The sequence below is a fragment of the Oncorhynchus clarkii genome, chromosome 29 (genome assembly GCF_045791955.1).
Source record: "Oncorhynchus clarkii lewisi isolate Uvic-CL-2024 chromosome 29, UVic_Ocla_1.0, whole genome shotgun sequence".
Lineage (NCBI taxonomy): Eukaryota > Metazoa > Chordata > Actinopteri > Salmoniformes > Salmonidae > Oncorhynchus > Oncorhynchus clarkii.
Genome location: NC_092175.1, coordinates 47,703,042 through 47,775,130, shown reverse-complemented (window position 1 = coordinate 47,775,130; position 72,089 = coordinate 47,703,042). Strand labels below are relative to the sequence as shown.

At 42.2% G+C, this 72,089-nt stretch overlaps 3 protein-coding genes across 4 annotated transcripts; 2 read left to right on the top strand and 1 right to left on the bottom strand.

Annotated features, from left to right (window-relative positions):
• Positions 1-13,489: 13,489 nt before the first annotated feature.
• LOC139388017 (HOATZ cilia and flagella associated protein) lies at positions 13,490-45,021 on the bottom strand. The gene is made up of 6 exons (XM_071134499.1): positions 44,769-45,021; positions 43,524-43,562; positions 39,779-39,888; positions 15,210-15,269; positions 13,738-13,790; positions 13,490-13,656 (listed from the first exon to the last, which is right to left on the bottom strand). The coding sequence occupies exons 1-6, from the start codon at positions 45,019-45,021 to the stop codon at positions 13,593-13,595; spliced, it is 579 nt and encodes a 192-aa protein (XP_070990600.1). The 3' UTR covers positions 13,490-13,592.
• Positions 45,022-48,578: 3,557 nt separating this feature from the next.
• LOC139388596 (B-cell translocation gene 4) lies at positions 48,579-51,785 on the top strand. The gene is made up of 5 exons (XM_071135351.1): positions 48,579-48,761; positions 49,156-49,293; positions 50,141-50,262; positions 50,865-51,007; positions 51,415-51,785. Exons 1-5 carry the CDS (start codon positions 48,589-48,591, stop codon positions 51,646-51,648), a joined length of 810 nt encoding a protein of 269 aa, XP_070991452.1. The 5' UTR covers positions 48,579-48,588; the 3' UTR covers positions 51,649-51,785.
• Positions 51,786-58,274: 6,489 nt separating this feature from the next.
• LOC139387969 (BUD13 homolog) lies at positions 58,275-64,529 on the top strand. 2 transcript variants are annotated; one of them, XM_071134408.1, is made up of 10 exons: positions 58,275-58,457; positions 59,531-59,621; positions 59,764-59,848; positions 59,941-60,231; positions 60,717-61,027; positions 61,292-61,400; positions 62,933-63,071; positions 63,383-63,573; positions 63,940-64,021; positions 64,276-64,529. In XM_071134408.1, the coding sequence occupies exons 1-10, from the start codon at positions 58,315-58,317 to the stop codon at positions 64,367-64,369; spliced, it is 1,536 nt and encodes a 511-aa protein (XP_070990509.1). In that variant the 5' UTR covers positions 58,275-58,314; the 3' UTR covers positions 64,370-64,529. The 2 variants fall into 2 exon arrangements, with proteins under 2 accessions (XP_070990509.1, XP_070990508.1); XM_071134407.1 differs by having other exon boundaries at positions 58,301-58,457; positions 59,764-59,869; positions 64,276-64,522.
• Positions 64,530-72,089: the final 7,560 nt, after the last annotated feature.

The following is a 72,089-nucleotide window of genomic DNA, read 5'->3' as shown; positions in this document are numbered from 1 at the left end:
CTCCACATTAATCTGGTACTGGTACTCCCTGTATAGAACTCCACATTGATCTGGTACTGGTACTCCCTGTATATAGCTCCACATTGATCTGATACTTCCTCTATATAGCTTCACATTGATCTGGTACTACCTGTATGTAGCTCCACATTGATCTGGTACTGGTACTTCCTCTATATAGCTCCACATTGATCTGGTACTGCTACTCCCTGTACATAGCTCCACATTGATCTGGTACTCCCTGTATATAGCTCCACATTGATCTGGTACTGCTACTCCCTGTATATAACTCCACATGGATCTGGTATTCCCTGTATATAGCTCCACATTGATTTGGTACTGGTACTCCCTGTATATAGCTCCACATTGATCTGGTACTTCCTCTATATAGCTTCACATTGATCTGGTGCTCCCTGTATATAGCTCCACATTGATCTGGTACTGGTACTTCCTCTATATAGCTCCACATTGATCTGGTACTGGTACTCCCTGTATATAGCTCCACATTGATCTGGTACTGGTACTCCCTGTATATAACTCCACATTGATCTGGTACTGGTACATCCTGCATATAGCTCCACATTGATCTGGTACTCCCTGTATACAGCTCCCCATTGACATGGTACTTCCTGTAAATAGCTCCACATTGATCTGGTACTCCCTGGGTATAGCTCCACAATGATCTGGTACTGGTACTCCCTGTATACAGCTCCACATTGATCTGGTACTGGTACTCCCTGTACATAGCTCCACATTGATCTGGTACTGGTACTCCCTGTATATAGCTCCACACTTATCTGGTACTCCCTGTATATAACTCCACATTGATCCGGTACTTCCTGTATACAGCTCCACATTGATCTGGTACTGGTACTCCCTGTACATAGCTCCACATTGATCTGGTACTGGTACTCCCTGTATATAGCTCCACACTTATCTGGTACTCCCTGTATATAACTCCACATTGATCTGGTACTTCCTGTAAATAGCTCCACATTGATCTGGTACTCCCTGGGTATAGCTCCACAATGATCTGGTACTGGTACTCCCTGTATACAGCTCCACATTGATCTGGTACTGGTACTCCCTGTACATAGCTCCACATTGATCTGGTACTGGTACTCCCTGTATATAGCTCCACACTTATCTGGTACTCCCTGTATATAACTCCACATTGATCTGGTATTCCCTGTATATAGCTCCACATTGATCTGGTACTGGTACTCCCTGTATATAGCTCCACACTTATCTGGTACTCCCTGTATATAACTCCACATTGATCTGGTACTCCCTGTATATAACTCCACATTGATCTGGTACTTCCTATATATGGCTCCACGTTGATCTGGTACTTCCTCTATATAACTCCACATTGATCTGGTACTGGTTCATCCTGTATATAGCTCCACATTGATCTGGTACTCCCTGTATATAACTCCACATTGATCTGGTACTTCCTCTATATAACTCCACATTGATCTGGTACTTCCTCTATATAACTCCACATTGATCTGGTACTGGTACTCCCTGTATATAACTCCATATTGATCTGGTACTTCCTCTATATAACTCCACATTGATCTGGTACTGGTACTCCCTGTATATAGCTCCACATTGATCTGGTACTCCCTGTATATAACTTCACATTGATCTGGTACTTCCTCTATATAACTCCACATTGATCTGGTACTGGTACTCCCTGTATATAGCTCCACATTGATCTGGTACTCCCTGTATATAACTCCACATTGATCTGGTACTTCCTCTATATAACTCCACATTGATCTGGTACTTCCTCTATATAACTCCACATTGATCTGGTACTGGTACTCCCTGTATATAGCTCCACATTGATCTGGTACTGGTACTCCCTGTATATAGCTCCACATTGATCTGGTATTCTTGTATATAAATCCATTCTTGTGAATTTTATTTTATTCCTTGTGTTACTATTTCATTTTCAAAAAAGTTGTTATTTTTAAACTCTGCATCGCTTCAGCAAGCATTTCACGATCAAGTCTATACCAGTTGTATACAGCACATGTGACAAATACAATTTTCTTTTGTGTGTGTGTGTGTCACTCACCGGTGATAAGGCTGGCCGCAGCAGACTGGAGCAAAGACACAACAATCAGATTCACCATCTGGTCCTTCCTCCTTCTCTTCTTCACCTCTCCCTCCATCAGAGAACTGACCAACTGAAGCCCCGAAGTCAGATATACACGCTTTAACAGCGCACTACAGTACAGGCTACTATCTACTCAAGATAATAGAGACCAGGCTTACTACAGAGAGACTCTCCCTACACACACTGAACCACTAGTAGAGAGAGAGAGAGTGTATGTGGATGTAATCTTTTAAGAGCAGTTTTAATGATGATGATGAGGAGGAGGAGGAGGAGGAGGAGAGGGAGGGGGACGTTAGTTATTGATCTTGAAAGTCGGGGGAGGAGAAGAAGGAGTGATCTAATCAGCAGAGTGCTACTGGTTCTAAACGCTGACTAGACTACAAGCACACTACAGACAGACACTACTGACAGACTACAGACAGTAGCGTAACTGGTATCGTCTGTCAGCAGACTGGGATGACTCGACAACTTACGAGGAGGAGATTTTTTTGTCACTCATCATTTGGACCAAACGAGCATCTGATGTAATATGCTGGTAAAGTTATGACATTATTGGCACTGAACATGTAAACAATTAAGCTATTGGTGACAAACATTAAGTTGGAACGTTAATGATACTTCTGTGATAATACCCGAGAATCCGGTGTTTGGAGGATATGTTGAAACGCCACCCAGTAGTTCGTTCTAAATGTTCTATTGCCATACTGGCCGGCAACATTCTTATCCCTTGCTTGCTAGCTAGCCAACTACGGCTAACTTACAGTCAGGTCAAACAGTGGAGACAGAATAACAACAGCAGCTGCATTTGTTTAAGCTGTTTTCTAGTGACATTTATTTGGATACATCCATAGCAATGAGCTAATGATGCACGATTTCGTCCGGCGTAGAAAATGTTCTCTCTCATCAGGACACTGTTGTTCAGAGGAGCTAGCCAACAACACAGCTAACACAATCACTTCAAACTGAAGCTGGAAAGACTGCAAACTAGCTGCACTTCTTTTCATTTGACCTTTTCTCAATGTACATTTCTTTGTCTATATCCATAAACATGATGCCAGCTAATTAATGATTTCAACTGGCTGAGATAGGCTGCCTGCCTCTCTCTCGTGTCCCGACTCTCGACACGTTCATTACTATGGGACAGGTGAAGATGGAATTTCAATACTGAAACAATGTCAGAGGGACAGACAATAAGGTTTATACAAATCTCCGCTGTTGAAAACTAAATGTTAGTCAAAAAGAAATTTGAGATATTGTCTAGATGCTTTATATAGTGAAGATCAAGTTTATACATTGCCTGGCTGGGCTGATGAGACAGTGGATTGCACAGTCAGATGGAACAGAAATAAATAGGCATTTTAACGTCATAGATTTAGCCGGTGGTAACTTGGGGATTAGACACAGGCTGGAATGAACTTTTAACCAATCAGCATTAGACCCACTCATTGTATAAATAGAAATCAACTTTAACCAATATCTTCGTGTTAGAGACCTCAGAAAGCTCAGACTTAAACTCACATTCACCAGCTCTACAAGCGCTACAGTGTCAAAATACGTTAGTTGATCACCAAATATCGAGTTTTGCTGAGCAACTATTTACTTTAACTTACGGTCATAAAATCTAAATGTACAAGCAACTGGAAAAAAATCCTATTTGGCAAATCAATCATTAATCAAATCAGCCACGCACAGGAAGTCCACAACAGCTCAATACGCTGGGAGGTGCCACGCACAGGAAGTCCACAACAGCTCAATACGCTGGGAGGTGCCACGCACAGGAAGTCCACAACAGCTCAATACTGCCAAGCACAGGAAGTCTACAACAGCTCAATACGCTGGGAGGTGCCACGCACAGGAAGTCCACAACAGCTCAATACGCTGGGAGGTGCCACGCACAGGAAGTCCACAACAGCTCAATACGCTGGGAGGTGCCACGCACAGGAAGTCCACAACAGCTCAATACGCTGGGAGGTGCCACAGGTTGGAAGTCTACAAAAGCTCCAACCTAAGTGTATGTAAACTTTCGACATCAACAACTAAGTGTTATAGCAGCAAAGGGTTGATCAATTCCATATCAATTCCATATTAATGTCCATGATTGTGGAATGAGATGATCGATGAACAGGTGTCCACATACGTTTGTTGACCTCGGTCCTCCTTCTCAAACTGAACAGAACATAAGCTAGTTCGCGCGCAAGACAGTACATTTTATGCCTAATAAAACATTACAAAATTGGAAGAAACCTTTGACTCTCCTCCTGAACAGCCACTGTAGGCTTTGACAGCACAGCATTGGTTAAGCAGCACAATTGTATTTTTTGATGAGCAAGAGCAGAGCAGGTTGGGGCTCGGGGTTGGAATATCCATTGCAGAGTGTAATGCAGCCTACTTGTATTTACACTGGGATGCCAGCAGCTATCTTAGAGATATAACTTTTCTCTGTGCTTCCCCCAGCATGCAGGTGCAGGTGCAGTTGATATTGAGTGCTCAGCGGAAAATCTGAGAGGAGGGGTGGCATCGGGCACACATCGATATATTGTCTAATAAGAAACTAATTATAAAACACTGAAAAATATATAATGTTATGAATGACCTATTACAAGACCCTTCCCTGGGCTAGATTTATAAAAAATACTATACCCCCCCCTTCAATGAAATGTAAAAAGTCGGACACTCCCCCATTTTCCTCCAAGTAAACGTTCTGTAAATGTTGTTCCGTCCCTTACCTTGGGAGAGCAATAACTCACAAAAGCAAATCAAGTATAAATGTGTGTAAGCGTTAGCTAGTAACAGTGGCGATGTTAGCATGCCAATCTTAGGGCAAAAAAAAACGTTTTCTGGTTTGATGCATGCCAGCAACTCTAAACAATACATTAAATGCAGTTAATGCACTATAACTGTGACAAACGGTGCCCACAAACGTTTAGGGTCTACATAAAGCTGTCCCGAGAGAGGAGCTTATGGCTGACTTGATTAAATAAATATGGCTTCTAATGACTCCTTGTTGATTTGTGTAACTGGATAAGAACCGCATTCTCCTTCAATAAAAATGAACGTCGACATGAGTTTAGACTTTTGAACCATACACAAACATTATTACATTTGATGTTCAGTAAATTCACAATGTTTGTTCATATACCATTAACACTTAGCTCTAAGTATAAGCAAGTGCATGAAAAATTAGCTGCGACGAGGTCGGCTTATTGGTCCAGTAATATCTAAATGGACAGCAACACAAATTCAGCTAGTTGTTAGATCAGATACATTCAGCTAGGTGTTAGATCAGATACATTCAGCTAGGTGTTAGATCAGATACATTCAGCTAGGTGTTAGATCAGATACATTCAGCTAGGTGTTAGATCAGATACATTCAGCTAGGTGTTAGATCAGATACATTCAGCTAGGTGTTAGAACAGATACTTTCAGCTAGGTGTTAGATCAGATACATTCAGCTAGGTGTTAGATCAGATACATTCAGCTAGGTGTTAGATCAGATACATTCAGCTAGGTGTTAGATCAGATACATTCAGCTAGGTGTTAGATCAGATACATTCAGCTAGGTGTTAGATCAGATACATTCAGCTAGGTGTTAGAACAGATACATTCAGCTAGGTGTTAGATCAAATACATTCAGCTAGGTGTTAGATCAGATACATTCAGCTAGGTGTTAGATCAGATACATTCAGCTAGGTGTTAGAACAGATACTTTCAGCTAGGAGATCAGATACATTCAGCTAGGTGTTAGATCAGATACATTCAGCTAGGTGTTAGATCAGATACATTCAGCTAGGTGTTAGATCAGATACATTCAGCTAGGTGTTAGAACAGATACTTTCAGCTAGGTGTTAGATCAGATACATTCAGCTAGGTGTTAGATCAGATACATTCAGCTAGGTGTTAGATCAGATACATTCAGCTAGGTGTTAGATCAGATACATTCAGCTAGGTGTTAGATCAGATACATTCAGCTAGGTGTTAGAACAGATACTTTCAGCTAGGTGTTAGATCAGATACATTCAGCTAGGTGTTAGATCAGATACATTCAGCTAGGTGTTAGATCAGATACATTCAGCTAGGTGTTAGATCAGATACATTCAGCTAGGTGTTAGATCAGATACATTCAGCTAGGTGTTAGATCAGATACATTCAGCTAGGTGTTAGATCAGATACATTCAGCTAGGTGTTAGATCAGATACATTCAGCTAGGTGTTGAGGCCTTAACTTTACTCTTCTTTAAGACACCACAGAGAGGTCTACCTTCAAACTCAGTGCCTCTTTGCTTGACATCATGGGAAAATCCAAATAAATCAGCCAAGACAAAATTGTTGGCCTCCACAAGTCTGGTTCATCCTTGGGAGCAATTTCCAAATGCCTGAAGGTACCACGTTCATCTGTACAAACAATAGTACGCAAGTATAAACGTCATGGGACTACGCAGACATACCGCTCAGGAAGGAGATACGCTCTGTCTTCTAGAGATGAATGTACTTTGGTGCGAAAAGTACAAATCAATCCCAGAACAACAGCAAAGGACCTTGTGAAGATGCTGGAGGAAACAGATGCAAAAGTATCTATATCCACAGTAAAACGAGTCCTATATCGACATAACCTGAAAGGCCACTCAGCATGGAAGAAGCCACTGCTCCAAAACCGCCATAAAAAAAGCCAGACTATGGTTTGCAACTACACATGGGGACAAAGATCATCATTTTTTGAGAAATGTCCTCTGGTCTGATGAAACAAAAGTAGAACTGTTTGGTCATAATGACCATTGTTATGTTTGGAGGAAAAAGAGGGAGGCTTCCAAGCAAATGAACCATCTCAACTACGAAGCACGGGGGTGGCAGCATCATGTTGTGGGGATGCTTTGCTGCAGAAGGGACTGGTGCACTTCACAAAATAGATGGCTTCATGAGGGAGCAAAATTACGTGGATATATTGAAGCAACATCTCAAAACATCAGTCAGGAAGTTAAAGCTTGGTCGCAAATGGGTCTTCCAAATGGACAATGACCCCAAGCATACTTCCAAAGTTGTGGCAAAATGGCTTAAGGACAACAAAGTCAAGGTATTGGAGTGGCCATCACAAAGCCCTGACCTCAATCCTATAGAACATTTGTGGGCAGAACTGAAAAAGCTTGTGTGAGCAAGGAGGCCAACAAACCTGACTCAGTTACACCATCTCTGTCAGGAGGAATGTGGCCAAAATTCACCCAACTTATTGTGGGAAGCTTGTGGAAGGCTTCCCGAAACATTTGACCCAAGTTAAACAATTTAAAGGCAATGCTACCAAATATTAATTGAGTGTATGTAAACTTCTGACCCACTGGGAATGTTATGAACGAAATAAAAACTGAAATAAATCCCTCTCTCAACTATTATTCTTAAAATAAAGTGGTGATCCTAACTGACCAAAGACAGGGAATTTTTACTCTGATTAAATGTCAGGAATTGTGAAAAACTGAGTTGAAATGTATTTGGCTACTGTGTATGTAAACTTACGACTTCAACTGTACATGTGATACGTGGTTGCAAAGGGCATCAGTGTCTTAACAGCGTGATTTACCAAGGCAGGATACTCTGAGCGCAGCCCAATCCAGAAATCTGGCAGTGGCTTCTGATTAAATAAAATTTTCACAGAACCGTTTGTTACAATTTCGCTGAGGCTCTCTTGATCAGATATCGGTAAGTGGACTGGAGGCAGGGCATGAAAGGGATAACGAATCCAGTTGTTTGTGTCGTCCGTTTCAGGAAAGTACCTGCGTAATTGCGCACCCAGCTCACTCATGTGCTTCGCTATTTCACATTTGACATTGTCCGTAAGCTTGAGTTCATTTGCACACAAAAAAATCATACAATGGTGGAAAGACCTGTGTGTTTTCCTTGTTAATGTAGACAGAGAAGAGCTCCAACTTCTTAATCATAGCCTCAATTGTGTCCCGTACATTGAATATAGTTGCAGAGAGTCCCTGTAATCCTAGATTCAGAACATTCAGGTGAGAAAAAACATCACCCAGATAAGTCAGTCGTGTGAGAAACTCGTCATCATGCAAGCGGTCAGACAAGTGAAAATGATGATCAGTTAAGAACTTTAAGCTCGTCTCTCAATTAAAAAAAAGGTGTCAATACTTTGCCCCTTGATAACCAGCGCACTTCTGCATGTTGTAAAAGCTTTACATGGTCGCTGTCCATATCATTGCATAATGCAGAAAATACACGAGAGTTCAGGGGCCTTGCTTTAACAAAGTTAAACATTTTCACTGAACTGTCCAAAATGTCTTTCAAGATGTCAGGCGTTCCCTTGGCAGCAAGAGCCTCTCAGTGGATGCTGCAGTGTACCCAAGAGCCTCTCAGTGGATGCTGCAGTGTACCCAAGTGGTGTCGGGAGCAACTGCTTGCACGTTACCACTCCACTATGTCTCACTGTCATGGCTTTTGCGCCATCAGTACAGATACCAACACATCTTGACCACCATTGGATGTCACAAAGCTGTCCTGTACTTTAAAAAATATCCTCTCCTGTTGTCCTGGTTTCCAGTGGTTTGCAGAAGAGGATGTCTTCCTTAATTGACCCCCCATAAACATAATGGACATATACCAGGAGCTGTGCCAGGCCCACCACGTCTGTTGACTCATTCAGCTGTAACAGATATATACCAGGAGCTGTGCCAGGCCCGCCACGCCTGTTGACTCATCCAGCTGTAACACATAGATTTCACTGGCTTGCATGTGAAGCAGTAATTGTTTCAAAACAGCTCCTGCCATGTCACTGATAGGTCGTGATACAGCGTTGTTTGATGAAGACATTGTATAGTTTTTTGGACATTTTCCCCCAGCATTGTCCCAGCCATATCCACGGCAGCAGGAAGAATTCACTCCTCCACAATAGTATGGGGCTTGTCTGTCCTTGCCACTCCTCCACAATAGTATGGGGCTTGCCTGTCCTAGCCACTCCTCCACAATAGTATGGGGCTTGCCTGTCCTAGCCACTCCTCCACAATAGTATGGGGCTTGCTTGTCCTAGCCACTCCTCCACAATAGTATGGGGCTTGCCTGTCCTAGCCACTCCTCCACAATAGTATGGGGCTTGCCTGTCCTAGCCACTCCTCCACAATAGTATGGGGCTTGTCTGTCCCAGCCACTCCTCCACAATAGTATGGGGCTTGCCTGTCCTAGCCACTCCTCCACAATAGTATGGGGCTTGCCTGTCCTAGCCACTCCTCCACAATAGTATGGGGCTTGCCTGTCCTAGCCACTCCTCCACAATAGTATGGGGCTTGCCTGTCCTAGCCTCTCCTCCACAATAGTATGGGGCTTGCCTGTCCCAGCCACTCCTCCACAATAGTATGGGGCTTGCCTGTCCTAGCCACTCCTCCACAATAGTATGGGGCTTGCCTGTCCTAGCCACTCCTCCACAATAGTATGGGGCTTGCCTGTCCTAGCCACTCCTCCACAATAGTATGGGGCTTGCCTGTCCTAGCCACTCTTCCACAATAGTATGGGGCTTGCCTGTCCTAGCCACTCGGTAGCTCACCATATAAGATGCTTCTAGCCCCTATTTATTGTGTATCTGTTGCTTTTATACATGTCTTACTACTCGAAGTCGTCTTAATTCTCGCTCAAAAACTCCTGTGGCTTATTTTTTCAGATTGGCATGTTTTGTTTCTAAATGTCTGGCAAGAGTGAAGGTTTCATCGTCGTGAGATAGTACTTTAGCACATATAACACACTGTGGCTGAGGAAAGGCACTACTCCCAATATAAGTGAACCCCAAATCAATGTAGTTCTCATCATATTTGCGCCTCTTCGATGGTCCAACATCCCTGTCTGTTTTTCGGGGCTTTCCCGGGTAAGGGGGCAGTAGATTGGTGCTTTCCCGGGTTAGGGGACAGTAGCTCTTCGGCTGCATCAGATTCACACCTGTCAGTGTCCATGCTAGCTGGGCTAACAACAAATGTAGAATTACTGACGTTAGCATTGGATGTGCTCGTGGAAGCAGAACAACTTGTGTCATCGACAGGTGCAGGTGTAGTACTGCTGGCAGTAGCAGTAGAGCTGGTATGTGTCTCTATGGACATATGGACCAAGAGAGTAACGGTTAATGTGATTGGATGTTAATTATTTGACTAGGCTACCTGTATTTGACATTGTTTTGTTATTTCGCTGAACTCTAGATGGTTTAATAACATTTTTGGCTGTGAAATCAAATTTTTTGGATGAATCACATGTGAATCACATTTTTATTTTGCGTACCCTCGACAACATTGCGCGTACCCCCATAACCCGGTTTGGGAAAACCTGCATCAAAAGTCAGTTTATCAAATTTCTGCCCTGCTAGAGCTGCCCCCGTCAACTGTAAGCGCAGTTATTGTGAAGTGGAAACGTGGAGGAGCAACACCGGGACCACTGAGTGCTGAAGCGTGTACTGATCATCAGTCCAGATACAACACTCACTAGCGAGTTCCAAACTGCCTCTGTCCTCGGTTACAACACTCACTAGCGAGTTCCAAACTGCCTCTGTCCTCGGTTACAACACTCACTAGCGAGTTCCAAACTGCCTCTGTCCTCGGTTACAACACTCACTAGCGAGTTCCAAACTGCCTCTGTCCTCGGTTACAACACTCACTAGCGAGTTCCAAACTGCCTCTGTCCTCGGTTACAACACTCACTAGCGAGTTCCAAACTGCCTCTGTCCTCGGTTACAACACTCACTAGCGAGTTCCAAACTGCCTCTGTCCTCGGTTACAACACTCACTAGCGAGTTCCAAACTGCCTCTGTCCTCGGTTACAACACTCACTAGCGAGTTCCAAACTGCCTCTGTCCTCGGTTACAACACTCACTAGCGAGTTCCAAACTGCCTCTGTCCTCGGTTACAACACTCACTAGCGAGTTCCAAACTGCCTCTGTCCTCGGTTACAACACTCACTAGCGAGTTCCAAACTGCCTCTGTCCTCGGTTACAACACTCACTAGCGAGTTCCAAACTGCCTCTGTCCTCGGTTACAACACTCACTAGCGAGTTCCAAACTGCCTCTGTCCTCGGTTACAACACTCACTAGCGAGTTCCAAACTGCCTCTGTCCTCGGTTACAACACTCACTAGCGAGTTCCAAACTGCCTCTGTCCTCGGTTACAACACTCACTAGCGAGTTCCAAACTGCCTCTGTCCTCGGTTACAACACTCACTAGCGAGTTCCAAACTGCCTCTGGAAGCAACGTCAGCACAATAACTGTTCATCGGGAGTTTCATGAAATGGGCTTCAAGCAGTCGCACACAAGCCTTGGATCACCATGAGCCAATCGTTGGCTGGAGTGGTGTAAAGCTCACCGCCATTGGACTCTGAAGCAGGGGAAGCGCATTCTCTGGTGTGATGAATCACGCTTCACCATCTGGCAGTCCGACTGACAAATCTGAGTTTGGTGGATGCCAGAACACTACTACCTGCCCCAATGCATAGTGCCAACTGTAAAGTCTGGTGGAAAAGGAATAATGGTTTGGGGCTGTTTTTCATGGTTCGGGCCCCTTAGTTCCAATGAAGGGAAATCTTAACACTTCAACATACGATGACATTCTAGACGATTCGGTGCTTCCAACTTTGTGGCAACATTTTGGGGCCCTTTCTTGTTTCAGCATGACGGTGCACAAAGCGAGGTCCATAGAGAAATGGTTTGTCGAGATCTGTGTGGAAGAACTTGACTTGCCTGCACAGAGCCCGGACCCCATCGAACACCTTTGGGATGAATTGGAACGCTGACTGTGAGCCAGGCCTAATCACCCAACATCAGTGCCAGACCTCACTAATGCTTGTGGCTGAATGGAAGCAAGTCCCGACAGCAATGTTCCACAATCTAGTGGAAAGCCTTCCCAGAAGAGTGGAGGCTGTTATAGCAGCAATGTTCCAACATCTGTGGAAAGCCTTCCCAGAAGAGTGGAGGCTGTTATAGCAGCATTGTTTCAGCATCTGTGGAAAGCCTTCCCAGAAGAGTGGAGGCTGTTATAGCAGCATTGTTTCAGCATCTAGTGGAAAGACTTCCCTGAAGAGTGGAGGCTGTTATAGCAGCAATGTTTCAACATCTGTGGAAAGCCTTCCCAGAAGAGTGGAGGCTGTTATAGCAGCAAAGGGGAGACCAACTCCGTATTAATGCCCATGATTTGGAATGAGATGTTCGACTAGCAGGTGTCCACATACTTTTGGTAATGTCGTGTATATTTTTATAGTTGCTCAAACATATTGTTAATTTATGTTATACTTCATAGAAAATGCTTTGGTAACAGTGGCAACCGCCCATTCATGCCATGTATTGAATTGCCAGACGGACAGACAGAGAAACAGAGAACGACAGACAAAGAGACTGAGACGTTTTTGTCGGTTTAAGATAGAGATGTGTTTTTTTCATGGGCTGCATCTCAATCCACCACATCCGTCTACGTCGGACATCTGCAGTGAAAGGTGACAGAGTTAGAGGGGTGGTTGTCAGACCATGAGACATCTGGAGTGAAATGTGACAGAGCTAGAGGGGTGGTTGTCAGACCACGAGACATCTGCAGTGAAAGGTGACAGAGCTAGAGGGGTGGTTGTCAGACCACGAGACATCTGCAGTGAAAGGTGACAGAGCTAGAGGGGTGGTTGTCAGACCACGAGACATCTGCAGTGAAAGGTGACAGAGCTAGAGGGGTGGTTGTCAGACCACGAGACATCTGCAGTGAAAGGTGACAGAGCTAGAGGAGTGGTTGTCAGACCATGAGACATCTGCAGTGAAAGGTGACAGAGCTAGAGGGGTGGTTGTCAGACCACGAGACATCTGCAGTGAAAGGTGACAGAGCTAGAGGGGTGGTTGTCAGACCACGAGACATCTGCAGTGAAAGGTGACAGAGCTAGAGGGGTGGTTGTCAGACCACGAGACATCTGCAGTGAAAGGTGACAGAGCTAGAGGGGTGGTTGTCAGACCACGAGACATCTGCAGTGAAAGGTGACAGAGCTAGAGGGGTGGTTGTCAGACCACGAGACATCTGCAGTGAAAGGTGACAGAGCTAGAGGGGTGGTTGTCAGACCACAAGACATCTGCAGTGAAAGGTGACAGAGCTAGAGGGGTGGTTGTCAGACCACGAGACATCTGCAGTGAAAGGTGACAGAGCTAGAGGGGTGGTTGTCAGACCACGAGACATCCCAAAAATCGGTATTCTCATGTATTCTCTGTAGTGTCGGACATCCCTCTCTTTAAAACAACGGACATCCCTCTCTTTAAAACAACGGGCATCCCTCTCTTTAAAACAACGGACATCCCTCTCTTTAAAACAACGGACATCCCTCTCTTTTAAAGATAACATCCTTTATACAAAAAAGGACAATATTTCCACCCAGTTAATCAAAGACAGACTTTATAAAAACAGGAAGTCATTGTAACTAAAACATCAACTCCTGCAGACATGGATCCGCCTGGTTCTGTTCTGACGCCGAGGTCTGTGTGTTACTGAAGCCTTCGGACCTCCTCCACGTCTGTGTCCAGGTGCCCTGGAGGGTTAAGAGCCAGCCTGTCACACACACACACACACACACTGATTTACTCTGCAGCTTCAGCGGAACACAGACACCACACACACAGTGTCACGTACCTCTCACTCCTGTCCCTCTGCCTAGGCTTGTAGAGGAGCGAGACTGTTTCCCTCTGTCACATACACACACACACATACATACAGAGACATATACGTGCACGCACAGACACACACAAAGACAAATACACAGAGGTTTATGTTATTCTGTCTGGAGCCCTAAAGCCTTGCATAAGCTTTGCACCCAGCAGGCAAACAGGGTCATGTGACCTGAACATTCAGTGATCACATGTGCTGTACATTGTGGTAGTGTGTTCGTGTGTGTGTGTGTGTGTGTGTGTGTGTGTGTGCACCAAAAGTCCTCACAAGAATAGTAAACCAAGAAAAAAATATATATATTTTAGGTTTAGGGAGTTAGGGTTAGAATTAGGGTTAGGTTTAAGGTTAGGTTTAGGGGGTTAGGGTTAGAATTAGGGTTAGGTTTAAGGTTAGGTTTAGGGAGTTAGGGTTAGAATTAGGGTTAGGTTTAAGGTTAGGTTTAGGGGGTTAGGGTTAGAATTAGGGTTAGGTTTAAGGTTAGGTTTAGGGGGTTAGGGTTAGAATTAGGGTTAGGTTTAAGGTTAGGTTTAAGGGGTTAGGGTTAGAATTAGGGTTAGGTTTAAGGTTAGGTTTAGGGAGTTAGGGTTAGAATTAGGGTTAGGTTTAAGGTTAGGTTTAGGGGGTTAGGGTTAGAATTAGGGTTAGGTTTAAGGTTAGGTTTAGGGAGTTAGGGTTAGAATTAGGGTTAGGTTTAAGGTTAGGTTTAGGGGGTTAGGGTTAGAATTAGGGTTAGGTTTAAGGTTAGGTTTAGGGGGTTAGGGTTAGAATTAGGGTTAGGTTTAAGGTTAGGTTTAGGGGGTTAGGGTTAGAATTAGGGTTAGGTTTAAGGTTAGGGTTAGAATTAGGGTTAGGTTTAAGGTTAGGTTTAGGGAGTTAGGGTTAGAATTAGGGTTAGGTTTAAGGTTAGGTTTAGGGGGTTAGGGTTAGAATTAGGGTTAGGTTTAAGGTTAGGTTTAGGGGGTTAGGGTTAGAATTAGGGTTAGGTTTAAGGTTAGGTTTAGGGGGTTAGGGTTAGAATTAGGGTTAGGTTTAAGGTTAGGTTTAGGGGGTTAGGGTTAGAATTAGGGTTAGGTTTAAGGTTAGGTTTAGGGAGTTAGGGTTAGAATTAGGGTTAGGTTTAAGGTTAGGTTTAGGGGGTTAGGGTTAGAATTAGGGTTAGGTTTAAGGTTAGGTTTAGGGGGTTAGGGTTAGAATTAGGGTTAGGTTTAAGGTTAGGTTTAGGGGGTTAGGGTTAGAATTAGGGTTAGGTTGAGGGGGTTAGGGTTAGAATTAGGGTTAGGTTTAAGGTTAGGTTTAGGGGGTTAGGGTTAGAATTAGGGTTAGGTTTAAGGGGTTAGGGTTAGAATTAGGGTTAGCTTTAAGGTTAGGTTTAGGGAATCAAATGATGGTCCCCAAAAAGTCCTCACAAGTATAGTAACACTGTGTGTGTGTTTCACCTGGATCCTCTTCTGTCTCTGTTGATGTAGCATGTTGATGATGTCCTCTCTCCGTCTGGCCTAGAACACACACACCTCAGGGGTAAAAAGGTTGATGTAGCATGTTGATGATGTCCTCTCTCTGTCTGTATAATACCACTACTACAATACAACATGTATAATACCACCACCACTACAATACAACATGTATAATACCACCACTACAATACAACATGTATAATACCACCACTACAATACAACATGTATAATACCACCACTACAATACAACATGTATAATACCACCACTACAATACAACATGTATAATACCACCACTACAATACAACATGTATAATACCACCACCACTACAATACAACATGTATAATACCACCACCACTACAATACAACATGTATAATACCACCACTACAATACAACATGTATAATACCACCACTACAATACAACATGTATAATACCACCACCACTACAATACAACATGTATAATACCACCACTACAATACAACATGTATAATACCACCACCACTACAATACAACATGTATAATACCACCACTACAATACAACATGTATAATACCACCACTACAATACAACATGTATAATACCACCACTACAATACAACATGTATAATACCACCAATACAATACAACATGTATAATACCACCACTACAATACAACATGTATAATACCACCACCACTACAATACAACATGTATAATACCACCACTACAATACAACATGTATAATACCACCACTACAATACAACATGTATAATACCACCACCACTACAATACAACATGTATAATACCACCACCACTACAATACAACATGTATAATACCACCACTACAATACAACATGTATAATACCACCACTACAATACAACATGTATAATACCACCACTACAATACAACATGTATAATACCACCACTACAATACAACATGTATAATAACACCACTACAATACAACATGTATAATACCACCACTACAATACAACATGTATAATACCACCACTACAATACAACATGTATAATACCACCACTACAATACAACATGTATAATACCACCACTACAATACAACATGTATAATACCACCACTACAATACAACATGTATAATACCACCAATACAATACAACATGTATAATACCACCACCACTACAATACAACATGTATAATACCACCACCACTACAATACAACATGTATAATACCACCACTACAATACAACATGTATGATACCACCACTACAATACAACATGTATAATACCACCACTACAATACAACATGTATAATACCACCACTACAATACAACATGTATAATACCACCACCACTACAATACAACATGTATAATACCACCACTACAATACAACATGTATAATACCACCACTACAATACAACATGTATAATACCACCACTACAATACAACATGTATAATACCACCACTACAATACAACATGTATAATACCACCACCACTACAATACAACATGTATAATACCACCACTACAATACAACATGTATAATACCACCACTACAATACAACATGTATAATACCACCACTACAATACAACATGTATAATACCACCACCACTACAATACAACATGTATAATACCACCACTACAATACAACATGTATAATACCACCACTACAATACAACATGTATAATACCACCACCACTACAATACAACATGTATAATACCACCACCACTACAATACAACATGTATAATACCACCACTACAATACAACATGTATAATACCACCACTACAATACAACATGTATAATACCACCACTACAATACAACATGTATAATACCACCACTACAATACAACATGTATAATACCACCACTACAATACAACATGTATAATACCACCACTACAATACAACATGTATAATACCACCACTACAATACAACATGTATAATACCACCACCACTACAATACAACATGTATAATACCACCACCACTACAATACAACATGTATAATACCACCACTACAATACAACATGTATAATACCACCACCACTACAATACAACATGTATAATACCACCACTACAATACAACATGTATAATACCACCACTACAATACAACATGTATAATACCACCACTACAATACAACATGTATAATACCACTACTACAATACAACATGTATAATACCACCACTACAATACAACATGTATAATACCACCACCACTACAATACAACATGTATAATACCACCACCACTACAATACAACATGTATAATACCACCACTACAATACAACATGTATAATACCACCACTACAATACAACATGTATAATACCACCACTACAATACAACATGTATAATACCACCACTACAATACAACATGTATAATACCACCACTACAATACAACATGTATAATACCACCACTACAATACAACATGTATAATACCACCACTACAATACAACATGTATAATACCACCACTACAATACAACATGTATAATACCACCACTACAATACAACATGTATAATACCACCACTACAATACAACATGTATAATACCACCACTACAATACAACATGTATAATACCACCAATACAATACAACATGTATAATACCACCACTACAATACAACATGTATAATACCACCACTACAATACAACATGTATAATACCACCACTACAATACAACATGTATAATACCACCACCACTACAATACAACATGTATAATACCACCACTACAATACAACATGTATAATACCACCACTACAATACAACATGTATAATACCACCACTACAATACAACATGTATAATACCATCACTACAATACAACATGTATAATACCACCACTACAATACAACATGTATAATACCACCACTACAATACAACATGTATAATACCACCACTACAATACAACATGTATAATACCACCACCACTACAATACAACATGTATAATACCACCACTACAATACAACATGTATAATACCACCACTACAATACAACATGTATAATACCACCACCACTACAATACAACATGTATAATACCACCACTACAATACAACATGTATACTACCACCACTACAATACAACATGTATAATACCACCACCACTACAATACAACATGTATAATACCACCACTAAAATACAACATGTATAATACCACCACCACTAAAATACAACATGTATAATACCACCACTACAATACAACATGTATAATACCACCACTACAATACAACATGTATAATACCACCACTACAATACAACATGTATAATACCACCACTACAATACAACATGTATAATACCACCACTACAATACAACATGTATAATAACACCACTACAATACAACATGTATAATACCACCACTACAATACAACATGTATAATACCACCACTACAATACATCATGTATAATACCACCACTACAATACAACATGTATAATACCACCACTACAATACAACATGTATAATACCACCACTACAATACAACATGTATAACACCACCACTACAATACAAATCAAATCAAATCAAATCAAATCAAATCAAATCAAATCAAATTTTATTTGTCACATACACATGGTTAGCAGATGTTAATGCGAGTGTAGCGAAATGCTTGTGCTTCTAGTTCCGACAATGCAGTAATAACAAGTAATCTAACTAACAATTCCAAACTACTGTCTTGTACACAGTGTAAGGGGATAAAGAATATGTACATAAGGATATATGAATGAGTGATGGTACAGAGCAGCATAGGCAAGATACAGTAGATGGTATCGGGTACAGTATGTACAAATGAGATGAGTATGTAAACAAAGTGGCATAGTATAGTATAAAGTGGCTAGTGATACATGTATTACATAAGGATACCGTCGATGATATAGAGTACAGTATATACGTATGCGTATGAGATGAATAATGTAGGGTAAGTAACATTTATATAAGGTAGCATTGTTTAAAGTGGCTAGTGATATATTTACATCATTTCCCATCAATTCCCATTATTAAAGTGGCTGGAGTTGAGTCAGTGTCAGTGTGTTGGCAGCAGCCACTCAGTGTTAGTGGTGGCTGTTTAACAGTCTGATGGCCTTGAGATAGAAGCTGTTTTTCAGTCTCTCGGTCCCAGCTTTGATGCACCTGTACTGACCTCGCCTTCTGGATGATAGCGGGGTGAACAGGCAGTGGCTCGGGTGGTTGATGTCCTTGATGATCTTTATGGCCTTCCTGTGACATCGGGTGGTGTAGGTGTCCTGGAGGGCAGGTAGTTTGCCCCCGGTGATGCGTTGTGCAGACCTCACTACCCTCTGGAGAGCCTTACGGTTGAGGGCGGTGCAGTTGCCATACCAGGCGGTGATACAGCCCGCCAGGATGCTCTCGATTGTGCATCTGTAGAAGTTTGTGAGTGCTTTTGGTGACAAGCCGAATTTCTTCAGCCTCCTGAGGTTGAAGAGGCGCTGCTGCGCCTTCTTCACGATGCTGTCTGTGTGAGTGGACCAATTCAGTTTGTCTGTGATGTGTATGCCGAGGAACTTAAAACTTGCTACCCTCTCCACTACTGTTCCATCGATGTGGATAGGGGGGTGTTCCCTCTGCTGTTTCCTGAAGTCCACAATCATCTCCTTAGTTTTGTTGACGTTGAGTGTGAGGTTGTTTTCCTGACACCACACTCCGAGGGCCCTCACCTCCTCCCTGTAGGCCGTCTCATCGTTGTTGGTAATCAAGCCTACCACTGTTGTGTCGTCCGCAAACTTGATGATTGAGTTGGAGGCGTGCGTGGCCACGCAGTCGTGGGTGAACAGGGAGTACAGGAGAGGGCTCAGAACGCAACCTTGTGGGGCCCCAGTGTTGAGGATCAGCGGGGAGGAGATGTTGTTGCCTACCCTCACCACCTGGGGGCGGCCCGTCAGGAAGTCCAGTACCCAGTTGCACAGGGCGGGGTCGAGACCCAGGGTCTCGAGCTTGATGACGAGCTTGGAGGGTACTATGGTGTTGAATGCCGAGCTGTAGTCGATGAACAGCATTCTCACATAGGTATTCCTCTTGTCCAGATGGGTTAGGGCAGTGTGCAGTGTGGTTGAGATTGCATCGTCTGTGGACCTATTTGGGCGGTAAGCAAATTGGAGTGGGTCTAGGGTGTCAGGTAGGGTGGAGGTGATATGGTCCTTGACTAGTCTCTCAAAGCACTTCATGATGACGGATGTGAGTGCTACGGGGCGGTAGTCATTTAGCTCAGTTACCTTAGCTTTCTTGGGAACAGGAACAATGGTGGCCCTCTTGAAGCATGTGGGAACAGCAGACTGGTATAGGGATTGATTGAATATGTCCGTAAACACACCGGCCAGCTGGTCTGCGCATGCTCTGAGGGCGCGGCTGGGGATGCCATCTGGGCCTGCAGCCTTGCGAGGGTTAACACGTTTAAATGTCTTACTCACCTCGGCTGCAGTGAAGGAGAGACCGCATGTTTTCGTTGCAGGCCGTGTCAGTGGCACTGTATTGTCCTCAAAGCGGGCAAAAAAGTTATTTAGTCTGCCTGGGAGCAAGACATCCTGGTCCGTGACTGGGCTGGGTTTCTTCCTGTAGTCCGTGATTGACTGTAGACCCTGCCACATGCCTCTTGTGTCTGAGCCGTTGAATTGAGATTCTACTTTGTCTCTGTACTGGCGCTTAGCTTGTTTGATAGCCTTGCGGAGGGAATAGCTGCACTGTTTGTATTCGGTCATGTTACCAGACACCTTGCCCTGATTAAAAGCAGTGGTTCGCGCTTTCAGTTTCACACGAATGCTGCCATCAATCCACGGTTTCTGGTTAGGGAATGTTTTAATCGTTGCTATGGGAACGACATCTTCAACGCACGTTCTAATGAACTCGCACACCGAATCAGCGTATTCGTCAATGTTGTTATCTGACGCAATACGAAACATCTCCCAGTCCACGTGATGGAAGCAGTCTTGGAGTGTGGAGTCAGCTTGGTCGGACCAGCGTTGGACAGACCTCAGCGTGGGAGCCTCTTGTTTTAGTTTCTGTCTGTAGGCAGGGATCAACAAAATGGAGTCGTGGTCAGCTTTTCCGAAAGGGGGGCGGGGCAGGGCCTTATATGCGTCGCGGAAGTTAGAGTAACAATGGTCCAAGGTCTTTCCTCCCCTGGTTGCGCAATCGATATGCTGATAAAATTTGGGGAGTCTTGTTTTCAGATTAGCCTTGTTAAAATCCCCAGCTACAATGAATGCAGCCTCCGGATAAATTGTTTCCAGTTTGCAGAGAGTTAAATAAAGTTCGTTCAGAGCCATCGATGTGTCTGCTTGGGGGGGGATATATACGGCTGTGATTATGATCGAAGAGAATTCTCTTGGTAGATAATGCGGTCTACATTTGATTGTGAGGAATTCTAAATCAGGTGAACAGAAGGATTTGAGTTCCTGTATGTTTCTTTCATCGCACCATGTCACGTTAGTCATAAGGCATACGCCCCCGCCCCTCTTTTTACCAGAAAGATGTTTTTTCCTGTCTGCGCGATGCGTGGAGAAACCTGTTGGCTGCACCGCTTCGGATTGCGTCTCTCCAGTAAGCCACGTTTCCGTGAAGCAAAGAACGTTACAGTCTCTGATGTCCCTCTGGAATGCTACCCTTGCTCGGATTTCATCAACCTTGTTGTCAAGAGACTGGACATTGGCAAGAAGAATGCTAGGGAGTGGTGCGCGCTGTGCCCGTCTCCGGAGTCTGACCAGTAGACCGCCTCGTTTCCCTCTCTTTCGGAGTCGTTTTTTTGGGTCGCTGCATAGGATCCACTCCTTTGTCCTGTTTGTAAGGCAGAACACAGGATCCGCGTCGCGAAAAACATATTCTTGGTCGTACTGATGGTGAGTTGATGCTGATCTTATATTCAGTAGTTCTTCTCGACTGTATGTAATGAAACCTAAGATGACCTGGGGTACTAATGTAAGAAATAACACGTAAAAAAACAAAAAACTGCATAGTTTCCTAGGAACGCGAAGCGAGGCGGCCATCTCTGTCGGCGCCGGAATACAACATGTATAATACCACCACTACAATACAACATGTATAATATCACCACCACTACAATACAACATGTATAATACCACCACTACAATACAACATGTATAATACCACCACTACAATACAACATGTATAATACCACCACCACTACAATACAACATGTATAATACCACCACTACAATACAACATGTATAATACCACCACTACAATACAACATGTATAATACCACCACCACTACAATACAACATGTATAATACCACCACTACAATACAACATGTATAATACCACCACCACTACAATACAACATGTATAATACCACCACTACAATACAACATGTATAATACCACCACCACTACAATACAACATGTATAATACCACCACTACAATACAACATGTATAATACCACCACTACAATACAACATGTATAATACCACCACTACAATACAACATGTATAATACCACCACCACTACAATACAACATGTATAATACCACCACTACAATACAACATGTATAATACCACCACTACAATACAACATGTATAATACCATCACTACAATACAACATGTATAATACCACCACTACAATACAACATGTATAATACCACCACTACAATACAACATGTATAATACCACCACTACAATACAACATGTATAATACCACCACTACAATACAACATGTATAATACCACCACTACAATACAACATGTATAATACCACCACCACTACAATACAACATGTATAATACCACCACTACAATACAACATGTATAATACCACCACTACAATACAACATGTATAATACCACCACCACTACAATACAACATGTATAATACCACCACTACAATACAACATGTATAATACCACCACTACAATACAACATGTATAATACCACCACCACTACAATACAACATGTATAATACCACCACTACAATACAACATGTATAATACCACCACCACTACAATACAACATGTATAATACCACCACTACAATACAACATGTATACTACCACCACTACAATACAACATGTATAATACCACCACTACAATACAACATGTATAATACCACCACTACAATACAACATGTATAATACCACCACCACTACAATACAACATGTATAATACCACCACCACTACAATACAACATGTATAATACCACCACTACAATACAACATGTATAATACCACCACCACTACAATACAACATGTATAATACCACCACTACAATACAACATGTATAATACCACCACTACAATACAACATGTATAATACCACCACTACAATACAACATGTATAATACCACCACTACAATACAACATGTATAATACCACCACCACTACAATACAACATGTATAATACCACCACTACAATACAACATGTATAATACCACCACTACAATACAACATGTATAATACCACCACTACAATACAACATGTATAATACCACCACCACTACAATACAACATGTATAATACCACTACTACAATACAACATGTATAATACCACCACTACAATACAACATGTATAATACCACCACCACTACAATACAACATGTATAATACCACCACCACTACAATACAACATGTATAATACCACCACTACAATACAACATGTATAATACCACCACTACAATACAACATGTATAATACCACCACTACAATACAACATGTATAATACCACCACCACTACAATACAACATGTATAATACCACCACTACAATACAACATGTATAATACCACCACTACAATACAACATGTATAATACCACCACTACAATACAACATGTATAATACCACCACTACAATACAACATGTATAATACCACCACTACAATACAACATGTATAATACCACCACCACTACAATACAACATGTATAATACCACCACTACAATAGAACATGTATAATACCACCACCACTACAATACAACATGTATAATACCACCACCACTACAATACAACATGTATAATACCACCACCACTACAATACAACATGTATAATACCACCACTACAATACAACATGTATAATACCACCACTACAATACAACATGTATAATACCATCACTACAATACAACATGTATAATACCACCACTACAATACAACATGTATAATACCACCACTACAATACAACATGTATAATACCACCACTACAATACAACATGTATAATACCACCACTACAATACAACATGTATAATACCACCACTACAATACAACATGTATAATACCACCACCACTACAATACAACATGTATAATACCACCACTACAATACAACATGTATACTACCACCACTACAATACAACATGTATAATACCACCACCACTACAATACAACATGTATAATACCACCACCACTACAATACAACATGTATAATACCACCACCACTACAATACAACATGTATAATACCACCACCACTACAATACAACATGTATAATACCACCACCACTACAATACAACATGTATAATACCACCACTACAATACAACATGTATAATACCACCACTACAATACAACATGTATAATACCACCACTACAATACAACATGTATAATACCACCACCACTACAATACAACATGTATAATACCACCACTACAATACAACATGTATAATACCACCACTACAATACAACATGTATAATACCACCACTACAATACAACATGTATAATACCACCACTACAATACAACATGTATAATACCACCACTACAATACAACATGTATAATACCACCACTACAATACAACATGTATAATACCACCACTACAATACAACATGTATAATACCACCACTACAATACATCATGTATAATACCACCACTACAATACAACATGTATAATACCACCACTACAATACAACATGTATAATACCACCACTACAATACAACATGTATAATACCACCACTACAATACAACATGTATAATACCACCACTACAATACAACATGTATAATACCACCAATACAATACAACATGTATAATACCACCACCACTACAATACAGCATGTATAATACCACCACCACTACAATACAACATGTATAATACCACCACTACAATACAACATGTATAATACCACCACTACAATACAACATGTATAATACCACCACTACAATACAACATGTATAATACCACCACTACAATACAACATGTATAATACCACCACTACAATACAACATGTATAATACCACCACCACTACAATACAACATGTATAATACCACCACTACAATACAACATGTATAATACCACCACTACAATACAACATGTATAATACCACCACTACAATACAACATGTATAATACCACCACTACAATACAACATGTATAATACCACCACTACTACAATACAACATGTATAATACCACCACTACAATACAACATGTATAATACCACCACTACAATACAACATGTATAATACCACCACTACTACAATACAACATGTATAATACCACCAATACAATACAACATGTATAATACCACCACTACAATACAACATGTATAATACCACCACTTCATATCTACAATACAACATGTATAATACCACCACTACAATACAACATGTATAATACCACCACTACAATACAACATGTATAATACCACCACCACTACAATACAACATGTATAATACCACCACTACAATACAACATGTATAATACCACCACTACAATACAACATGTATAATACCACCACCACTACAATACAACATGTATAATACCACCACTACAATACAACATGTATAATACCACCACTACAATACAACATGTATAATACCACCACCACTACAATACAACATGTATAATACCACCACCACTACAATACAACATGTATAATACCACCACTACAATACAACATGTATAATACCACCACCACTACAATACAACATGTATAATACCACCACTACAATACAACATGTATAATACCACCACTACAATACAACATGTATAATACCACCACTACAATACAACATGTATAATACCACCACTACAATACAACATGTATAATACCACCACTACAATACAACATGTATAATACCACCACTACAATACAACATGTATAATACCACCACTACAATACAACATGTACAATACCACCACTACAATACAACATGTATAATACCACCACTACAATACAACATGTATAATACCACCACTACAATACAACATGTATAATACCACCACTACAATACAACATGTATAATACCACCACTACAATACAACATGTATAATACCACCACTACAATACAACATGTATAATACCACCACTACAATACAACATGTATAATACCACCACCACTACAATACAACATGTATAATACCACCACTACAATAGAACATGTATAATACCACCACTACAATACAACATGTATAATACCACCACTACAATACAACATGTATAATACCACCACTACAATACAACATGTATAATACCACCACTACAATACAACATGTATAATACCACCACCACTACAATACAACATGTATAATACCACCACTACAATACAACATGTATAATACCACCACTACAATACAACATGTATAATACCACCACCACTACAATACAACATGTATAATACCACCACTACAATACAACATGTATAATACCACCACTACAATACAACATGTATAATACCACCACCACTACAATACAACATGTATAATACCACCACTACAATACAACATGTATAATACCACCACTACAATACAACATGTATAATACCACCACTACAATACAACATGTATAATACCACTACTACAATACAACATGTATAATACCACCACTACAATACAACATGTATAATACCACCACCACTACAATACAACATGTATAATACCACCACCACTACAATACAACATGTATAATACCACCACCACTACAATACAACATGTATAATACCACCACTACAATACAACATGTATAATACCACCACTACAATACAACATGTATAATACCACCACTACAATACAACATGTATAATACCACCACTACAATACAACATGTATAATACCACCACTACAATACAACATGTATAATACCACCACTACAATACAACATGTATAATACCACCACCACTACAATACAACATGTATAATACCACCACTACAATACAACATGTATACTACCACCACTACAATACAACATGTATAATACCACCACCACTACAATACAACATGTATAATACCACCACTACAATACAACATGTATAATACCACCACCACTACAATACAACATGTATAATACCACCACCACTACAATACAACATGTATAATACCACCACTACAATACAACATGTATAATACCACCACTACAATACAACATGTATAATACCACCACCACTACAATACAACATGTATAATACCACCACTACAATACAACATGTATAATACCACCACTACAATACAACATGTATAATACCACCACTACAATACAACATGTATAATACCACCACTACAATACAACATGTATAATACCACCACTACAATACAACATGTATAATACCACCACTACAATACAACATGTATAATACCACCACTACAATACAACATGTATAATACCACCACTACAATACAACATGTATAATACCACCACCACTACAATACAACATGTATAATACCACCACTACAATACAACATGTATAATACCACCACTACAATACAACATGTATAATACCACCACTACAATACAACATGTATAATACCACCACTACAATACAACATGTATAATACCACCACTACTACAATACAACATGTATAATACCACCACTACAATACAACATGTATAATACCACCACTACAATACAACATGTATAATACCACCACTACTACAATACAACATGTATAATACCACCACTACAATACAACATGTATAATACCACCACTACAATACAACATGTATAATACCACCACTTCATATCTACAATACAACATGTATAATACCACCACTACAATACAACATGTATAATACCACCACTACAATACAACATGTATAATACCACCACCACTACAATACAACATGTATAATACCACCACTACAATACAACATGTATAATACCACCACTACAATACAACATGTATAATACCACCACCACTACAATACAACATGTATAATACCACCACCACTACAATACAACATGTATAATACCACCACTACAATACAACATGTATAATACCACCACCACTACAATACAACATGTATAATACCACCACTACAATACAACATGTATAATACCACCACTACAATACAACATGTATAATACCACCACTACAATACAACATGTATAATACCACCACTACAATACAACATGTATAATACCACCACTACAATACAACATGTATACTACCACCACTACAATACAACATGTATAATACCACCACCACTACAATACAACATGTATAATACCACCACCACTACAATACAACATGTATAATACCACCACTACAATACAACATGTATAATACCACCACTACAATACAACATGTATAATACCACCACTACAATACAACATGTATAATACCACCACTACAATACAACATGTATAATACCACCACTACAATACAACATGTATAATACCACCACCACTACAATACAACATGTATAATACCACCACTACAATACATCATGTATAATACCACCACTACAATACAACATGTATAATACCACCACTACAATACAACATGTATAATACCACCACTACAATACAACATGTATAATACCACCACTACAATACAACATGTATAATACCACCACTACAATACAACATGTATAATACCACCACCACTACAATACAACATGTATAATACCACCACTACAATACAACATGTATAATACCACCACTACAATACAACATGTATAATACCACCACTACAATACAACATGTATAATACCAACACTACAATACAACATGTATACTACCACCACTACAATACAACATGTATAATACCACTACTACAATACAACATGTATAATACCACCACTACAATACAACATGTATAATACCACCACTACAATACAACATGTATAATACCACCATCACTACAATACAACATGTATAATACCACCACTACAATACAACATGTATAATACCACCACTACAATACAACATGTATAATACCACCACCACAATACAACATGTATAATACCACCACTACAATACAACATGTATAATACCACCACTACAATACAACATGTATAATACCACCATCACTACAATACAACATGTATAATACCACCACTACAATACAACATGTATAATACCACCACCACTACAATACAACATGTATAATACCACCACTACAATACAACATGTATAATACCACCACTACAATACAACATGTATAATACCACCACCACTACAATACAACATGTATAATACCACCACTACAATACAACATGTATACTACCACCACTACAATACAACATGTATAATACCACCACTACAATACAACATGTATAATACCACCATCACTACAATACAACATGTATAATACCACCACTACAATACAACATGTATAATACCACCACCACTACAATACAACATGTATAATACCACCACTACAATACAACATGTATAATACCACCACTACAATACAACATGTATAATACCACCACCACTACAATACAACATGTATAATACCACCACCACTACAATACAACATGTATAATACCACCACTACAATACAACATGTATAATACCACCACCACTACAATACAACATGTATAATACCACCACTACAATACATCATGTATAATACCACCACTACAATACAACATTTATAATACCACCACCACTACAATAAAACATGTATAATACCACCACTACAATACAACATGTATAATACCACCACTATAATACAACATGTATAATACCACCACCACTACAATACAACATGTATAATACCACCACCACTACAATACAACATGTATAATACCACCACTACAATACAACATGTATAATACCACCACCACTACAATACAACATGTATAATACCACCACTACAATACAACATGTATAATACCACCACTACAATACAACGTGTATAATACCACCACTACAATACAACATGTATAATACCACCACTACAATACAACATGTATAATACCACCACTGCAATACAACATGTATAATACCACCACTACAATACAACATGTATAATACCACCACTACAATACAACATGTATAATACCACCACCACTACAATACAACATTTATAATACCACCACCACTACATTACAACATGTATAATACCACCACCACTACATTACAACATGTATAATACCACCACTACAATACAACATGTATAATACCACCACTACAATACAACATGTATAATACCACCACCACCACATTACAACATGTATAATACCACCACTACAATACAACATGTATAATACCACCACCACTACAATACAACATGTATAATACCACCACTACAATACAACATGTATAATACCACCACCACTACAATACAACATGTATAATACCACCACTACAATACAACATGTATAATACCACCACTACAATACAACATGTATAATACCACCACCACTACAATACAACATGTATAATACCACCACTACAATACAACATGTATAATACCACCACTACAATACAACATGTATAATACCACCACCACTACAATACAACATGTATAATACCACCACTACAATACAACATGTATACTACCACCACCACCACATTACAACATGTATAATACCACCACTACAATACAACATGTATAATACCACCACCACTACAATACAACATGTATAATACCACCACTACAATACAACATGTATAATACCACCACCACTACAATACAACATGTATAATACCACCACTACAATACAACATGTATAATACCACCACTACAATACAACATGTATAATACCACCACCACTACAATACAACATGTATAATACCACCACTACAATACAACATGTATAATACCACCACTACAATACAACATGTATAATACCACCACCACTACAATACAACATGTATAATACCACCACTACAATACAACATGTATACTACCACCACTACAATACAACATGTATAATACCACCACTACAATACAACATGTATAATACCACCATCACTACAATACAACATGTATAATACCACCACTACAATACAACATGTATAATACCACCACCACTACAATACAACATGTATAATACCACCACTACAATACAACATGTATAATACCACCACTACAATACAACATGTATAATACCACCACCACTACAATACAACATGTATAATACCACCACCACTACAATACAACATGTATAATACCACCACTACAATACAACATGTATAATACCACCACCACTACAATACAACATGTATAATACCACCACTACAATACATCATGTATAATACCACCACTACAATACAACATTTATAATACCACCACCACTACAATAAAACATGTATAATACCACCACTACAATACAACATGTATAATACCACCACTACAATACAACATGTATAATACCACCACCACTACAATACAACATGTATAATACCACCACCACTACAATACAACATGTATAATACCACCACTACAATACAACATGTATAATACCACCACCACTACAATACAACATGTATAATACCACCACTACAATACAACATGTATAATACCACCACTACAATACAACATGTATAATACCACCACTACAATACAACATGTATAATACCACCACTGCAATACAACATGTATAATACCACCACTACAATACAACATGTATAATACCACCACTACAATACAACATGTATAATACCACCACCACTACAATACAACATTTATAATACCACCACCACTACATTACAACATGTATAATACCACCACCACTACATTACAACATGTATAATACCACCACTACAATACAACATGTATAATACCACCACTACAATACAACATGTATAATACCACCACCACCACATTACAACATGTATAATACCACCACTACAATACAACATGTATAATACCACCACCACTACAATACAACATGTATAATACCACCACTACAATACAACATGTATAATACCACCACCACTACAATACAACATGTATAATACCACCACTACAATACAACATGTATAATACCACCACTACAATACAACATGTATAATACCACCACTACAATACAACATGTATAATACCACCACTACAATACAACATGTATAATACCACCACTACAATACAACATGTATAATACCACCACTACAATACAACATGTATAATACCACCACTACAATACAACATGTATAATACCACCACTACAATACAACATGTATAATACCACCACTACAATACAACATGTATAATACCACCACCTCTACAATACAACATGTATAATACCACCACTACAATACAACATGTATAATACCACCACCACTACAATACAACATGTATAATACCACCACTACAATACAACATGTATAATACCACCACTACAATACAACATGTATAATACCACCACCACTACATTACAACATGTATAATACCACCACTACAATACAACATGTATAATACCACCACCACTACAATACAACATGTATAATACCACCACTACAATACAACATGTATAATACCACCACCACTACAATACAACATGTATAATACCACCACTACAATACAACATGTATAATACCACCACTACAATACAACATGTATAATACCACCACTACAATACAACATGTATAATACCACCACTACAATACAACATGTATAATACCACCACTACAATACAACATGTATAATACCACCACTACAATACAACATGTATAATACCACCACTACAATACAACATGTATAATACCACCACTACAATACAACATGTATAATACCACCACTACAATACAACATGTATAATACCACCACCTCTACAATACAACATGTATAATACCACCACTACAATACAACATGTATAATACCACCACCACTACAATACAACATGTATAATACCACCACTACAATACAACATGTATAATACCACCACTACAATACAACATGTATAATACCACCACTACAATACAACATGTATATTACCACCACTACAATACAACATGTATAATACCACCACTACAATACAACATGTATAATACCACCACTACAATACAACATGTATAATACCACCACTACAATACAACATGTATAATACCACCACTACAATACAACATGTATAATACCACCACTACAATACAACATGTATAATACCACCACCACTACAATACAACATGTATAATACCACCACTACAATACAACATGTATAATACCACCACTACAATACAACATGTATAATACCACCACTACAATACAACATGTATAATACCACCACCTCTACAATACAACATGTATAATACCACCACTACAATACAACATGTATAATACCACCACCACTACAATACAACATGTATAATACCACCACTACAATACAACATGTATAATACCACCACTACAATACAACATGTATAATACCAACACTACAATACAACATGTATATTACCACCACTACAATACAACATGTATAATACCACCACTACAATACAACATGTATAATACCACCACTACAATACAACATGTATAATACCACCACTACAATACAACATGTATAATACCACCACTACAATACAACATGTATAATACCACCACCACTACAATACAACATGTATAATACCACCACCACTACAATACAACATGTATAATACCACCACTACAATACAACATGTATAATACCACCACTACAATACAACATGTATAATACCACCACTACAATACAACATGTATAATACCACCACTACAATACAACATGTATAATACCACCACTACAATACAACATGTATAATACCACCACTACAATACAACATGTATAATACCACAACTACAATACAACATGTATAATACCACCACTACAATACAACATGTATAATACCACCACTACAATACAACATGTATAATACCACCACCTCTACAATACAACATGTATAATACCACCACTACAATACAACATGTATAATACCACCACCACTACAATACAACATGTATAATACCACCACTACAATACAACATGTATAATACCACCACTACAATACAACATGTATAATACCACCACTACAATACAACATGTATATTACCACCACTACAATACAACATGTATAATACCACCACTACAATACAACATGTATAATACCACCACTACAATACAACATGTATAATACCACCACTACAATACAACATGTATAATACCACCACTACAATACAACATGTATAATACCACCACCACTACAATACAACATGTATAATACCACCACCACTACAATACAACATGTATAATACCACCACTACAATACAACATGTATAATACCACCACTACAATACAACATGTATAATACCACCACTACAATACAACATGTATAATACCACCACTACAATACAACATGTATAATACCACCACCACTACAATACAGCATGTATAATACCACCACCACTACAAAACAACATGTATAATACCACCACTACAATACAACATGTATAATACCACCACCACTACAATACAGCATGTATAATACCACCACCACTACAATACAACATGTATAATACCACCACTACAATACAACATGTATAATACCACCACTACAATACATCATGTATAATACCACCACTACAATACAACATGTATAATACCACCACCACAATACAACATGTATAATACCACCACTACAATACAACATGTATAATACCACCACTACAATACAACATGTATAATACCACCACTACAATACAACATGTATAATACCACCACCACTACAATACAACATGTATAATACCACCACTACAATACAACATGTATAATACCACCACTACAATACAACATGTATAATACCACCACTACAATACAACATGTATAATACCACCACTACAATACAACATGTATACTACCACCACTACAATACAACATGTATAATACCACTACTACAATACAACATGTATAATACCACCACTACAATACAACATGTATAATACCACCACTACAATACAACATGTATAATACCACCATCACTACAATACAACATGTATAATACCACCACTACAATACAACATGTATAATACCACCACTACAATACAACATGTATAATACCACCACTACAATACAACATGTATAATACCACCACTACAATACAACATGTATAATACCACCACCACTACAATACAACATGTATAATACCACCAATACAATACAACATGTATAATACCACCACTACAATACAACATGTATAATACCACCACTACAATACAACATGTATAATACCACCACCACTACAATACAACATGTATAATACCACCACTACAATACAACATGTATAATACCACCACTACAATACAACATGTATAATACCACCACCACTACAATACAACATGTATAATACCACCACTACAATACAACATGTATACTACCACCACTACAATACAACATGTATAATACCACCACTACAATACAACATGTATAATACCACCACTACAATACAACATGTATAATACCACCACTACAATACAACATGTATAATACCACCACTACAATACAACATGTATAATACCACCACTACAATACAACATGTATAATACCACCACTACAATACAACATGTATAATACCACCACTACAATACAACATGTATAATACCACCACTACAATACAACATGTATAATACCACCACTACAATACAACATGTATAATACCACCACCACTACAATACAACATGTATAATACCACCACTACAATACAACATGTATAATACCACCACTACAATACAACATGTATAATACCACCACCACTACAATACAACATGTATAATACCACCACTACAATACAACATGTATAATACCACCACTACAATACAACATGTATAATACCACCACCACTACAATACAACATGTATAATACCACCACTACAATACAACATGTATAATACCACCACTACAATACAACATGTATAATACCACCACTACAATACAACATGTATAATACCACCACCACTACAATACAACATGTATAATACCACCACTACAATACAACATGTATAATACCACCACCACTACAATACAACATGTATAATACCACCACCACTACAATACAACATGTATAATACCACCACTACAATACAACATGTATAATACCACCACTACAATACAACATGTATAATACCACCACCACTACAATACAACATGTATAATACCACCACTACAATACAACATGTATAATACCACCACCACTACAATACAACATGTATAATACCACCACTACAATACAACATGTATAATACCACCACTACAATACAACATGTATAATACCACCACCACTACAATACAACATGTATAATACCACCAATACAATACAACATGTATAATACCACCACTACAATACAACATGTATAATACCACCACTACAATACAACATGTATAATACCACCACCACTACAATACAACATGTATAATACCACCAATACAATACAACATGTATAATACCACCACTACAATACAACATGTATAATACCACCACCACTACAATACAACATGTATAATACCACCACTACAACGGTCCCTGCTGTTCCAAAAGGTGTATTTTAGTGTTTTTAAAATCTGATTCTCCTGCTCCATCAGTTACCTGATGTGGAATAGAGTTCCGTGTAGTCATGGCTCTATGTAGTACTGTGCACCTCCCATAGTCTGTTCTGGACTTGGGGACTGTGAAGAGACCTCTGGTGGCATGTCTTGTGGGGTATGTATGGGTGTCTGAGCTGTGTGCCAGTAGTTTAAACAGACCTCTGGTGGCATGTCTTGTGGGGTATGTATGGGTGTCTGAGCTGTGTGTTAGTAGTTTAAACATACCTCTGGTGACATGTCTTGTCGGGTATGGATGGGTGTCTGAGCTGTGTGCTAGTAGTTTAAACAGACCTCTGGTGGCATGTCTTGTGGGGTATGGATGGGTGTCTGAGCTGTGTGTTAGTAGTTTAAACATACCTCTGGTGGCATGTCCTGTGGGGTATGTATGGTTGTCTGAGCTGTGTGATAGTATTTTGAACATGCAGCTCAGTGCATTCAGCTTGTCAACACTTCTTACAAAAACAAGTAGTGATGAAGTCAATCTCTCTTCCGCTATGAGCCATGAGAGATTGACATGCATGTCATTAATGTTAGCTTTCTGTGTACATCCAAAGGCCAGCCATGTTGCCCTGTTCTGAGACAACTGCAATTTTACCAAGTCCCTCTTTGTGGCACATGACCACACAACTGAACAGTAGTCCAGGTGTGACAAAACTAGAGCCTGTAGGACCTGCCTTGTTGATAGTGTTGTTAAGAAGGTATAAACTAGGGCCTGTAGGACCTGCCTTGTTGATAGTGTTGTTAAGAAGGTAGAAACTAGGGCCTGTAGGACCTGCCTTGTTGATAGTGTTGTTAAGAAGGCAGAAACTAGGGCCTGTAGGACCTGCCTTGTTGATAGTGTTGTTAAGAAGGTAGAAACTAGGACCTGTAGGACCTGCCTTGTTGACAGTGTTGTTAAGAAGGTAGAAAATAGGGCCTGTAGGACCTGCCTTGTTGATAGTGCTGTTAAGAAGGCAGAAACTAGGGCCTGTAGGACCTGCCTTGTTGATAGTGCTGTTAAGAAGGTAGAAACTAGGGCCTGTAGGACCTGCCTTGTTGATAATGTTGTTAAGAAGGTAGAAACTAGGGCCTGTACGACCTGCCTTGTTGATAGTGTTGTTAAGAAGGTAGAAACTAGGGCCTGTAGGACCTGCCTTGTTGATAGTGCTGTTAAGAAGGTAGAAACTAGGGCCTGTAGGACCTGCCTTGTTGATAGTGTTGTTAAGAAGGTAGAAACTAGGGCCTGTAGGGACCTGCCTTGTTGATAGTGTTGTTAAGAAGGCAGAGTAGCGCTTTATTATGGACAGACTCCTCCCCATCTTAGCTACTGTTGTAATGTTTTGACCATGACAGTTTCCAATCCAGTGTTACTCCAAGCACTTTAGTCACCTCAATTTGCTCAATTTCCACATTATTCATTATGAGATGTAGTTGAAGTTTAGTGAATGATTTGTCCCAAATACAATGCTTTTAGTTTTAGAAATATTTAGGACTAACTTATTCCTTGCCACCCGTTCTGAAACTAACTGCAGCTCTTTGTTAAGTGTTGCAGTCATTTCAGTCGCTGCAGTAGCTGACGTGTATAGTGTTGAACCATTTGCATACATAGACCCTCTGGCTTTACTCAAAGCCAGTGGCATGTCATTAGTAAAGATTGAAAAAAGTAAGGGGCCTAGACAGCTACCCTGGGGAATTCCTGATTCTACCTGGATTATGTTGGGGAGGCTCCCATTAAATAACAGGGGCTACAGTAGACTATGCTACGGAGGGGGGAGGGGCTACAGTAGACTATGCAACGGAGGGGGGAGGGGCTACAGTAGACAATGCAACGGAGGGGGGAGGGGCTACAGTAGACTATGCAACGGAGCGGGGAGGGGCTACAGTAGACTATGCTACGGAGGGAGGAGGGGCAGATAGCCGACAATGAAAAAGATGTTCAGCTGGCTGGCAGACAGACAGACACTGGAAAAGATGTTCAACTGGCAGACAGACAGACACTGGAAAAGATGTTCAACTGGCAGACAGACAGACACTGGAAAAGATGTTCAACTGGCAGACAGACAGACACTGGAAAAGATGTTCAACTGGCAGACAGACAGACACTGGAAAAGATGTTCAACTGGCAGACAGACAGACACTGGAAAAGATGTTCAACTGGCAGGCAGACAGACACTGGAAAAGATGTTCAACTGGCAGGCAGACAGACACTGGAATACGTTTCTGAGTGACAGTAAGAGCTTTGCATAGACGCTTTGTTGAGTTTCTTGTGGGACTGGGAAAAACTGCCTGGAACGTAAAATAATGTTATTAACCGGTTCCCAGCCCTGCCCCTCATACACACACATACACTCACTCACTTACTCACCTCACTCACACACACACACACACACACACACTTAGTCACTCACACACCCTCACACACTCTCTCACTCTCACTCTCACTCTCACTCTCTCTCACTCACTCACACTCACTCACTCACACTCACTCACACTCACTCACACTCACGCACACTCACACACACTCACGCACACACACGCACACACACGCACACACACACGCACAGTCAGTAATGTTGAAGCCCAGTGTGTGCAGCAGTAGCAGTAATTAGTAAACAGGCTATAAGGTTGATTTACAGGAGGGAGACAGAGAGAGAGACAGTCTTTCACTGGCTGATAGACATTAGGAATATGCTGTGTGGGCACGTGTGTGTGTGTGTGTGTGTGTGTGTGTGTGTGTGTGTGTGTGTGTGTGTGTGTGTGTGTGTGTGTGTGTGTGTGTGTCTTGAGACAGTATGAGATACCCGAGTCAAGCTTTCAGTCAATTAATTCACCATCCCCCCTATAGCCGCTCTCTCTCTCTGTAATCAGTTAAAGGTCTACACATCAGATGGATGGACCATCAGGACACCACTATATCACTGGTCACTACCACCTCGCCTCTAACACACACACCCCGGGTCGTTTCCTCTCACCATGTCCATGTATCTCTGTCTCTCTTCCTGTCTCTGCTTCTGATGGCGAACCTCCTGCAGCCTGTCCTCCTGTCTCTGCTTCTGATGGCGAACCTCCTGCAGCCTCTCTCCTGTTTCACACACACACAGGGTTGGGGAGTAACGGATAACATGTAGGGGATGACAAAAACCCAGTAACTGTAATCCGTTACATTACCAGCAAATATATTATAATCAGATTACAGATGCTTTAGAAAAACTAGATGATTACTTGGAGGATAACGTTTAAATTGACACTACTCTGTTTTCTCAATGACATTCAAATCAGCATTGAAAAAAGTTTAAGTTTGTTCCACCTGAGTGAGTCTGACCACCAATCAGAGACCACTATGATGTCAGAGACCACTATGATGTCAGAGACCACTATGATGTCAGAGACCACTATGATGCCAGAGACCACTATGATGTCAGAGACCACTATGATGTCAGAGACCACTATGATGACAGAGACCACTATGATGCCAGAGACCACTATGATGTCAGAGACCACTATGATGTCAGAGACCACTATGATGTCAGAGACCACTATGATGTCAGAGACCACTATGATGACAGAGACCACTATGATGCCAGAGACCACTATGATGTCAGAGACCACTATGATGCCAGAGACCACTATGATGCCAGAGACCACTATGATGTCAGAGACCACTATGATGACAGAGACCACTATGATGCCAGAGACCACTATGATGACACACCAAATGTGTTTGATGGGAAAAGAGCAGGAAAAGGTTTTTGTAGGTTACAGTCCAAGCTACTGTATGTCTTCCAATGGTGTGACTGCTGTCGGCATCCAAAGATGATCCAACTTGAATAAACAAAGGGCGGCAGGGTAGCCTAGTGATTAGAGCTTTGGACTAGAAACCGCAAGGTTGCAAGTTCAAATCCCTGAGCTGACAAGATACAAATCTGTCGTTCTGCCCCTGAACAGGCAGTTAACTCACGGTTCCTAGGCTGTCATTGAAAATAAGAATTTGTTCTTAACTGACTTGCCTAGTTAAATAAAGGTAAAAAAAATAAAAATGCTTGGAGGTAATGATGACAGCAGTGGTGTAGTCTACAGTGATACAGATATCACTTATTATTGATATCTACACAGCGCATTGATGTGAATCACACTGCTGCTCTCTCATTTAGCTATTTGTGCCTTACGGATTGTGGTTGAATTCAAGAGGTTTAAGCTGCCTATCAATCATTGTTTTTTAAACCAGTGGACAGCCAGTGAAAAATGTGCTCTTGCAACAGCTGCATAGTGTGGATCCCAGCCTATGGAATAACAGCTGCATAGTGAGGATCCCAGCCTATGGAATAACAGCTGCATAGTGTGGATCCCAGCCTATAGAATAACAGCTGCATAGTGAGGATCCCAGCCTATGGAATAACAGCTGCATAGTGAGGATCCCAGCCTATGGAATAACAGCTGCATAGTGAGGATCCCAGCCTATGGAATAACAGCTGCATAGTGAGGATCCCAGCCTATGGAATAACAGCTGCATAGTGTGGATCCCAGCCTATAGAATAACAGCTGCATAGTGAGGATCCCAGCCTATAGAATAACAGCTGCATAGTGTGGATCCCAGCCTATAGAATAACAGCTGCATAGTGAGGATCCCAGCCTATAGAATAACAGCTGCATAGTGAGGATCCCAGCCTATAGACTAACAGCTGTATAGTGTGGATCCCAGCCTATAGAATAACAGCTGCATAGTGTGGATCCCAGCCTATAGAATAACAGCTGCATAGTGTGGATCCCAGCCTATAGAATAACAGCTGCATAGTGAGGATCCCAGCCTATAGAATAACAGCTGCATAGTGTGGATCCCAGCCTATAGACTAACAGCTGTATAGTGTGGATCCCAGCCTATAGACTAACAGCTGTATAGTGCGGATCCCAGCCTATAGAATAACAGCTGCATAGTGCAGATCTTAGCTTATGGAATACAAGTGGGGCTTTTATTGCTCAAACTAATTAATGCTGATAAAATAAATAAATCCATAGGCCTAGAGGACACAAGCTCAAACTCCCACACTTTAGATAGACTTAAAGGGACAACCTGTAGTTGCTACATTCATTTTTGGACTTATATATATATCATTTATATCTCCATTGATTCTTGAAGAATATAACTTATAAATGCCTCATGAGCTTATTAGTTCAACTGTCACACTTTGTGAAAAAACAAAATATAAGATTGTTTATATATAAATGTGTTTGTAAACATTGTAAATGTAAACTCATAACATGGCTAAAACAATCATTTTGGTATCATGGATGGTCAGTCCTTGCATCCACAGCTCTGTCTATTCATCTGAGAGTGGTTACATTTCTCCTGGCCTGTCCCTCAGCTTTTTACCAAAACAGAGGTGGGGTGGCCGTTTTGTTATTATTTAGTCTGTGGACTTGCCCTTTAAACAGCTGTATATTATCAAGATATCAAAGTGTCACCAACAAAAAGGTAAACAAGAGGCCTATAGCAAATGCAGCATATGGCATTCATGCTTCACATGTAAATAGCCCTTTTCAGTAGTGCTCAAAGCATGCCATTCCATCAGCATTCATTTTCAACTCGAATCAATGAGCCCAATCAGTCCTCCATGACAACACAATCATAAACAACAGAGTAGGACTGGCTAATAAGTCCTTAGTTTTGGCGTCATGCTCAGGTAGAACAATTTGGCTAATCTATACTTCCATATTTCCAAGTCCTGTTCTTGAAGATCAAAGGATATAACATTTATTGGAATGACTGTAATTCTGATAGACTTTGGTTTTTAATGTAAAGATATACTTGAATTGTATTATTATAATGTAGTAGAAAGCAAGCAATGTGTTAGAAGAAGCCTACATAACCAACCCATAATGTAACATGTTACATCCATATATGACCAACTATGTAAACCTTAACATTGATTTATCCTGCAATAGATGTTGTTCAATTGGTAACATACATGTCTTCTTCTAACGCCTCTTAAGGGGAAAGTAATCTAAAAGTAACTGAATGTAATCAGATTACGTTACTGAGTTTGGGTAATCTAAAAGTTACGTTACTGTCACGCCCTGACCGTGGATTGCTTTGAATGTTTCTATTTTTAGTTTTATCAGGGTGTGATGTGGGTGGGTATTCTATGTTGTAGGTTTAGGTTTTGTTCTTCTATGTGTCTGGCCTGGTATGGTTCTCAATCAGAGGCAGCTGTCTATCGTTGTCTCTGATTGAGAACCATACTTAGGTAGTCTGTTTTCCCATTTTGAGTTGTGGGTGGTTATTTTCTGGTTCGTGTTTGTTGCACCTGTCAGAACGTTGTTTACCGTTTTGTTGTTTTTGTTCGTATTCATTCTGGATTAACAGTGTTATGATACATACCACGCTGAACTTTGGTCCTCCTCTCCTTCCACCAACAAAAATCATTACAGTTACTGATTACAATTTTGGACAAATCAAAAATATTGGTCACATACACATGGTTAGCAGATGTTATTGCAAGTGTAACGAAATGCTTATGAAGAATAAATGCTGTGCTCATGGAATGGCATACTTTGAGCACTACTAAAAAGTGATATTCACATGTGAAAAATGAATGCCATTTGCTACATTTGCTATAGACCTATTGTTTACCTTTACCTATTGTTTACCTTTATATATATATATATATATATATTGAGGTCTTTATGACTGTGATATCTAAGGAATGGCTGTATACTTACTATGGTCAGAAGAAGATGGTTTGAGAGCAGCATTGGTGTCTAAAAAGGAAAAATAAAAGGTTATTTAATTGTTTTGGCACGTGACCTCAATTTGAGACTAGAAATGCAGGGGTATAAATGCAGGCACTGGTGTCTCGAAATGAAATGAAAAGGTTAATTCCCTAGTTAAAGCTGTGTGTTCATATCCACTCAATATTAGTTCACGCACTCCCAACACACAATAATGACATTAAAGTTCATAATCATGCAAAAGGTTCTTAGTTGACACTCAAATGTTTTATTCTATACCCATTTGAGGAAAGACATTTTCTTAATTTGATTGATGATAAGATTAAATATTTCCAGGGGACCTCATGGGGTCCCGACTCCATGTTTGGGAACCACTGATCTAGCCTTTCCAGGAGGTAGAACACAGGAGGCTGCATATGTTACACAATACACAGTCCTGTACTAGTATAACTAAATATCTCAGAGGGGAAAAAATATTGCATCAGAAATAAGAGTGTGACAGCAGGTGAACCGAGCAGTGTGCCTCGCATGGTTTGTCCGGGCTAACGTTACCTTACCAACTACCAGAAGAGTCTCATCATGGATTGGCCGGGCTAACTCTACCTTACCGACTACCAGAAGAGTCTCATCATGGATTGGCCGGGCTAACTCTACCTTACTGACTACCAGAAGTGTCTCTTGGTTTGTCCGGGCTAACTTTACCTTACCGACTACCAGAAGTGTCTCATCATGGTTTGTCCGGGCTAACGTTACCTTACCAACTACCAGAAGAGTCTCATCATGGATTGCCCGGGCTAACTCTACCTTACCGACTACCAGAAGAGTCTCATCATGGATTGGCCGGGCTAACTCTACCTTACCGACTACCAGAAGTGTCTCATCATGGTTTGTCCAGGCTAACTTTACCTTACCGACTACCAGAAGTGTCTCTTGGTTTGTCCGGGCTAACTTTACCTTACCGACTACCAGAAGAGTCTCATCATGGTTTGACTACCAGAAGAGTCTCATCATGGATTGGCCGGGCTAACTTTACCTTACCGACTACCAGAAGAGTCTCATCATGGTTTGTCCGGGCTAACTTTACCTTACCGACTACCAGAAGTGTCTCATCATGGTTTGTCCAGGCTAACTTTACCTTACCGACTACCAGAAGTGTCTCGTGGTTTGTCCGGGCTAACGTTACCTTACCGACTACCAGAAGTGTCTCATGGTTTGTCCGGGCTAACGTTACCTTACCGACTACCAGAAGTGTCTCGTGGTTTGTCCGGGCTATCGGCAGCCTCTGGCGGATGTCTGCGTTGACCAGGCGGGACTCTAGCGGAGGCAGCAGTGACAAAGAGGTCCACAGCTGCTTGGCGTGAGACACATCTTCAGGAGACGAGCCGTCAAACACCGTGAAGAAGTATTTATCCAACTCTGTCTCTAGCTGCTCTGCCTCTCTCCTCTCCTCCTCCTCCGTTAACCCAGCCCGCGGCTCTGACTCAAACATTACGATAGCCCGTGTGTTTTTTACCAACCAACAACAGAGCGGATATCACCGAATCATCAATATTATAAAGTAAACGAGCCACAGACGAACATTGATATTCCTACTTAGCTAAATGAGGAGATGATACACTGTAAGAAATGTTACGTTTTTGGAAACCCGGAAGTGCGGAGAGCGCGTCTGTTACCAAGGCGACAGGACGCTCCAGGATGACACCGGTTTTCTGCCAGGTGACTGTGTATACATGGGACACTATTATAGTGTGTGTTGCATAAGGAATGAGGGGGGGGAATACATGGGACACTATTATAGTGTGTGTTGCATAAGGAATGAGGGGAGGGGGGGGGGGGGGATACATGGGACACTATTATTGTGTGTGCGTGTGTCTGAAACAGAATTACATATTAGAACGTGGTATAAAATATGTTATGTTGGCAGTATGGTTCGTAATTGCAGTGTGTTTAGACAATCAGCTAACTACACTGCCTACACACAAGCCCCAACATGCGCCAGAGCAGAGGAGACTACTGAAGACAAGCCAGTGAGTTACTAGGAGCTGCATTTTTTGCCTGTATTCTCAACAACAGTAACTAGGTGTTAAATCTTTTTGCCTGTATTCTCAACAACAGTGACTAGGTGTTAAATCTATATTCTCAACAACAGTGACTAGGTGTTAAATCTATATTCTCAACAACAGTGACTAGGTGTTAAGTCTATATTCTCAACAACAGTAACTAGGTGTTAAGTCTATATTCTCAACAACAGTGACTAGGTGTTAAGTCTATATTCTCAACAACAGTGACTAGGTGTGAAGTCTATATTCTCAACAACAGTAATTAGGCGTTATTATTTCTTGCCTATTATTCTCATAAACAGTTGCTATGTGTTAACTCTCACTAGCCTTTTGACTAAACTCAAGGCTGGCACCAGAACAGGCAATTGATTTCCATGGGGGACACAGGCATTTGTTCAATGGGTTTCATTGTAACAACATAATTTAACAGCATCCGAACAGTCCACCATGCATTGGCACATTTCCTTCCATTCCAGTGGTGTGGTGATGTTTTTTAAGGTGAGGGAGCGCAAAACGTAGTTTTTAAACGATGTCATAATTTCTCAATCAAAGTTGGTAGCATATTGAATGTCATTGTAGAATAGGCCAATTGCAACGTCTGCCTATGCCCATACCAGTGGAGGCTGCTGAGGGGAGGACGGCTCGTAATAATGTCTGGAACAGAGCAAATGGAATGGCATCAAAAACATGGAAACCATGGAAACCATGGATTCAGCTTTATCTAACTTTACAAAACGAGCACCATTGTGAGAAGTGATAATCTTCTGTTTGTAATAATAATGTTAACTATAAAATATATTTCCTGAAGAAATTGTGGTGTGCTTGCAAGCTTGTTTTGAAACGTTTAGAAAATCTTAATGTCGTTTAAATGTTTGTAGCTGAAATGGTTAAAGAGCGCTAGCAGTAAAATGTCTACCACCGTGTTCTCATTTTTGGCATTGAATCCATGAAGTGTTATGCTAATTTATGCAAATTACCACTGCTTGTAGTTTATAAACGTTTTTTAGGAATGTGAAGTCAGGATAGACTGAACATAAGAAAGTTGGTTTGGTGTCTCTGGCTTAAACATTTCAAGAGTTACTGTTGGTGAGTTATTTTATGCAAATGCATGCAAATGTATATAGTTATAGTTGATACAAAATGTAAAGAATTTGAAGTTAGGCTAGCTTGAACATGTGAAAGTTGGTTTGTTGTCTCTAGCTTGAACAGTTCAAGAGGCACTGTTGGTGAGCTGATTTATGCAAATGTATGCACATTTGTCTAGTTATAGTTGATAAAAGTTTTAAAGAATTTTAAGTTAGGATAGCCTGAACTTTTGAAAGTTGGTTTGGTGTTCAAGTGGTCCATGTGAAGGTTCTGACAGACAGAGTGGTCAATGTGTAGGTTCTGACAGACAGAGTGGTCAATGTGAAGGTTCTGACAGACAGAGCGGTACCTGTGTACGTTCTGACAGACAGAGCGGTCTATGTGAAGGGTCTGACAGACAGAGCGGTCCATGTGAAGGTTCTGACAGACAGAGTGGTCAATGTGAAGGTTCTGACAGACAGAGTGGTCAATGTGAAGGTTCTGACAGACAGAGCGGTCTATGTGAAGGGTCTGACAGACAGAGCGGTCCATGTGAAGGTTCTGACAGACAGAGCGGTCTATGTGAAGGGTCTGACAGACAGAGCGGTCCATGTGAAGGTTCTGACAGACAGAGCGGTCTATGTGAAGGGTCTGACAGACAGAGCGGTCCATGTGAAGGTTCTGACAGACAGAGCGGTCTATGTGAAGGGTCTGACAGACAGAGCGGTCCATGTGAAGGTTCTGACAGACAGAGCGGTCTATGTGAAGGGTCTGACAGACAGAGCGGTCCATGTGTACGTTCTGACAGACAAGAGTGGTACCTGTGAAGATTCTGACAGACAGAGTGGTACCTGTGAAGGTTCTGACAGACAGAGCGGTCCATGTGAAGGTTCTGACAGACAGAGCGGTCTATGTGAAGGTTCTGACAGACAGAGTGGTACCTGTGAAGATTCTGACAGACAGAGCAGTCCATGTGAAGGTTCTGACAGCCACAGTGGTACCTGTGAAGGTTCTGACAGACACAGTGGTACCTGTGAAGGTTCTGACAGACAGAGTGGTACCTGTGAAGGTTCTGACAGACACACTGGTACCTGTGAAGGTTCTGACAGACAGAATGGTACCTGTGAAGGTTCTGACAGACAGAGTGGTCCATGTGAAGGTTCTGACAGACAGAGCAGTCCATGTGAAGGTTCTGACAGACACAGTGGTACCTGTGAAGGTTCTGACAGACACAGTGGTACCTGTGAAGGTTCTGACAGACAGAGCGGTACCTGTGAAGGTTCTGACAGACAGAGCAGTCCATGTGAAGGTTCTGACAGACAGAGCAGTCCATGTGAAGGTTCTGACAGACAGAGCAGTCCATGTGAAGGTTCTGACAGACACAGTGGTACTGTGAAGGTTCTGACAGACAGAGCGGTCTATGTGAACGTTCTGACAGACAGAGCTGTCCATGGTACTGAGTCTGGTTACCATATCAATGAATAAGATGGTACTGAGTCTGGTTAACATATCAATGAATGAGATGGTACTGAGTCTGGTTAACATATCAATGAATGAGATGGTACTGAGTCTGGTTATCTCCATGGTGCATTGTTTCTGTCAGAGGTACTACCGCAGGCTGCTGTCAATCAATCAATCAATCACATTGGAACTCGCATCACCTGTGCTCTGCCCTCATACACAGCTGATTTAAACGAGGTGTGTTTAGCAACAGGCTCTTATATAGAATATGTTTGTTCTGGTCTGAAGCTGCTGCGCTGAATGAACTGTCTGTCGTCTAGAAGAGTTCAGAGAGAAACGCTAACATTTAAAAGCAGATTTGTTTGCTAGGGATTAAAGCTGCAGTTTAATTAAGCCTTTAAGTAGTGTCTGTGTTGCTAAGGTAGTTGGCTCAAGGTTGTGTTAAGGTTAGGTGGTTTGACGTTCTAACAATGAAGGAAGAGATTGCAGCAGCAGTGTTCTTCGTTGCTCGGCTGGCGAAGCGCCATGGTAGTTTAGATGCTGAAAGCAGAGAGGAGTTTGCTGCTGCCCTCACCTCAGCCCTGTTTGACACCTACAAGACCCACTGGTACCCTCACACACCTGTCAAGGGACAAGCCTACCGGTCAGTAACTACACACACCTGTCAAGGGACAAGCCTACCGGTCAGTAACTACACACACCTGTCAAGGGACAGGCCTACCGGTCAGTAACTACACACACCTGTCAAGGGACAGGCCTACCGGTCAGTAACTACACACACCTGTCAAGGGACAGGCCTACCGGTCAGTAACTACACACACCTGTCAAGGGACAGGCCTACCGGTCAGTAACTACACACACCTGTCAAGGGACAGGCCTACCGGTCAGTAACTACACACACCTGTCAAGGGACAGGCCTACCGGTCAGTAACTACACACACCTGTCAAGAGACAGGCCTACCGGTCAGTAACTACACATAGGCAAGATTGTCTCTGGCTTTGTGTTCTGGTGTGTATAACCATTGTGCATGTGTTAGGTGCCTGCGTATGAACCGAGCTCAGCTGAGGGACCCTGTGTTGGAGAGGGCGTGTTTACGGAGTGCTGTCTCTTACGAGGACCTGGGGTTGCCACGGGAGATGACAATCTGGGTCGACCCTGGAGAAGTGTCCTGCAGGTGAGTGCTATTGTACTGAGGCACTACTGTACTGGTATGTCTTACCTCTCGGGCAGACTGTCAACTGGTGTGCCAAATTCAGCCCCTTGGCATGTTAAATGTAGACATAAGACTAAAAACCTACTTGGAATTCACCTCAATGATCTATTTTAAGAAATCTATACCCAAGTATTTACACTCATAAATAGATGTATGGGAACATGTACAAATGTAAGGTTTGAAATTGTCAAATACAATGTCTGTTTGGGCTTCATGGCTCAATTTGTGGCGTACGTGTTCCGTCCCCCGACCCTCATCTCCAGAACAACTCAATCTAGTTGACACCTGTTCCAGAAGGTTCTACTCAACCCCGGATTCTCAGTTATCCACAAACTGGTGCTATGGAGACATGTTCATTAGGGTGGAGACATGTTCATTAGGGTGGAGCCAGCCGTGGTCATGTTCATTGCAAAAGTTTTTTTTCACAGAATGAGCTAATGAATATGACCCAGGATTGTGTTGATTAGGCCAGTGGTTTTCAAACCTCTCCTTGGAGACCCCCAGCTGCTACATGTGCTTATTAGACCAGAACTTTTTTAAACTCTCCACAGGGACCCCCTGTATTTAATTAATTCCAGCGCTACCACACCTGATTCAAATAATATCATGCTTTTGATTACTTAAATCAGGTGAGCTTGTTCGGGGCTAGAATAAAACTGAGAAGTCTGAGTGGGGGGGGCACGAGAAGAGGTTTGAGAAATGTATTGGTCTGGCTCAGCTAGAAACTCCCTCTGCTTGTTAACCTGAGCCCAGGGAAAGGGGCTACTGTGTTGTGGCAGGAAGATGTTGTGATGCGTTTCCTGTGTAGGTACGGAGAGCGCAGCGTTCCGTTCTGTGTGATGCAGCTGCAGGGCTGTCACCAAGGTGACAAGGAGTTTTCCCGACGTATACATAATGCAGTGGAGCGGGCCGCCTCCGACATCCAATCAGGTGCTCTGGCTTTCTGTCTTATGTTTTCTGTTTCTCAGACAAATATTTTGTATTTCTTACCCTGATTATAAAATGTGTTGCAACGTGTAATGGGCGGATTGGATTATGCTGAGCTGCGGGAACCGGTCTATGGCACGTGGTGTAACTGGTCAAAGCGCTGATGGAGGCGCGTCCTTCTCAAATTAAACAGTAATCTGCGCAGCTTGGTCATGTTGTCGTCAAATGTTCTAACTAGTTTTCACTGGAAGGCAGTTCCCAAATGAACTGTTCTGGAAGGTTCTACAGTTATGTTTTACTGTAGCCGGTAGGGCAGGGATCGTCAACTGCTTTTGATAAAGACGCCGATTCCTTTTCCCTTGAACAGACTCCTTCCTACTCCTTATCCACATCATTTAGCCTAGTCTACGTCACTTGTTTTGAGCCGACTTCGCTGCGGGCTTTGAACGGGGCACCTGGCTCACGCCTGGGAGGCAGCCCCGTTCCAAAACTAATACAACCACTTTTCAACCGGTGAAAACTCCTCTCACCGGGGTAACCCAGGCCAGATAATCGAATCCATTTACTGTGAAAAGTGTTTTAAAGCTTTGATTTGATCCAATCAGGCTGCTCCGACGAGGAGGGCGGGGACACCAGCATGAACAGCAGCTGCAGCAGTCTATCCACTCCCTGCCCTGCCCACAACCCGAAACCCAAAACCATCCCAACAGTCAGCAACCCCAACAGTGTCTACCAAGTAACTAACCAGGTAACTAGCGCTCTAGAGGTGTCTACCAGGTAACTAACAAACTAATGTAAAGAGCTCTGACGTAACAAACCAGGACTGGACAAAGCTCTAGGGCAGGGGTACTGAACTCTTACCATACCAGGTCCGGAGCCTCCTGGTTTTCTGTTCTACCTGATAATTGCACCCACCTTGTGTCCCAGGTCTAAACCAGTCCCTAATTTAGAGGGGGAACAATGAAGGGGGGAGAAAATGCAGTGAAACTGGCTTTAAAGTCCAGAGTTGAATTTGAGCGCTCTAGGGATGTTTGATGGGGTTTAGATTCTGGTTGTGTTCAGACATTGCACAGTCGACGATGCAGTAACAGATGTGGTCCCGGTGTTGTAAGAGCTGACAGGCATCAATGATGTGTGACTTTCTTTCTGTTCCAGTTCAGTGAGTTTGCTCCAGTGCCACCCCCTCCGGCCTGGGCCGCTTACTCCAACAGAAGGGCCTTCCCTGGGGATGGCTACCCCCCCCACGGACCCCCCTCTGGAGGTCTGTTCGCCCAGCAGCACAGCAGCCAGTTCCAGCCTCCTAAAGGAATCAAACCCTACAGAGCCACCTCCTCCTTCACTGGGCCCAGGCAGGACAAGTACCACTGGGTCAGCAAGAACCGCTCCTAAAATGTCAACCTGGAACCTACTGGAAACAAGACCCCACTGGCTGCTTGGAGCCCAGAACACTTAAAAATATTAAAAATATTAAAAGGTCAAAGTGTGAATTATGAAAAGGTTAAAGCAATGCTGTTATAGCATTTTTAAAGTTGCAGTATTTTTATTAAAAAAATATTTTATGTCTTAACTATTGTGATTGTTAAACTGGAAAATATTCTCTGAATAAAATTGATTTGTTTTTAACAAACTGGTTGTCTGTTTGCAGTGGATTGTCTAGGACCTCGTTTAGATGAGTGTTTTCAGAGGAACGCTGGGTGGGAGTGTCCAGGTTTACGTTGGTCCATATTATTCAGTGGGGTTCATTTGGTTAGTAACTGAGCTTCAATATTCATAAACCAACTAGGGTGGGCGTGAGTACGAAGCCAGGATATGGATCTGTGCCAAGACAAGGAGAATAACACTGAGTTGCAGGACGAAGAACAATTTGTTTGAAAAAAAAGGAGGAACTCTTTTCGTTTGGAACTGGTTTGGCTTCAAGATATTTGACCTCGACCAACAGTAAGTTGACGCATTGTGCTAGCCAAAGGTGGAAAAGCCAGCGGTTTTTACCACCTGAACCCTGCATGTGCGCAAAGAGGACTCTCCCAGAATGCGTGCAGGAAGTCCCAAGACTTCAAGCCAGGCCTGCACTCCGCTGTCACTCAAGGTGTCATTTGTTAGTGGTACTCCCTATGGCAAGAAGTGGGAATGAGAACGAGTGCAATTGCAAAAAACATGGAACCAATAAAGTTTATTGTAAGAGACCTAGCCGTGTCTGCCAGAACTCTACACAGAATCTCGGGTGATCGAGTTATCAACAATTCGTAAAGCTGCCTTCTCTACCACTGCAGACTTCCGGTCAAGCCGGACCAGAGCCATACATTAGCCTCAGCATTCATTCCATTGACAACTGGAAGCTGCAAAGCAAATGCCTTCAGACCTTATTTCCCAGACGACCACACCGGAGAAATAATCGCAGCTGGGCTGAGGGAGGCACTTTCATCCGGGGGCTTCAAAGAGTGGCTTCAAGTATGTATGACCACCGACAGTGGCTCGAACATAGTTAAGACGAGGGTGTTTCCCGCCCCATACACCTTTTTGATATGCCACACTTGTCAGGTGGATGAACTAACTCGGAAAAGGAGAAATGCTCACTAACAAGGATGTAAACTAAGCTGTGTGCAAAATTTGAGAGAAATAAGCTTGTGGTGCCTATGGGAAATGTATGGGGTCTTTATTTCAGCTCATGGGACCAACACTTTAAATATACTGAACAGAAACTACGATGTAAAGGTTATGTAGGCTGGTAGGCTGTAAATGTTGGATCAGAACCCATGCTGACTCTGGTAGGCTGTACATGTTGGATCAGAACCCATGCTGACTCTGGTAGGCTGTACATGTTGGATCAGAACCCATGCTGAGACTGGTTTCTTAGGCTGTACATGTTGGATCAGAACCCATGCTGACTCTGGTTTCCTAGGCTGTACATGTTGGATCAGAACCCATGCTGACTCTGGTAGGCTGTACATGTTGGATCAGAACCCATGCTGACTCTGGTAGGCTGTATATGTTGGATCAGAACCCATGCTGCCTCTGGTTTCCTAGGCTGTACATGTTGGATCAGAACCCATGCTGACTCTGGTAGGCTGTATATGTTGGATCAGAACCCATGCTGCCTCTGGTTTCCTAGGCTGTACATGTTGGATCAGAACCCATGCTGACTCTGGTAGGCTGTATATGTCGGATCAGAACCCATGCTGACTCTGGTAGGCTGTATATGTTGGATCAGAACCCATGCTGACTCTGGTTTCCTAGGCTGTACATGTTGGATCAGAACCCATGCTGACTCTGGTTTCCTAGGCTGTACATGTTGGATCAGAACCCATGCTGAGACTGGTTTCTTAGGCTGTACATGTTGGATCAGAACCCATGCTGACTCTGGTTTGCTAGGCTGTACATGTTGGATCAGAACCCATGCTGACTCTGGTAGGCTGTACATGTTGGATCAGAACCCATGCTGACTCTGGTAGGCTGTATATGTTGGATCAGAACCCATGCTGCCTCTGGTTTCCTAGGCTGTACATGTTGGATCAGAACCCATGCTGACTCTGGTAGGCTGTATATGTTGGATCAGAACCCATGCTGCCTCTGGTTTCCTAGGCTGTACATGTTGGATCAGAACCCATGCTGACTCTGGTAGGCTGTATATGTTGGATCAGAACCCATGCTGACTCTGGTAGGCTGTATATGTTGGATCAGAACCCATGCTGACTCTGGTTTCCTAGGCTGTACATGTTGGATCAGAACCCATGCTGACTCTGGTTTCCTAGGCTGTACATGTTGGATCAGAACCCTTGCTGACTCTGGTAGGCTGTACATGTTGGATCAGAACCCATGCTGCCTCTGGTTTCCTAGGCTGTACATGTTGGATCAGAACCCATGCTGACTCTGGTAGCCTAGGCTGTATATTTTGCAGAACCCATTCTGACTCTGGTAACCTTGGCTGTAAATGTTGGATCAGAACCCACACTGACTGGTATCCGAGGATGTAAATATTGGATCAGAACCCATGCTGACTCTGGTAGACTGTACATGTTGGATCAGAACCCATGCTGTTGGATCAGAACCCATGCTGATCAGAACCCATGTCTGGTAGCCTAGGCTGTATATTTTACAAATAAGAATTTGCTCTTAAGTGACTTGCCTTGTTAAATAAATAAGTCTACTGTATAGGCACTGCAGACATACAGTACCAGTCAAAAGGTTGGCCCCCCCCCCCCCCCCCCCCCATTCCAATGAGTAAGTGTCCAACCTTTTGACTGGTACTATACATCTCTTCTGATCTGGAATACAGTTGATCAATGTGTTGTTATTACTTCTGTTTCAACCGGATCCATACACTGGTCACTCTTCATGGACAGACAGCTGGGTACAGGGGAGGCTGGTCTCCTTCATGGACAGACAGCTGGGTACAGGGGAGGCTGGTCTCCTTCATGGACAGACAGCTGGGTACAGGGGAGGCTGGTCTCCTTCATGGACAGACAGCTGGGTACAGGGGAGGCTGGTCTCCTTCATGGACAGACAGCTGGGTACAGGGGAGGCTGGTCTCCTTCATGGACAGACAGCTGGGTACAGGGGATGCTGGTCTCCTTCATGGACAGAAAGCTGGGTGCAGGGGAGGCTGGTCTCCTTCATGGACAGACAGCTGGGTACAGGGGAGGCTGGTCTCCTTCATGGACAGACAGCTGGGTACAGGGGATGCTGGTCTCCTTCATGGACAGACAGCTGGGTACAGGGGAGGCTGGTCTCCTTCATGGACAGACAGCTGGGTACAGGGGAGGCTGGTCTCCTTCATGGACAGACAGCTGGGTACAGGGGAGGCTGGTCTCCTTCATGGACAAACAGCTGGGTACAGGGGAGGCTGGTCTCCTTCATGGACAGACAGCTGGGTACAGGGGAGGCTGGTCTCCTTCATGGACAGAAAGCTGGGTACAGGGGAGGCTGGTCTCCTTCATGGACAGACAGCTGGGTACAGGGGAGGCTGGTCTCCTTCATTGACAGACAGCTGGGTACAGGGGAGGCTGGTCTCCTTCATGGACAGACAGCTGGGTACAGGGGAGGCTGGTCTCCTTCATGGACAGACAGCTGGGTACAGGGGAGGCTGGTCTCCTTCATGGACAGACAGCTGGGTACAGGGGAGGCTGGTCTCCTTCATGGACAGAAAGCTGGGTACAGGGGAGGCTGGTCTCCTTCATGGACAGACAGCAGGGTACAGGGGAGGCTGGTCTCCTTCATGGACAGACAGCTGGGTACAGGGGAGGCTGGTCTCCTTCATGGACAGACAGCTGGGTACAGGGGAGGCTGGTCTCCTTCATGGATAGACAGCTGGGTACAGGGGAGGCTGGTCTCTCCTTCATGGACAGACAGCTGGGTACAGGGGAGGCTGGTCTCTCCTGATGGAGCCTGATAGACACAGGAAGTGTGACTTCTGTCTAATTAGTTTATTTACAATTTGAGGCATTACATAGTATCAACAGCAATGAAGAGTTGAATAACTTGATACAATGAGGCATTACATAGTATCAACAGCAATGAAGAGCTGAATAACTTGATACAATGAGGCATTACATAGCATCAACAGCAATGAAGAGCTAAATAACTTGATACAATGAGGCATTACATAGTATCAACAGCAATGACGAGATGAATAACTTGATACAATGTTACACAATAAATTGGTAAACACGGTACAAATGGAAAATCTATTTTCTTCAAACCTGTCACAGTGCTGGAGGCAAAGCTGCGGGAAGTAGGGGTGCACCCCCTGACAAATCGGAATTTTAAAAAATATTAATACATTAAAATAAAAATCTCACAAAAGTAGTGCACTGGGCCACAGCAAATTAATCTCTCTCCCCAGCCACTTGTGTTGCAAAAGCAAAGTTCAATATTTAAAGTTCACTGAGAAAAATACAAGTGAAATTCATCTCCCATTGAGCAAAATCATTGGGTTAGTAGATTAGGTCCATGTCAGCTCAACAACTTCCCAATTAAAGTCCAGCCAACTTAGATATTGAAGTTGTATTTTTCACAGTGTGTCTTGAGCAGCCGTATCATTTAAAGAAGTGATGTAATATAACATCATCAACGGTTAAATTTTCATCACACACAGAATGCTGTTCATCGACTGCTGTTGGATCAGCCTAGCATTCAACATCATAGTACCCTACAAACTCGTCATCAAGCTCGAGACCCTGGGTCTCGACCCCGCCCTGTGCAACTGGGTACTGGACTTCCTGACGGGCCGCCCCCAGGTGGTGAGGGTAGGTAACAACATCTCCACCCCGCTGATCCTCAACACTGGGGCCCCACAAGGGTGCGTTCTGAGCCCTCTCCTGTACTCCCTGTTCACCCACGACTGCGTGGCCACGCACGCCTCCAACTCAATCATCAAGTTTGCGAACGACACAACAGTGGTAGGCTTGATTACCAACAACAACGAGACTGCCTACATGGAGGAGGTGAGGGCCCTCGAAGTGTGGTGTCAGGAAAATTACCTCACACTCAAAGTCAACAAAACTAAGGAGATGATTGTGGACTTCAGGAAACAACAGAGGGAACACCCCCCTATCCACATCGATGGGACAGTAGTGGAGAGGGTAGTAAGTTTTAAGTTCCTCGGCGTACACATCACAGACAAACTGAATTGGTCCACCCACACAGACAGCATCGTGAAGAAGGCGCAGCAGCGCCTCTTTAACCTCAGGAGGCTGAAGAAATTCGGCTTGTCACCAAAAGCACTCACAAACTTCTACAGATGCACAATCGAGAGCATCCTGTCGGGCTGTATCACCGCCTGGTACGGCAACTGCTCTGCCCACAACCGTAAGGCTCTCCAGAGGGTAGTGAGGTCTGCACAACGCATCACCGGGGGCAAACTACCTGCCCTCCAGGACACCTACACCACCCGATGTCACAGGAAGGCCATAAAGATCATCAAGGACAACAACCACCCGAGCCACTGCCTGTTCACCCCGCTATCATCCAGAAGGCGAGGTCAGTACAGGTGCATCAAAGCAGGGACCGAGAGACTGAAAAACAGCTTCTATCTCAAGGCCATCAGACTGTTAAACAGCCATTACTAACATTGAGTGGCTGCTGCCAACACACTGACTCAACTCCAGCCACTTTAATAATGTGAATTGATGTAAAATATATCACTAGCCACTTTAAACAATGCTACTTAATATAATGGTTACATACCCTACATTATTCATCTCATATGTATACGTATATACTGTACTCTATCATCTACTGCATCTTTATGTAATACATGTATCACTAGCCATTTTAAACTATGCCACTTTGTTAACATACTCATCTCATATGTATATACTGTACTCGATACCATCTACTGCATCTTGCCTATGCCGCTCTGTACCATCACTCATTCATATATCTTTATGTACATATTCTTTATCCCTTTACACTTGTGTGTATAAGGTAGTAGTTTTGGAATTGTTAGTTAGATTACTCGTTGGTTATTACTGCATTGTCGGAACTAGAAGCACAAGCATTTCGCTACACTCGCATTAACAGCTGCTAACCATGTGTATGTGACAAATACATTTGATTTGATTTGGCTTTGGTGTCGCTGTCATGTTCCCTAAAAATACTTTTAGAGGCTGTGGTCTCCTTCTCACCCACCCACCAGGGTTATTCCACAAAATCTTGATTTCTGAACTCGTCCTAAGTTAAAACATTAGCGTTGTTTAAAAATGAAAATAAACGTATTTTACTTGCATTATTCGAGGTCTGACAACACTGCATCTTTTTTGTTATTTTGACCAGTTGTCATTTTCCGCAAATAAATCCTCTAAATGACAATATTTTAATTTGGGAGAAATGTTGCTGGTTTATAGAATAAAACAAATATGTTAATTTTACACAAACACATAGTAAAACCAGAGAATGATAATTTTGCAGTGGTCTCTTCATTTCTTCCAGAGCTGTATATTTATGAAGTCTACTCTTCATTGACAAAACAAAATAGAAAACGCGGCATTTCATGACGTTCATTGCACTGTTTGTCCCTCGGTCCTCTCCGTTCCCTAATGTAGGTGGACTGTTTTCAAAATGGCTGCGTCCACGAATGACAGTAAAGGAGCGTCTCTCTCCAAATCCGAGTATCTGAAACGTTATTTATCTGCAGATGGAGACGCCAAGAAGTCAAGGGAGAAGAAGGCTAAAAAGAAATGCATTAAAACTACAGGAAAAGGGTGATTATGTGTGAAAACACCGTGGGAATATGGAGTTAAACAGTTAGGCAGTAGCTAACGTTAGCATGCTAGCCCTACTACACTGTGATAAGTTTGTTATGCTAGCCAGCTAACGTTATCTGGTCGATGTTTCGCTGTAGTTTCTAACCTCTGTTGGCGAACTCCAGTAGCTAGTTAACTAGCTGGCTAGCATTAAAAAAAGTTGTTATTTGGCAGTAGTTTCTAACCGCTCTGTTAACGTACTCACGTAAACTCGTACATCCCCTTGGTCCGTACAATTGCCCTTATTTTAGAGCCCCAAAAACGTAATACTTCCAGATCAACTGTAATGTCAATATCATTGTAAAGCACAATTTCTCCCATTTCCAACAGAATCAATTACTTGACCTAAACGCTGCCCGTTTCTGCATAATTCAAGCAGGCAATGAGCCCCCGTCGGCTCTGTTTAAAAATGGCGGGTTAGGAAGCGAAACTAATGCGTGATAGTGAGAAGGAGAGATGTTGTGTGGGAAAATGGCTTTTTTTCACTCGATCTGTCCAACTTATCGCCTCTAAAATGTAAATTAAAACACTATAAAGAGTTTATATAATGTGTCATTACATACCTACTTGGAGGTTTGTGTCGAATTTTAATTGGGTTTTTAGGGCGGTTCTAAAGTGATGTTAGAAGTAAACAGGGGCTTTGAGAATGATCGCATGCAACGATGACGCAAAAAATGACTAGGTATCCCCCTTTACCCCTGTCACTGTCCATTTCTTGTTTTTAATGATGATAGAAGTGCTACACCTGGTGGAGAGAGATTGTAAGACAGAAATAGTTGCTTTATGTGTGCTGTACGTTACGACATGACACGTCACGATATAACGGAGGGTCAGTTCTCAACTTTTCTCCAATACTATAGATCAATTACCATGTTGATCAACGCTTGAATAAAAACCTAGTTCCCACCCCCAATTTTGAAGTCAACACAGTCGTTACAGTCCCATTCGTTTTCTTTGTAGTCTCGTTTGAATGTTGCGGTTGCGCATATTTGTACGGAATGGGGTGAGTTTACGTTACTCGGTCTGAGCAGGATGAAGATAGTAGATGACGATGTGGATTGGAAACAGCTGGCCGGCGAGGAGAAGGGGAACGAAGAGGAGGAAGAGGAGGAGGCGCCAGTGGTAAATAATGCTACATAACTAGCTAACTTCACTGTCACTTTGTTTTCAGTTGGGGTGACCTTTACCAAAAACATAATTTTAGAGTGGCTAGCTAGTGCTCTGATCCACTCACCTGTGTCTCTCGCTCTGTATTGTGTGTCAGGTTGCTGAGGTGATAGACGAGCGTCCAGATGAGATCAAACGCCTGGAAGCCTTCAGGACCAGCAACAAATGGAGAGTGATGGGAGGTGAGCCAGACAGCAGCGGCGGTGCGCTCAGGTGTTGTCCGCTGCATGGTGTGTGTGTGCATATATATATATATATATTTCTCTCTGTTCAGCTGATGAAGAGGTCCCAGAGGAGGAGGAACAGAGAGTTCGACACGATTCGCCAGAGCCCCTGTCACTCAGAAAGCAGCGTCATGATTCGCCAGAGCCCCTGTCACTCAGAATGCAGCGTCATGATTCGCCAGAGCCCCTGTCACTCAGAAAGCAGCGTCATGATTCGCCGGACGTCTCTCCGCATAGGAGGATTGGACATGAATCCCCCGATGCGTCTCTTCGTAGACTGAAGCCTAGCGTTCCTCCATCATCATCGTCATCCCAACCCCCCCACAGGACACACAGCAGAGGTGAGACCTGACCCCTAACCTCTGACCCTGAAATCAGTGTTCTTGGACAAGTTCAGAGGTGTATTCACTTGGAATCAAACTGAGAAAGACCAACCTCAATTTGTCCAATAGAAACAAAAAAAAACTCTCTGTTTGGAGTAAACAGTTTCTGTTGCAAAACGTTTTGCTACAGTTTGCGACTAATGAATACAATCCATGTTAACATCCATTCAAAGACAAATCTCTCTATATAACCCTGGGGTGTATTCATTTAGTACCAGTTTTGCAACGGCAACCATTTACTCCAAATGGAAGTTGTTTTCTGATTTAAAAAGTCCATATTGGACGAATTCTGGTGGGTCCCTCCCTGTTTCATTCTGTTTGGTTCCGTTGGTTCCTAATTAATACTCCCCTACTCTACAGCGTGGGTTGTAGTTCACCACGTTCTTGGTGTGGTTAAGTTCTGAAGTCTTTTTTTAAATTTTATTTTTTTTATATTTCTTCAGATTCATCTCCGTCCAGGAAAAAAGCAAAGTCTTCATCGTCTGCTCGTGTTGGCCAGCGCTCTTCGGGGTCTGAACAATCCCCACCCAGGAGGCTGGCTCAGAACGGGCCCGGCTCAGACTCAGACCAATCACCTCCAAGGAAAAGGACACAGATGGGAGGGGCCTCTGATTCTGACCAATCACCGCCCAGGAGAAGGCGAAAGGGTGGGCAGAACTGTGATTCTGACCAATCGCCCCCTAGGAGGCGAACCCATGGTGGGAGGGGCTCAGACTCTGACCTCTCCCCCCCTCGTAGGCCTGACCAATCACAGGTGAGCATGTGGCGCTGAAGGGAAGAGGCACAGAAGTATTGGGCCATGTTCAGTTGACATATGTTTTGGAATGTTGCAGATAGAAATGTCATGAATAGAGCCAACATGAATGCCTTATTCTACATGTCAGATAGGCATGTTTGTTCCACATAGCATATTTCTATTTGAACGTTCTGAAACAATGTATCCTGCTGAACATGCCCCTGTCGCTAGGTAGAGAAGTTTTGTGGAAGCTTTGCCCATTCTAACATCTGTGTGTGTTAGTCTCGGAGCATGCTGTCAGGAGCCGCAGCAGGACTGGTATCAGTGGAGGTTCTAAGAAGAGAACAGGAGGAGAACCGACGCAGAGACAAGATCAACCAGCCGCTAGAAGGTACTACTCACACACCACACACACACCCTCCCGCTGTATGTTACCACACACACACCCTCCCGCTGTATGTTACTATAGTACACCAGACACACACACACACCCGACACACACACCCTCCTGCTGTATGTTACTATAGTACACCAGACACACACCCTCCCGCTGTATGTTACTATAGTACACCAGACACACACACACCCTCCCGCTGTATGTTACTATAGTACACCAGACACACACACACACCCGACACACACACCCTCCTGCTGTATGTTACTATAGTACACCAGACACACACACCCTCCTGCTGTATGTTACTATAGTACACCAGACACACACCCTCCCACTGTATGTTACTATAGTACACCAGACACACACCCTCCCACTGTATGTTACTATAGTACACCAGACACACACACACCCTCCCGCTGTATGTTACTATAGTACACCAGACACACACCCTCCCACTGTATGTTACTATAGTACACCAGACACACACACACCCTCCCGCTGTATGTTACTATAGTACACCAGACACACACCCTCCCGCTGTATGTTACTATAGTACACCAGACACACACCCTCCCACTGTATGTTACTATAGTACACCAGACACACACACACCCTCCCGCTGTATGTTACTATAGTACACCAGACACACACACACCCTCCCGCTGTATGTTACTATAGTACACCAGACACACACACACACACACACCCTCCCGCTGTATGTTACTATAGTACACCAGACACACACACACACCCTCCCGCTGTATGTTACTATAGTACACCAGACACACACACACCCTCCCGCTGTATGTTACTATAGTACACCAGACACACACACACCCTCCCGCTGTATGTTACTATAGGACACCAGACACACACACACCCTCCCGCTGTATCTTACTATAGTACACCAGACACACACACACCCTCCCGCTGTATGTTACTATAGTACACCACACACACACACACCCTCCCGCTGTATGTTACTATAGTACACCACACACACACACACCCTCCCGATGTATGTAGTTAGCTAGCGCTAGTCTGCTGTACTCACTAGGTAGTTAGCTAGCTAGTGCTAGTCTGCTGTACTCACTAGGTAGTGTTGGCTAGCGCTAGTCTGCTGTACTCACTAGGTAGTTAGCTAGCTAGCGCTAGTCTGCTGTACTCACTAGGTAGTTAGCTAGCTAGCGCTAGTCTGCTGTACTCACTAGGTAGTGTTGGCTAGCGCTAGTCTGCTGTACTCACTAGGTAGTGTTGGCTAGCGCTAGTCTGCTGTACTCACTAGGTAGTGTTGGCTAGCGCTAGTCTGCTGTACTCACTAGGTAGTGTTGGCTAGCGCTAGTCTGCTGTACTCACTAGGTAGTGTTGGCTAGCGCCAGTCTGCTGTACTCACTAGGTAGTGTTGGCTAGCGCTAGTCTGCTGTACTCACTAGGTAGTGTTGGCTAGCGCTAGTCTGCTGTACTCACTAGGTGTAATACTATGTTGTGTGTTATACTAATCCATCTGTTCTGTCTCTCTCCTGCAGATGCGTCTCGAAATGCGGAGACTGTGTTCAGAGATAAGAGTGGGAAGCGGAGAGACATCGAGACAGAGAGAGAGGAGCAGAGGAGGAAGGCCGGAGAGAAGGCAGAGAAAGACCTGAAATATGCTCAGTGGGGGAAAGGGTGAGAGAGACTGTGTGTGTAGTATGGATGTATATTTATCTGTACTGTTTTCTACATTGTAGAATAATAGTGAAGACCTCAAAACTATGAATTAATACATATGGAATCATGTAGGAACCAAAAAAGTGTTAAACAAATCAAAATATATTTGAGATTCTTCAAAGAAGCCACCCTTTGCCTTGATGACAGCTTTGCACACTCTTGCAATCTCACACCATGGATTAAACAAGTGACATCAATAAGGGATCATAGCTTTCAGCTGGTCAGTCTGTCTGTCATTTACGTGTCTGTGTGTGTCTGTGTGTGTGTAGTGTGGCCCAGGGCCAGATGCAGCTGCAGAATGTTGAGGATGCGTTGAGGGAATCCCAGAAGCCTCTAGCACGTTCCTGTGATGACCAGGACCTGGACAGGATGTTGAGAGAGCAGGAGAGAGAGGGAGACCCCATGTTGGCCATGATGAGACGCAAAAAGGACCGAGACAACAAACTACGAGGAGTCAAAGGTGTGTGGGTGTGTGTGTGTGGGTGGGGGGGGGTGTATTGTGGCTCTAGGGCCACATCGGGATTTCAATGTTCAGCAAAAGGCCGCACCTATTTATTTTGGGGGCTGCTTTTTTTTCTCTACAAGCAATTTGTAGGCCAGAAAAACAGCAGTTATTTGAAAATCTATATAGTAGGTACATTTATGTTGTGTTCTTCGTTTCTGTCTGGTGTCAGAGGTCCAGAGTGGCCTGGAGTGGTTTCAACCCCTGGTGTGTGAAGGGTTAAGATGAAACAAATGCTAAGATTCTACTTGTGATGTACCACAGGTTCCAACCCTCCTCGGCCAATCACAATGAATCTCTGACACTTCCTGTTGTTGTTTACAGAGAAGCCTCGCTACAAAGGCCCGGCTCCGCCCCCAAACCGCTTCAACATTCCACCAGGCTACCGTTGGGACGGAGTGGACAGGTACACCTCTCACCCCCTGTGTGTGTGTTGGGGGGGTATGTGTGTGTGTGTGGGGGGGGGTGTGTGTGTGTGGTGGGAGGGGGGGGGGGGGGGGGGGGGGGGGGTCTGTGTGTGTTGTGGGTCTGTGTGTGTGTTGGGGGGGTATGTGTGTGTGTATAGCGCCACGCTCATTTATCATTCATATATAATTAGAATTAACATTATAATTACTCTCATATTATTGTGTGTGTGTGGTGTGTGTGTGTGTGTGTCAGGTCGAATGGTTTTGAACAGAAGCGGTACACCAGGATGGCTGATAAGAAGGCTGTGCAGGAGATGGCCTACAAGTGGAGCGTGGAAGATATGTAGAGGAGAGATGGAGACCGAGGCGCTGGCTGTTAAGAGAACATCTACACCATGAGACTGCTTCAACAAACCCAGCAGGCTCTACATTACACACTGTACTGTGTAAAGGAAGTCAACAATGTGGTTTTTCCTGCTTTATTAAATACTGTTTTGTAACTCTGTGGCTCCTGATTTATATTCTGTTGTATGTTAATAGCAGATTCTGTGAGATGACAACCAGCATCACCGCAGATATCAAGATGAGCCCTTACCCAGTCACATACAGAGTCTCAAGATGAGCCCTTACCCAGTCACATACAGTCTCAAGATGAGCCCTTACCCAGTCACATACAGTCTCAAGATGAGCCCTTACCCAGTCACATACAGTCTCAAGATGAGCCCTTACCCAGTCACATACAGTCTCAAGATGAGCCCTTACCCAGTCACATACAGTCTCAAGATGAGCCCTTACCCAGTCACATACAGTCTCAAGATGAGCCCTTACCCAGTCACATACAGAGTCTCAAGATGAGCCCTTGCCCAGTCACATACAGTCTCAAGATGAGCCCTTACCCAGTCACATACAGTCTCAAGATGAGCCCTTACCCAGTCACATACAGTCTCAAGATGAGCCCTTACCCAGTCACATAGTCTCAAGATAAGCCCTTACCCAGTCACATACAGTCTCAAGATGAGCCCTTACCCAGTCACATACAGTCTCAAGATGAGCCCTTACCCAGTCACATACAGAGTCTCAAGATGAGCCCTTGCCCAGTCACATACAGTCTCAAGATGAGCCCTTACCCAGTCACATACAGTCTCAAGATGAGCCCTTACCCAGTCACAGTCTCAAGATGAGCCCTTACCCAGTCACAGTCTCAAGATGAGCCCTTACCCAGTCACATACAGAGTCTCAAGATGAGCCCTTGCCCAGTCACATACAGTCTCAAGATGAGCCCTTACCCAGTCACATACAGTCTCAAGATGAGCCCTTACCCAGTCACATACAGTCTCAAGATGAGCCCTTACCCAGTCACATAGTCTCAAGATAAGCCCTTACCCAGTCACATACAGTCTCAAGATGAGCCCTTACCCAGTCACATACAGTCTCAAGATGAGCCCTTACCCAGTCACATACAGAGTCTCAAGATGAGCCCTTGCCCAGTCACATACAGTCTCAAGATGAGCCCTTACCCAGTCACATACAGTCTCAAGATGAGCCCTTACCCAGTCACAGTCTCAAGATGAGCCCTTACCCAGTCACAGTCTCAAGATGAGCCCTTACCCAGTCACAGAGTCTCAAGATGAGCCCTTACCCAGTCACATACAGTCTCAAGATGAGCCCTTACCCAGTCACATACAGTCTCAAGATGAGCCCTTACCCAGTCACATAGTCTCAAGATAAGCCCTTACCCAGTCACATACAGTCTCAAGATGAGCCCTTACCCAGTCACATACAGTCTCAAGATGAGCCCTTACCCAGTCACATACAGAGTCTCAAGATGAGCCCTTGCCCAGTCACAGTCTCAAGATGAGCCCTTACCCAGTCACAGTCTCAAGATGAGCCCTTACCCAGTCACATACAGAGTCTCAAGATGAGCCATTGCCCAGTCACATACAGTCTCAAGATGAGCCCTTACCCAGTCACATACAGTCTCAAGATGAGCCCTTACCCAGTCACATACAGTCTCAAGATGAGCCCTTACCCAGTCACATACAGAGTCTCAAGATGAGCCCTTGCCCAGTCACATACAGTCTCAAGATGAGCCCTTACCCAGTCACATACAGTCTCAAGATGAGCCCTTACCCAGTCACAGTCTCAAGATGAGCCCTTACCCAGTCACAGAGTCTCAAGATGAGCCCTTACCCAGTCACATACAGTCTCAAGATGAGCCCTTACCCAGTCACATACAGTCTCAAGATGAGCCCTTACCCAGTCACATACAGAGTCTCAAGATGAGCCCTTGCCCAGTCACATACAGTCTCAAGATGAGCCCTTACCCAGTCACAGTCTCAAGATGAGCCCTTACCCAGTCACAGTCTCAAGATGAGCCCTTACCCAGTCACATACAGAGTCTCAAGATGAGCCCTTGCCCAGTCACATACAGTCTCAAGATGAGCCCTTACCCAGTCACATACAGTCTCAAGATGAGCCCTTACCCAGTCACATACAGTCTCAAGATGAGCCCTTACCCAGTCACATACAGAGTCTCAAGATGAGCCCTTGCCCAGTCACATACAGTCTCAAGATGAGCCCTTACCCAGTCACATACAGTCTCAAGATGAGCCCTTACCCAGTCACAGTCTCAAGATGAGCCCTTACCCAGTCACAGTCTCAAGATGAGCCCTTACCCAGTCACAGAGTCTCAAGATGAGCCCTTACCCAGTCTCAAGATGAGCCCTTACCTAGTCACACACAGTCTCAAGGTGAGCCCTTACCCAGTCACATACAGTCTCAAGATGAGCCCTTACCCAGTCACATACAGTCTCAAGATGAGCCCTTACCCAGTCACATACAGTCTCAAGATGAGCCCTTACCCAGTCACACACAGTCTCAAGGTGAGCCCTTACCCAGTCACACACAGTCTCAAGATGAGCCCTTACCCAGTCACATACAGTCTCAAGATGAGCTCTTACCCAGTCACACACAGTCTCAAGATGAGCCCTTACCCAGTCACACACAGTCTCAAGATGAGCCCTTACCCAGTCATACACAGTCTCAAGATGAGCCCTTACCCAGTCACACAGAGCACTGCGTATCTGCACCGGCCTGCTTTTTTGCTGCTACAACTTGGTAGATACAAGCCCAAAAAAGAGGAGAAATTGTTTATTTAGGGCCAAAAGTGTGATTAATCATGATTAACTAATGCCATTAACTCAGTTAAAATATGTTCAATGTTTGACAGCCATAATAACTACTCAACATTAGATCAGTCAGAATTTAGCCATGATACATCGCGGTATTGATTCTCAGTAGCATGACCAATGTGTGTCAGTTATCACCAGAGGGTTCTGTTTGTGAGTCAGTTATCACCAGAGGGTTCTTTTGGGTTCTGTATGTGTGTCGATTGTCACCAGAGGGTTCTGTTGGGTTCTATATGTGTGTCAGTTGTCACCAGAGGGTTCTGTTTGTGTGTCGGTTGTCACCAGAGGGTTCTGTTGGGTTCTGTATGTGTGTCAGTTGTCACCAGAGGGTTCTGTTGGGTTCTGTATGTGTGTCAGTTGTCACCAGAGGGTTCTGTTTGTGTGTCGATTGTCACCAGAGGGTTCTGTTGGGTTCTGTATGTGTGTCAGTTGTCACCAGAGGGTTCTGTTGGGTTCTGTATGTGTGTCAGTTGTCACCAGAGGGTTCTGTTTGTGTGTCGATTGTCTCCAGAGGGTTCTGTTTGTGGCCTGGTATTCATTATGACAGCTTTTCAGCTAAGGCCCTGTCTAGACTTGACAGTTCATGCAGCTTTAGTATTCTGATCATGGAGATCTGATCATGAAATTCTGAACACATCATGCATCTACACCAACATTTAAATGTGTCTACCATGTCCAGATCCCCTTTTCTAGCACTCTATTCAAATGCCAGTATGCATTAATGAGAATAGACTAAATATGATAACCCAACAACAACTTGATGACAGTAGCTTACTACTGTAGCTAGCTAGCTACACTACATATACAAAAGTATGTGGACACCTCTTCAAATGAGTGAAATCGGCTATTTCAGCCACACCTGTGACTGGTGTATAAAATCGAGCACACAGCCATGCAATCTCCATAGACAAATATTGGCAGTAGAATGGCCTGTACTGAGGAGCTCAGTGACTCAATCTGGCCCTGTCATAGGATGCCACCTTTCCAATAAGTCAGTTTGTCAAATTTCTGTCCTTCTAGAGCTGCCCCTGACAACTGTAAGTGCTGGTATTGTGAAGTGGAAACATCAAGGAGCAACAACAGCTCAGCCAGGAAGTAGTTGGCCATACGTGCTCACAGAACGGGACCGCCCAGTGCTGTAACGCGTAAAAATCATCTGTCCTCTGTTGCAACACAAACTGCCTCTGGAAGCAACATCAGCACAAGGACTGTTCGTTGGGAAACCTCATGAAATGGGTTTCCATGGCCGAGCAGCCACACACAAGCCTAAGATCACCATATGCAACGCCAAGCGTCAGATGGAGTGGTGAAAAGCTCGCCGCCATTGGACTCATGAAACGCATTCTCTGGAGTGATGCATCATGCTTCACCATCTGGCAGTCCGATGGACGAATCTGGGTTTGGCGGATGCCAGGAGAATCTTAATGCTACAGCATACAATGAAATTCTAGATGATGATTCTGTGCTTCCAACTTTGTGGCCTTAGGTACCTCTTTTGGCATTACAATGCCCCCGTGCAAAAACCGAGGTCCATACAGAAATGGTTTGTCGATATATGTGTAGAAGAACTTGACTGGCCTGCACAGAGCCCTGACCTCAACTCCATAGAACACCTTGGGGATGAATTGGAACGCCGACTGTGAGCCAGGCCTAATCGCCCAACATCAGTGCCCGACCTCACTAATGCTCTTGTGGCTGAATGGAAGCAAGTCCCCGACAGCAATGTTCCAACATCTAGTGGAAAGCCTTCCCAGAAGAGTGGAGGTTGTTACAGCAGCTAAAGGGGGACCAACTCCATATTAATGACTTCCCAGAAGAGTGGAGGCTGTTACAGCAGCAGAGGGGGGACCAACTCCATATTAAAGCCTTCCCAGAAGAGTGGAGGCTGTTATAGCAGCAAAGGGGGGACCAACTCCATATTAATGACTTCCCAGAAGAGAAGAGGCTGTTACAGCAGCAAAAGGGGGATCAACTTCATATTAATGTCCATGACTTTGGAATGAGATGTTTGACGAGCAGGTGTCCACATACTTTTGGTCATTGTAATGTAGCTAGCAAAGCTAAAAGGAAGACAGGGTTGGGGAGTAACGGATAACATGTAAGGATTACAAAAACCCAGTAACTGTAATCCGTTTTGTTACCAGCAAATATATTATAATCAGATTACAGATGCTTTAGAAAAACTAGATGATTACTTGGAGGATAACGTTTAAATTGACAATACTCTGTTTTCTCAATGACATTCAAATCAGCATTGAAAAAAGACGTAAGTTTAAGTTTGTTCCACCTGAGTGAGTCTGACCACCAATCAGAGACCACTATGATGTCAGAGACCACTATGATGTCAGAGACCACTATGATGACAGAGACCACTATGATGCCAGAGACCACTATGATGTCAGAGACCACTATGATGTCAGAGACCACTATGATGCCAAGCACTATGATGCCAGAGACCACTATGATGTCAGAGACCACTATGATGTCAGAGACCACTATGATGCCAGAGACCACTATGATGTCAGAGACCACTATGATGTCAGAGACCACTATGATGTCAGAGACCACTATGATGACACACCAAATGTGTTTGATGGGAAAAGAGCAGGAAAAGGTTTTTGTAGGTTACAGTCCAAGCTACTGTATGTCTTCCAATGGTGTGACTGCTGTCGGCATCCAAAGATGATCCAACTTGAATAAACGCTTGGAGGTCAGGATGACAGCAGTGGTGTAGTCTACTGCGATACGGATATCACTTATTATTGATATCTACATAGCACATTGATGTGAATCACACTGCTGCTCTCTCATTTAGCTATTTGTGCCTTACGGATTGTGGTTGAATTCAAGAGGTTTAAGCTGCCTATCAATCATTGTTTTTTAAACCAGTGGACAGCCAGTGAAAAATGTGCTCTTGCAACAGCTGCATAGTGTGGATTCCAGCCTATGGAATAACAACTGCATAGTGTGGATCCCAGCCTATGGAATAACAGCTGCATAGTGCAGATCCCAGCCTGTGGAACAACAGCTGCATAGTGTGGATCCCAGCCTATAGAATAACAGCTGCATAGTGTGGATCCCAGCCTATAGAATAACAGCTGCATAGTGAGGATCCCAGCCTATGGAATAACAGCTGCATAGTGTGGATCCCAGCCTGTGGAACAACAGCTGCATAGTGTGGATCCCAGCCTATAGAATAACAGCTGCATAGTGAGGATCCCAGCCTATGGAATAACAGCTGCATAGTGTGGATCCCAGCCTGTGGAACAACAGCTGCATAGTGTGGATCCCAGCCTATAGAATAACAGCTGCATAGTGCAGATCCCAGCCTATGGAATAACAGCTGCACAGTGTGGATCCCAGCCTATAGAATAACAGCTGCATAGTGTGGATCCCAGCCTATAGAATAACAGCTGCATAGTGCGGATCCCAGCCTATAGAATAACAGCTGCATAGTGTGGATCCCAGCCTATAGAATAACAGCTGCATAGTGTGGATCCCAGCCTATAGAATAACAGCTGCATAGTGCAGATCTTAGCTTATGGAATACAAGTGGGGCTTTTATTGCTCAAACTAATTAATGCTGATAAAATAAATAAATCCATAGGCCTAAAGGACACAAGCTCAAACTCCCACACTTTAGATAGACTTAAAGGGACAACCTGTAGTTGCTACATATATTTTTGGACTTATCTATATCATTTATATCTCCATTTATTCTTGAAGAATATAATTTATAAATTCCTCATGAGCTTAGTTCACCTGTCACAATTATAAGCTTGTTTATATATACGTTTTTATAGGCTTAAAGAGGCCATCTGTAGTTGCTACAAACATTTTTGGACTTACATTATACAGTTGAAGTCAGAAGTTTACATACACTTTAGCAAAATACATTTAAACTCAGTTTTTCACAATTCCTGACATTTAATCCTAGTAAAAATTCCCTGTCTTAGGGCAGTTAGGATCACCACTTTATTTTAAGAATGTGAAATGTCAGAATAATAGTAGAGAGAATGATTTATTTCAGCTTTTATTTCTTTCATCACATTCCCAGTGGGTCAGAAGTTTATATACACTCAATTAGTATTTGGTAGCATTGCCTTTAAATTGTTTAACTTTGGTCAAACATTTCGGGTAGCCTTCCATAAGCTTCCCACAATAAGTTGGGTGAATTTTGGCCCATTCCTCCTGACAGAGCTGGTGTAACTGAGGCCTCCTTGGTCGCACACACTTTTTCAGTTCTGCCCACAAATGTTCTATAGGATTGAGGTCAAGGCTTTGTGATGGCCACTCCAATACCTTGACTTTGTTGTCCTTAAGCCATTTTGCCACAACTTTGGAACTATGCTTGGGGTCATTGTCCATTTGGAAGACCCATTTGTGACCAAGCTTTAACTTCCTGTCTGATGTCGTGAGATGTTGCTTCAATATATCCACATAATTTTGCCTTCTCACGATGCCATCTATTTTGTGTAGTGCACCAGTCCCTCCTGCAGCAAAGCACCCCCACAACATGATGCTGCCACCCCCATGCTTCACAGTTGGGATGGTGTTCTTTGGCTTGCAAGCCTCCCCCTTTTTCCTCCAAACATAACTTTACGGCCAAACAGTTATATTTTTATTTTTTCAGACCAGAGGACATTTCTCCAAAAGTACGATCTTTGTCCCCATGTGCAGTTGCAAATCGTAGTCTGGCTTTTTTTATGGCGGTTTTTGAGTAGTGGCTTCTTCCTTGCTGAGTGGCCTTACAGGTTATGTCAATATAGGACTCGTTTCACTGTGGAAATAGATACTTTTGTACCGGTTTCCTCCAGCATCTTCACAAGGTCCTTTGCTGTTGTTTTGAGATTGATTTGCACTTTTCGCACCAAAGTAC

Excerpts from the sequence above, each read along its gene's own strand:
- LOC139388017 (XM_071134499.1), bottom strand. The coding sequence starts at position 45,021 with ATGTTTGAGTCAGAGCCGCGGGCTGGGTTAACGGAGGAGGAGGAGAGG. Across the intron at positions 15,270-39,778 it reads GACAGAGATACATGGACATG|GCCAGACGGAGAGAGGACAT; the intron begins GTGAGAGGAAAC and ends TGTGTGTTCTAG. Across the intron at positions 13,657-13,737 it reads CAGAGGGACAGGAGTGAGAG|GCTGGCTCTTAACCCTCCAG; the intron begins GTACGTGACACT and ends TGTGTGTGACAG.
- LOC139388596 (XM_071135351.1), top strand. The coding sequence starts at position 48,589 with ATGAAGGAAGAGATTGCAGCAGCAGTGTTCTTCGTTGCTCGGCTGGCG. Across the intron at positions 50,263-50,864 it reads CGCCTCCGACATCCAATCAG|GCTGCTCCGACGAGGAGGGC; the intron begins GTGCTCTGGCTT and ends TGATCCAATCAG. Across the intron at positions 51,008-51,414 it reads TCTACCAAGTAACTAACCAG|TTCAGTGAGTTTGCTCCAGT; the intron begins GTAACTAGCGCT and ends TTTCTGTTCCAG.
- LOC139387969 (XM_071134407.1), top strand. The coding sequence starts at position 58,315 with ATGGCTGCGTCCACGAATGACAGTAAAGGAGCGTCTCTCTCCAAATCC. Across the intron at positions 59,622-59,763 it reads AAGAGGAGGAGGCGCCAGTG|GTTGCTGAGGTGATAGACGA; the intron begins GTAAATAATGCT and ends ATTGTGTGTCAG. Across the intron at positions 61,028-61,291 it reads GTAGGCCTGACCAATCACAG|TCTCGGAGCATGCTGTCAGG; the intron begins GTGAGCATGTGG and ends TGTGTGTGTTAG.